At 54.6% G+C, this 60,354-nt stretch overlaps 18 protein-coding genes across 18 annotated transcripts; 10 read left to right on the top strand and 8 right to left on the bottom strand.

The window, feature by feature from the left end:
* Nucleotides 1-338: 338 nt before the first annotated feature.
* CkaCkLH20_05627 (methyltransferase domain-containing protein) lies at nucleotides 339-1,876 on the bottom strand (the record flags this gene model as incomplete). The annotated part of the gene is made up of 7 exons (XM_038888345.1): nucleotides 339-372; nucleotides 446-865; nucleotides 924-1,156; nucleotides 1,219-1,373; nucleotides 1,454-1,495; nucleotides 1,564-1,753; nucleotides 1,808-1,876. 7 exons carry the CDS (start codon nucleotides 1,874-1,876, stop codon nucleotides 339-341), a joined length of 1,143 nt encoding a protein of 380 aa, XP_038746242.1.
* Nucleotides 1,877-4,701: 2,825 nt separating this feature from the next.
* Nucleotides 4,702-5,387, bottom strand: CkaCkLH20_05626 (uncharacterized protein; the record flags this gene model as incomplete). The annotated part of the gene is made up of 2 exons (XM_038888344.1): nucleotides 4,702-4,937; nucleotides 5,084-5,387. 2 exons carry the CDS (start codon nucleotides 5,385-5,387, stop codon nucleotides 4,702-4,704), a joined length of 540 nt encoding a protein of 179 aa, XP_038746241.1.
* Nucleotides 5,388-6,510: 1,123 nt separating this feature from the next.
* CkaCkLH20_05625 (uncharacterized protein) lies at nucleotides 6,511-7,416 on the top strand (the record flags this gene model as incomplete). Its single annotated transcript, XM_038888343.1, has 2 exons — nucleotides 6,511-6,862; nucleotides 6,971-7,416. The coding sequence occupies 2 exons, from the start codon at nucleotides 6,511-6,513 to the stop codon at nucleotides 7,414-7,416; spliced, it is 798 nt and encodes a 265-aa protein (XP_038746240.1).
* A 190-nt stretch (nucleotides 7,417-7,606) lies between these two features.
* Nucleotides 7,607-12,798, bottom strand: CkaCkLH20_05624 (ABC multidrug transporter; the record flags this gene model as incomplete). The annotated part of the gene is made up of 13 exons (XM_038888342.1): nucleotides 7,607-7,823; nucleotides 7,891-8,959; nucleotides 9,017-9,081; nucleotides 9,132-9,182; nucleotides 9,236-9,307; nucleotides 9,369-9,492; nucleotides 9,583-10,150; nucleotides 10,225-10,934; nucleotides 11,018-11,251; nucleotides 11,326-11,605; nucleotides 11,659-11,882; nucleotides 11,944-12,487; nucleotides 12,544-12,798. 13 exons carry the CDS (start codon nucleotides 12,796-12,798, stop codon nucleotides 7,607-7,609), a joined length of 4,413 nt encoding a protein of 1,470 aa, XP_038746239.1.
* Nucleotides 12,799-13,510: 712 nt separating this feature from the next.
* Nucleotides 13,511-18,322, bottom strand: CkaCkLH20_05623 (uncharacterized protein; the record flags this gene model as incomplete). Its single annotated transcript, XM_038888341.1, has 8 exons — nucleotides 13,511-14,705; nucleotides 14,760-15,198; nucleotides 15,264-15,370; nucleotides 15,431-15,900; nucleotides 16,514-16,899; nucleotides 16,953-17,833; nucleotides 17,895-18,047; nucleotides 18,096-18,322. The coding sequence occupies 8 exons, from the start codon at nucleotides 18,320-18,322 to the stop codon at nucleotides 13,511-13,513; spliced, it is 3,858 nt and encodes a 1,285-aa protein (XP_038746238.1).
* A 1,049-nt stretch (nucleotides 18,323-19,371) lies between these two features.
* On the top strand, nucleotides 19,372-21,264 carry CkaCkLH20_05622 (major facilitator superfamily transporter; the record flags this gene model as incomplete). The annotated part of the gene is made up of 5 exons (XM_038888340.1): nucleotides 19,372-19,647; nucleotides 19,711-19,799; nucleotides 19,884-20,028; nucleotides 20,091-20,154; nucleotides 20,216-21,264. 5 exons carry the CDS (start codon nucleotides 19,372-19,374, stop codon nucleotides 21,262-21,264), a joined length of 1,623 nt encoding a protein of 540 aa, XP_038746237.1.
* A 499-nt stretch (nucleotides 21,265-21,763) lies between these two features.
* On the bottom strand, nucleotides 21,764-24,911 carry CkaCkLH20_05621 (putative PIF1; the record flags this gene model as incomplete). The annotated part of the gene is made up of 8 exons (XM_038888339.1): nucleotides 21,764-22,281; nucleotides 22,364-22,556; nucleotides 22,619-22,747; nucleotides 23,014-23,677; nucleotides 23,754-24,091; nucleotides 24,145-24,173; nucleotides 24,227-24,742; nucleotides 24,806-24,911. The coding sequence occupies 8 exons, from the start codon at nucleotides 24,909-24,911 to the stop codon at nucleotides 21,764-21,766; spliced, it is 2,493 nt and encodes an 830-aa protein (XP_038746236.1).
* Nucleotides 24,912-26,028: 1,117 nt separating this feature from the next.
* Nucleotides 26,029-31,187, top strand: CkaCkLH20_05620 (uncharacterized protein; the record flags this gene model as incomplete). The annotated part of the gene is made up of 3 exons (XM_038888338.1): nucleotides 26,029-26,824; nucleotides 29,566-29,903; nucleotides 30,792-31,187. 3 exons carry the CDS (start codon nucleotides 26,029-26,031, stop codon nucleotides 31,185-31,187), a joined length of 1,530 nt encoding a protein of 509 aa, XP_038746235.1.
* A 1,208-nt stretch (nucleotides 31,188-32,395) lies between these two features.
* CkaCkLH20_05619 (galactosyl transferase gma12 mnn10 family protein) lies at nucleotides 32,396-33,466 on the top strand (the record flags this gene model as incomplete). The annotated part of the gene is made up of 1 exon (XM_038888337.1): nucleotides 32,396-33,466. One exon carries the CDS (start codon nucleotides 32,396-32,398, stop codon nucleotides 33,464-33,466), a length of 1,071 nt encoding a protein of 356 aa, XP_038746234.1.
* A 1,960-nt stretch (nucleotides 33,467-35,426) lies between these two features.
* On the top strand, nucleotides 35,427-37,496 carry CkaCkLH20_05618 (hco3- transporter family protein; the record flags this gene model as incomplete). Its single annotated transcript, XM_038888336.1, has 6 exons — nucleotides 35,427-35,659; nucleotides 35,716-36,071; nucleotides 36,129-36,304; nucleotides 36,366-36,569; nucleotides 36,623-37,006; nucleotides 37,068-37,496. The coding sequence occupies 6 exons, from the start codon at nucleotides 35,427-35,429 to the stop codon at nucleotides 37,494-37,496; spliced, it is 1,782 nt and encodes a 593-aa protein (XP_038746233.1).
* Nucleotides 37,497-38,717: 1,221 nt separating this feature from the next.
* CkaCkLH20_05617 (MIP family channel protein) lies at nucleotides 38,718-39,936 on the bottom strand (the record flags this gene model as incomplete). The annotated part of the gene is made up of 3 exons (XM_038888335.1): nucleotides 38,718-39,331; nucleotides 39,388-39,548; nucleotides 39,632-39,936. The coding sequence occupies 3 exons, from the start codon at nucleotides 39,934-39,936 to the stop codon at nucleotides 38,718-38,720; spliced, it is 1,080 nt and encodes a 359-aa protein (XP_038746232.1).
* Nucleotides 39,937-42,179: 2,243 nt separating this feature from the next.
* Nucleotides 42,180-43,403, top strand: CkaCkLH20_05616 (uncharacterized protein; the record flags this gene model as incomplete). The annotated part of the gene is made up of 2 exons (XM_038888334.1): nucleotides 42,180-42,742; nucleotides 42,809-43,403. 2 exons carry the CDS (start codon nucleotides 42,180-42,182, stop codon nucleotides 43,401-43,403), a joined length of 1,158 nt encoding a protein of 385 aa, XP_038746231.1.
* Nucleotides 43,404-43,594: 191 nt separating this feature from the next.
* CkaCkLH20_05615 (uncharacterized protein) lies at nucleotides 43,595-44,594 on the bottom strand (the record flags this gene model as incomplete). The annotated part of the gene is made up of 2 exons (XM_038888333.1): nucleotides 43,595-44,048; nucleotides 44,116-44,594. The coding sequence occupies 2 exons, from the start codon at nucleotides 44,592-44,594 to the stop codon at nucleotides 43,595-43,597; spliced, it is 933 nt and encodes a 310-aa protein (XP_038746230.1).
* A 389-nt stretch (nucleotides 44,595-44,983) lies between these two features.
* CkaCkLH20_05614 (uncharacterized protein) lies at nucleotides 44,984-46,281 on the bottom strand (the record flags this gene model as incomplete). The annotated part of the gene is made up of 4 exons (XM_038888332.1): nucleotides 44,984-45,064; nucleotides 45,142-45,364; nucleotides 45,473-45,668; nucleotides 45,747-46,281. The coding sequence occupies 4 exons, from the start codon at nucleotides 46,279-46,281 to the stop codon at nucleotides 44,984-44,986; spliced, it is 1,035 nt and encodes a 344-aa protein (XP_038746229.1).
* Nucleotides 46,282-48,395: 2,114 nt separating this feature from the next.
* CkaCkLH20_05613 (nad binding rossmann fold-containing protein) lies at nucleotides 48,396-49,738 on the top strand (the record flags this gene model as incomplete). Its single annotated transcript, XM_038888331.1, has 4 exons — nucleotides 48,396-48,444; nucleotides 48,570-48,844; nucleotides 48,926-49,306; nucleotides 49,367-49,738. The coding sequence occupies 4 exons, from the start codon at nucleotides 48,396-48,398 to the stop codon at nucleotides 49,736-49,738; spliced, it is 1,077 nt and encodes a 358-aa protein (XP_038746228.1).
* Nucleotides 49,739-51,683: 1,945 nt separating this feature from the next.
* Nucleotides 51,684-53,422, top strand: CkaCkLH20_05612 (uncharacterized protein; the record flags this gene model as incomplete). Its single annotated transcript, XM_038888330.1, has 2 exons — nucleotides 51,684-52,193; nucleotides 52,265-53,422. The coding sequence occupies 2 exons, from the start codon at nucleotides 51,684-51,686 to the stop codon at nucleotides 53,420-53,422; spliced, it is 1,668 nt and encodes a 555-aa protein (XP_038746227.1).
* A 1,351-nt stretch (nucleotides 53,423-54,773) lies between these two features.
* CkaCkLH20_05611 (uncharacterized protein) lies at nucleotides 54,774-55,958 on the top strand (the record flags this gene model as incomplete). The annotated part of the gene is made up of 3 exons (XM_038888329.1): nucleotides 54,774-54,815; nucleotides 54,868-55,152; nucleotides 55,233-55,958. The coding sequence occupies 3 exons, from the start codon at nucleotides 54,774-54,776 to the stop codon at nucleotides 55,956-55,958; spliced, it is 1,053 nt and encodes a 350-aa protein (XP_038746226.1).
* Nucleotides 55,959-57,394: 1,436 nt separating this feature from the next.
* CkaCkLH20_05610 (uncharacterized protein) lies at nucleotides 57,395-57,934 on the top strand (the record flags this gene model as incomplete). The annotated part of the gene is made up of 1 exon (XM_038888328.1): nucleotides 57,395-57,934. The coding sequence occupies one exon, from the start codon at nucleotides 57,395-57,397 to the stop codon at nucleotides 57,932-57,934; it is 540 nt and encodes a 179-aa protein (XP_038746225.1).
* Between the last annotated feature and the right edge of the window lie 2,420 nt (nucleotides 57,935-60,354).

Raw genomic sequence — 60,354 nt, 5'->3', positions numbered from 1 at the left:
CGCATTAGACGCGCACTGGAGTGCCAGGTCCATAGTCTCTGTTCAAGATGGTCAGAACAGAAAATGGCTTATTAGGTCTCAGAACAACTAATCAGATTGGAATACTCTTTCTGAGGACGTCGTCGGTTCCTTACATTGAGCTATGGGAAAAGACTCCCACTGTTTACCTCGTGTTACACGCTCCTGCGAGATCGGTACCTCCATAGTGTCAATGACGCCTTGACTTAAGTGTCTCAAATCGTGTGTATTTGAACGTTCTCTGGTCAATTTTACATATCTACTTCATTTCTTCATAGATGTGCTTGAGGGTTTCTGATCTCTCTCTACGACGACTTTGCCTACGCCTCTGGCTTCTTCCCGTAGATTGCATAGCTATTGATTTTATGTTAGTCGGCGTAAAAGGCTCTCCAGAAAACTTGTTCGGCGGAGGGTTAGTATGACTTACGCGGGCCAGTAGGCGTGAATGCTCGTATCTCTGAATTCCTTCCGCAATTCGATGAGAAAAGCCTGAACCTCTTCCCGTTTCCAGCCCAACCCGCGAGTCAAAGGTGCCATTGTCCATCCTTCGATTCCGGACATGCAATTCTCATGCGCCCACCATCCCAAGGTCTTGTAATACTTGTCCTTGGGCCACGTGTTTGTCGGCCACTTGATCTTCTTGATCTGGACGTCGACGAAACCGACCTCTGTCATGACATCGACAAGAGCGGGTATGTCCTGGAATGACCGGTTCAAGACAGTTGCGGCTTCGCCGAGGACGGCGAAGCAGCGCACGATGGCGGCGTCGGGCTTCAGAGTTCCGTCGTCGGACTGGGGCATCAGATCCATGTCCTGGACTTCCAAATAGCCTCCAGGAGTAAGGTTGCTATTGCTGGAATGAGAACCATAATAGTTGAAAAAGTGCTATTATGTCGGACACTCACTCATAAGATCTCTGGATGAACTGTCGCCAGTCGGATATGCTCGATGTCATCATTCGACTGTGGATGTAATCGAATGGCTCTTTGTACAGCCAAGGCTCCTCAATGTCGTCAATCTCGAATGTCACGTTCGGAGGAACCCTGCATGAAGTCAGAAAACCTTTCTCCTCCACAGCTACAAGCTCAATGAGAAGGTTGCACTCTGTCCGTGGATGGGAGAGGTCTATCCCAAGAACCTAAGACGAAGATCAGTATAGGGCCAACATATTACAGTCGTTCGCAAGCGCGTGGCACTAACCTCTGCTTCTGGGTGAAGCTCTCCAAACTCAATGGCCCAAATACCAGTTCCAGTCCCCACATCAAGAACACGCTTGACTTCAGAGTTCTCCTCGTTGGGAGGGGCGAGACCAAGCTTGCCATTGAGGGACAAGAGGAATTGATTGTGTTGCAAGTCTACGAAACCCAGTCGTCAGCCTCCCGCTGTTTTCGGGCTAGACGGGGTGACATAACGACCCGTTGTGCGGCCTACTTACCCAATCGGCTCTTTTCTCTTTCATCGTTCGGGTAGGAGTATTCTTCATATTTTCGTGTTAGATATGGTCATGTAAAGTCTGTGGGATGCTCCCCAACATCAGTGACTTACTCCCATCCTTGTACGCGTGATAGGTCCGTCCATTTTCGATGCGGAAATTCAGGATGGAATCTGCTATGCTGGTCTTTGATGATGACAGGCTCTGAGCGTTCAGATTTCTTTTGTAAGCCAAATTGCTTGACTCGGAAACTCGCTTGTTGGCACTCACTCCTGCTAAATCGTACGCCCGTTCATCAACTTGCTGAGACCCTAATCAGCCACTCTTCCATACCGTACAATTCACTCAACACATTACCTTCTCGTCGATAGCGATTTGATCTTCCTCGGCTACCTGAGTAGCTGGATCTTGGGCAACGATTGACATACTGGGATGCACGTGGTAAGCAATAAGAGCCGAGAGGCTAATTGTTCGGAATGGGTTTGGAGAAAGTAAAGAAAGTTGCAAGGACGATGGAAGTTCGAGCTTTTGGATCATGATATGAGGCTGGTTTACCCCTCTTTTGAACTCCACATGCCGTGCATGTTCGGGGCCAACATGCAGTTCTTGTTGGAACCAGCTTCCAGAAAGAGCCCATAATCTGCGTGTTCAAGGATTAAGGGCATGGATTTCTCGGAGACTCGTCTCCTTTATTTACGGGGGCGGCAACGAGTTGCATGTGCCGGTCAATTCTGCTTCGACAAATATGAAGGCAACCACAATGCATAGCCCTAGTCTCACGCTGCCTGCCCCGTGCCACTCGGAAAGGAGAATTGATATCGGACTCCCCCAGTCCCTGAGCTTCATTGGTGAACTAGCTCCATCAGCACCTGATACCGATATTTCACGGCTTTGTCCTCTCATGCATGATACTTTGCGCCGCCTTTCGCTTTTCATAGACTTTTATCGACCTCTCGGTCATTTGGAAGAAGCTCGTTTTCAGGTTCGTAGTGGTTTCCTAATAGAACCTTGCTGCCCCCTCCCTTGATTTCAACACCATCATATGCGTGAGAGGCTCCGGAGACTTCGCCACCAGGTTTTCCCGCGCCGCAAATACTTCCACACATCACGCTCATCACAGAACACCCCTCGGGGTTGGTGTCGATGTCATTTTAGGCGTCGCCTTCTGGTTTCAATTTTCGCCGCAGAGACTCGTTTACGCCTCTCGAAGCCGGGGCCAGTAGGCCGATTTCAACTTTCCTTGTCATGTGGCCGTCCGACGACATTTGACGAAAGAAGCCGGTCTCTTGCAGTATGATCAACCGGAACAACTTCTCCAGAGCATCGATGAATTGACTCATGTTGGCCTCGTCCCGCCGATCGACCACCGAACAATTTTCAAAATCTTCGCATGCTTCTGGCACATTTTGGCCATCTTACATGACCGATGAGGTGGTCAAAGGTAAATTGGCGACTGAAAACTGCTGCTTACCTTATTCAACCACGGAATACATAATTCACGTTTTTCAGTGTATGCATACCCTTCTTCTTATTTTTCTTTGGACAAAAAGTGAGTAGGGGCTCCAGATACATCTGGCAATGAAGTGCCTTCCTTGGCATTGTGTGGTAACGAAGGCTTCAGGTACAAACTGGTCTGTTTATCGGAAAATCAGATCGTCACGGGTTGCCAAGCTAAACTGGATGGAATAGCGGAAATCTTTGCCAGATGTGATTGGAGCGAAGCAGGTAAGGCTAGGGAGTAGCCCCTGCCCCCGTCCCGTTGGTGTCCTATTACCTGTCTTTTTCAGGTTGTAACCTCCAGGAACCACTCAAAGCAATGATATTTCTACTAGCGGCGCATACTCGCGGCGCATGAGGCGGGACTAGTCCAAGTTGATCGAGTTGCAGGTTCGCGGAACACGACAAGGACAACTCGCCGGGCTCCCTTAGTTCTTCCTGCCTTATCCCGTCGGGTCCTTACCTGTTGCTTGTCGTCAAAAGTAAAGTGTCAATCCATCGCTGTGATGCTTGTTGTCAGTTGGGCATCGCCCTATACATGCAAACTCTGCTCACCGTTCCTCCATACACACCCTACGCCATATCATATGTTCCATAAATTGAGCATGCCAAGTCTATCAGCAGAAGGTATCATTGCTCTCGTCGCATTGATCATCACCGTACCTCCCGCTATCATTGCGTACCTTCAATGGCGTAAGAGAGGTCATCCACAACCCGCTTCAATGCAACTTCCGCGTGAGTCCACGACACCCTCTCATTTTGCTTTTCTCCTACTCCGTCTACCTTACCTCACGCGGATTCAACCGTAACTAATATTTGAATGACAGTGCATGAACCCGCCGCCCCTTTCCAGAAATTCGACGATCGCTACCAGCTCAGCATCCTTGTGCAAATTCAGGGACCACCTCGCTTCGAAAACGCATCCAACGAAGTCATGCGTCGCACCGCGCCCTCTTCGTCGCGATGAAATACAACGCAACCATTTGTTGGTATCTTTCTGAGTAGATCGACGCAGTCGATATGGTCCGAGGAGCGTGAGGTTGCACATACAAGAGATCAGCGGGCGTCTGTTTGATCTTGCTGGACCGGGTGGAGCTAGGATTGTGTTTTGTTTTCATGTCAGGGTGCTGTTAGACGTTATTGAACAAGCAAATAGATGCATTTTCTCCAAACAACACCTTATGTGATGTCCCCTTTGTCTTTATGCATCGCCCCTCGGCATGACATGTTTATCCTCGTGGCTGAAGCATTTTTGAGCCGGAGCTGGCGAAAGCGCTGATCCTGTCAGCTCCCGAACGATCCCCCGTGTCCCCGGATCCGGTGACCCGCTTTAATACGGCCCCGTTCCGAAAGACAGGGTCCGGGCTGCCACCTGTCACCCCGCATACTACCCAGCCGGGCACATTTAGTGACAGCCGGTAGCTATTTCTAGGCCCAGGCCCCAGTGGGCGACTAAGAATTTCCTCGATTGGATCCGTCCCAGCGCCTGCGACGTCATGCATTCAATCGCTCAGATTTACGTTGCAGCGCCTTTGTTTTGTCCCGACAAGATCAAGGGATAAATGTTTATTATTACTAGGACGTTTCCGACGAGTTCCAGCGACGGTAAGAGCATTTCCGTGTCTGGCTAACTTTCCACACAACGCTGCGGTCCATGAAGGGCTAGAGCCCGGTCGGCAGGACGTTCAAAGAGTCTAACTATGCCTCGGTAACTATCAGACAACCATGTGCTTCCGCCACTTCTCTGTTCATCATTAGGCGGCAAGAGCAAGCAGCGACAGCACAGGCAGTATCACGCCAAATGAGCCCGTAGTGACACCTGAAGCCGCAGAGCTTCCGCTTCCACCACCGCCGCCGCTGGTCGATGAGGTCTCATTGCAAGCGACGAAGCCGTTGCGGGAAGGGGCGCCGGTGTGGGTCATGGCGCCGACGTAGACGCAGCGGCCCCGATAATCAGGGTCGAAGACGACGCGGTCGGGGCCGGGAGCCCCTGTGCGATCGATGCGCGTCAGCGATCTGGTCCAAACATCGAATGCCAAGGAACGTCACGTATGCGGGTGCGACATCACACATGCACCATCACGAGTCAAGCGCGCGTGGGGTAGAGAGAGAGAGAGGGAGATGACGGTAACGTACTGCCTGTGTAGTTTCCGGAGGAGATGATGGGGAACTCTTGGTAGGGCCCGGTGGTGGTGAAGGCGAGGCCCTCGCGGTTGTTGAAGCGGTGGGGGTACTGGCTGGTGCCGAGCTGCTGGTTGGCGGCGTAGAGGCGGCAGCCCTCGGCGGTGGCCTCGTCGATCTGCTTGCGGGAGTACCGGGCGTCGGCGCAGCGGACCTGGTTGATGTCGGCGGTGCCCTGGCGCTTCTCGAGGGCGATGGGGTTCGCGGCGGCGAGGACGGCGCAGAGGGCCAGGACGAGGGTGGACTTGAGGCTGACCATTGTGCGTGTGTGGGGAGTGAGTGGGATGAGATTGAGGTGAGCCGCGAGCCGATGTGACGTTGTGGAGAGATGGATGGTTGTGGATGTGAGTGAGGGAGTGAGTGAGTGAAAGAAGGATGAGTGAGATATTAAGCAGAGTGAGTTATTGAGGGTAACGCGGGAAGGAGCGTTTGGCTGTAACGGTTTTGAGACGTCTGATGGAAGAAGCTGTGAGTGGATTTTTAGTATCCGCGATGGATGGAAGGGAAGGGCCGGCCCGCGATAAATAAAGCCGGTGGTAATGGGTAATGGGGGTTTCAAGATGTAGATGGAAATGGAAGGGGCATTTTTAAAAATTTGAAAATGAGAAAGGAACAACAAACGAAGCCGCCGAGAGCTTGGCCGGCGTAGATTTCCCGCGCGCCAAGTGCAAAACCGGCAATCGATAGCGCCTCGTTCAGCTGTCTCGAAGCCTCCAAGAGCTCCCCTAGGTGCCTGACATGCGCTGGCGCCTGCCCGAGATGCGCCGTGGTGCCTGTCGCGCTGAGGAAGAAACGGAGAGATGGTGGGGCGTCTATCACGTGCAGACAGCCGTGAGCCAATGGGAGAACTCGGAATCACATAAGCTTAATCTTACGCCTGTCTGTGAGAGGCCGCCCGGGTCCAGACCCGCTTTGTAGCCCCCACTTCCAGGTTCTCAGCGCCGGCGGCAGGAGCCGACTAACCGAACCCATTCTTTTCATTTTCAGGAACAACTCAGCTTGGAGGGTTACAAAAACAATGACTGTCTTTTAAAGCCACAAGAAGATCTCACCTGCAGCCAGGGGCTTGCGCGTTCCTGTGCCACGGCCGATTCGCAGTTGCATTTACACCGCCCGGAGGACGCCGGCCGCCTGCCCGTTTGAGTGACAACGTGGCCATCGAATGCGGGGCCATTACTCACAGTGTTTACCTAGTGCGAAGAAACGTCACGACGCCGACGTCAGTGAGGCCAGTACGCCTCCACGTGGGCTGCACCTGCCTTGCAAGCTTTCCTCCATCATTTCGCCGCGCAACGTCGCTCTCGACAATTTTCTTTTCTTCGTACAATCTTTCTCCAAACTCTTCATTCCTTCTCAGACGGACCCGAATCAATCACCAAAAAATGAGCGTCAACAGCGCCATCGCGGCGCTCCCCGCCTACAAGGCCCTCGACGCCTACGTCAAGACCGGCGACGATAAGAAGGCCCTCGACGAGACGGTGCAGAAATTCAACGACTTGGCCAAGGACTCCGAGTCGCAGTTGGAAGACTTCCTCTGGGACACGTACAACGCCATTTTCGCCGTCGCCAAGCAGACCCCTCCGGAGAAGCAGGGCCCTCTCGTGGACTTCATCCAGCGACTGCGCGAGACCACCGTCACGGCATCCGACGGCCAGTCATTGCATCTGAGTGAAGGCGTCGTCTGGAAAGATCTTCCCACCTTCGGATGGGTCGCCCGCGATCTGTGGAACTTTGGTAGGTCCACCCCCGTCACTGGCTCACTCTGCCTTGATCTCCATGAGATCCAGCCCGGCTAAGATGAGGCTTTTTCCGTCATTCCACTCGTCACTAACACCACCAAAGACATCACCGACGCATCCGCCTCAAAGGAAGAAAAGGCGAGCTGGGACAACCTCGCCGCCTTCCTCGCCCAGCTGACGGCCCGCGCCTCCGTCGTCGAGGGCACCGCCGACCCGCTCGACTACTCCACCTACGGCCTCTGGGCCCTCCGCGACGCCTTCGAGACGGAGCACCCCGCCGACGCCGACAGCGCCGCCGCCGTGAGGCACGCGTCGCTGTGGATCCGGCACGCCGGGGACGCCTTCAGGAAGCTGTCCGCCGAGGACCGCGACCTCGAGGCCAAGACCGGCGCTGCCGGCGGCAGGTTTGGAGATCGTCAGTGGAAGGGGTTCAACCGGGAGAGGTGGGGTGTCTGGACGGAGGGTTTCGCGACGGCGCAGAGCTCGTTGGCTGATGAAGAGGCGAAGGGTCTGGCAGGACGGGCTGTGGATATCATGAAGAGCAAGTAAGAGATGGGAATTCCGTGTGCGGGGAGATGTGGGGAGGGATATGACGAAAATGACATCTATTGACGAGACGATAATATGAGATCCTACCGATTCTACTCTTCATCGCGCATTGTATGTAAAAGACTCCCGTGCCAGTTGCATCTCGAATACCGGTAACTCACGGCTCGAGAGAACCGGAACACTTCACTTCTCACCCCTCCTGAAGCTTCAACAACGACGCAAACACCCCGCCACGCTCCATCAACGTCCTCGGATGATCAAACTCCACAACCCGCCCATCCTGCAACGTCACAACTTTATCAAAATCAACAACCGCCCGCAGCCGATGCGCAATCACAATCACAGTCCACCCCTCGAAGCTCGTCCGTATGAGATCCTGCACAGTCTGCTCCGTCGCCTGGTCCAAGCTGTGACACACAACGTCAGTGAAACACTCTACAAACCCTCATCATCAATGATAAGAATGTCTCTCACCTGCTCGTCGCCTCGTCGAGCAACAACACCCGGCTCCGCCTCAACATCGCCCTCGCCACGCAGAACAGCTGCTTCTGCCCCGCGCTCAACCACTCCGTCTCCAGTTCCACCCCCAAACCGCCCTTGTCCTCGATCAGCCCCCAGAGCCCCGTCTTCTCCAATGCGCCTGATATAGCCGCGTCGTCGCGGACGGAGAGCGGGTCGAGGTTCCGTCGCACCGTGCCCGGGAGGAACAGCGGATCCTGCGGCAGCGCGACTAGGGCTTCGCGCAGCGCGTCGACGGGTACCGCCGATATATCCACGCCGTCCACCTCGATCGTCCCCGCTGATGGCTCGTGAAGGCGCAGGAGGAGCGAGAGGAGTGTCGACTTCCCGCTCCCCGTGCGCCCGCACACGGCGACCTTCTCCCCCGGCCGGATATCCAAGTTCACGTCCCGCAGGACCTGGTGGTCGTCGTAAGCGGCGGACACATCACTAACACGAATCCCCCCCTGAGAAAACCACCCGCCCTGCGGACCCTCCCCGTCGCCACTTGTCTCGGCGGGCGTCTCCGTCTCGAACTCCCGAATCCTCGCCACCGCGCCCAGACTCGTCTCCAGGTCCGCCCAGTACTTCAACAGCAGCGTCAAGAGCTGCCCGAAGCCCATCACGCTGACCAGCGCCACGCCCAGCAGTCCCGGGTCGATGTCCTCCCGCAGCGCGACGGCCGAACTCACGAGCAGCACCGCGAGCCCCGCGACCGTGAGCTCGAGCACGAGGAGGAGCCACTTCTGCAGGCTGCCCATGGCGTAGAAGGCCTTCTGCGAGGCGTCCAGCCGCGCGAGGTTCTCGGCTTGTGCGCTGCGCGTGTAGGCGAGGGCGCGGATGGTCACGAGGCCGGAGGACGTGGAGAGGAAGTGCGAGAAGATGGGGGACTTGGCCTCGAGGTCGAGGAGGCGGATTTGGCGGGACGTTTGGAGGTAGACGCGTTGGATGAGGTGGAGGAGGAGGGCGAGAGGGGGGATGGCGAGGGCGAGGTAGCCTGTTGCGAGGCAGGTTAGGGTTAGTTCTGCTGTTGCGAGGAAGATGTCTGGATGGTTGGTTAGCTGATGTTCCTGACTCGAGTGACTTGGGAACTGTGGCTTACAGTCGAATGTTAACATGAAGGCGAGCGGGAGGGGGAGGTCGATGAGGTTCATGTCTTGGCTGAAGCTGCGAGGTCGTGAGCTTGGGAAGTCTATATCGGGGGTGCGGGGGAGTACCGGTTGATGATGACGCCTGTGTCCGTCTTGACGAAGAAAGACATGGGCGCCCTGGGATATCAGTATTAGCTTCGGATGGAGGTTGTAATGCGGACGGAACTTACGCCAACGCGGCCTTGAGCACGCCAAAGTGAAGCCCCTTGGCGGAGTGCGGAACGATGACGACGAGGAAATAACTGCGCTCCACGTCAACATAACCGGACACTTCAAACATTGGTCACGCCCGAGAAAACTCACTACGTCTCAATCGCGAGCGAAACCTCCGTCAAAACGCCCCAGAGAACGTACACCCCAACCCACAACCCGAGCCTCGGCTCCCCGCCGTCCTCGTTCGCCGCGACCCAGAACTTGACCCAGAGACCTGTCGTCGCCTACATCAGCAATTCTTTCCAAAGAACAAAAAGGGACGAACTAAACCGTCAGGTTGTCTGTTCAGAAAAAGACTACTCACGCTGCATCGTCCGGCACCCCATGTGAAAAACCACCATCCCCGCAAACAGAAGAAACGGCCGCGCGCCCATGGACCGGATGTAATACAACAACGAGCCGGTATTCGCGGCCCCCCTCTTCTTCGCCTTGACTTCGTCACTAACGACGGGCTTACTCTTCGTCGAAACGTGTTCGTTCGTGTCTCGCTCCTTTTGCGAGGGCGCGTCGGTCTCCGGGAGGTTTTGCTGGGCCACGCGGAGTTTGCTGACGTAGCCCCCGGCTTTGAGTAGTTCGTCGTAGGTGCCTCTTTCGGATACCCTGCCCTCGGCGTTGAGGGAGATGATTTGGTCTGCTGAGGGAAGCCATTGGGCTGGAGGTACAAAAGTCAGAAAAGCTGCGGTGGGAGGAAGGAGGGGGAGGTTCGCACCGTTGTGGGTGGCGAAGATGACGGATCTCTTCTGTTCGCGTAGCAGACCACTAGACCCGAAGAGCGCGTCGAAGCACCGCGATGCCGTTCTGGAGTCGAGGCCCTTGAGGTTATCGTCCATGATGACGATTTGCTTACCGCTGTACACGGCTCTCGCCAAGGCCTGTAGCTCCGATATCAGCAAGAAAATACCTCACCCGAGCAAAACTTCCCATACAATGCTGAAAGCAGACTTACGATGCGATGCTTCTGCCCACCACTCAACGCCGCCCCGGAACTCCCGACAACCGTCTCGTCGCCCCGCGGCATCAACCCGAAATCCTCCTCAAGCTGACACGCGCGCACGACCCGCTCATACAGCTCCGACACGAACTCCGCGCCGCCGACGATGTTCTCCCTGATACTCTGGTTCAGGATCCAGGGGTCCTGGTCGCAGTACGCCACCTCGGGCGCGGTGCGATACTCGACGACCCCTGCGACGCGGCGCGTCTCGCCCACGAGGGCCTTGAGCAGCGTGGACTTGCCCGAGCCGACGGGACCGGTGAGGATCGTGAGCGTTGAGTGGTGGATTTCGAGGGTGATGGAGTGGAGGATTGGGTGGGTGGCGGTCCAGCCGAAAGAGCCGTTGGAGACTTTGATGAGAGGTTCGGGGTTGGTTGGTGGGTGTACCGTGGCGTTTGGGTCTTGGGTTTGCGCGCGTTTGACGTCGCGGTAGTCGTGTCTCTTCTCTTTGACCAGGAACTCCTGGATCCGGTCGAGGCAGCCGATGGAGGAGCCGAGGTTATTCGGGATCATGACGAGTTCCGAGACGGGGTTGATTAGGATGCCTAGGAGACTCAGAGATGTGAAGGCCCGCACGACGTCGAGGGGCCGTCCGTCGGCGAGGTGTTGGGTTACTGCGAAGGCTGCGAGGGTGATGGCGGGCGTCATGATCGAGGGGAACTGGCCTGCTCACACGACTGTTGTCAGAATCCCGTCCGCACGTGTGTGTGGTTCACAAGCCGCAGCACCGATTCGACGGAAAACTCACCGACGAGTACGTTGGAAATCTGCACCCTCCTGAACCTCTTGGACTCCTCCAGCTCAAAGTCCCGCAGGCCCTGGATCTGGTCCCGCGCGGTGCCGCTCAGCCCGCTCGCCTTGACGCCCCTGATGGAGCGGATGATCTCGGTGGTGATGCCCACGCGTCTCTGTATGGCCTGCATCCAGCGGCGCTGGCGCGGCGGGATGAGTCTGCCGAGCTTGATCGCGCCGGAGACGCTCACTGTCCCAGTCAATATCAAATCATACTCCCGCGGTGGGGTATTATAAAGAAAACAACATCAGCACACGACTTACAGACTGCGATGAGGACGGGAGCGACGCACACCGCGCCGAGCTGGTTCCCCAAAATCCACAGCGCCAGGACGACTTGAATCAGGTTCGGGACGATGGCCACGGACCACTCGGCGGCGACCGTGATGCGTTCCACCTCGGTACTCATCAGCGCGACCGCCGCCTGGGAGTTAGCCGCCTCCGGGCGCAGGGCGAGCATGTGCTGGTAGATTACCGCGATGAGGGAGCCCCTGATGCGCGTTATGAGGCGGTACGCGAGCTGGCCTGATAAGTAGGTGGATATCTGTTGTTGTTCAGCAGGTGAGGGCGTGTGATGCAGAAGTGGGAAATTCGTACCGCGACGCCGGTGTAGACGAGGGCGAATGCGGCGATGAGCCGGTATCCGTCCTCCACCGGTCTTTTGTTGCCATCTTGGACGTATTCGATGGTGACTCGTACCAAGATCGGCTGGGCCAGGGCGAAGCCTACTTTTGCTAGGCGTGGGAAGTGGATGAAGAAGAGTTCTGGCGCGAATGCCTTCACCACGGCGACGGCGAGGGCGTGGTCTTTGGTTTGGTCTGCTGGAAATGCCTCACGTTAGCTATGACGCTTCAAAACTCTTCCCGGCGTCGTTCGGCCTACATTCGTCCCACGCCGCAGAGAGCTTCTCTAGTACCCGCTCGCCCGACAGCGCGTCGTCAACCGGCTCGAGATCGTCGAGCGTCAAATCCTTCTTCCAGCCCAGCCGCAAGAGGGGGTTGATCCAGAGGCAGAGGCCCCTGCCGAAAATGCCCGAGAGCTCTTCTTTGGATTGTTGGGTTGCTGGGATGGTGAGGTAGACGGACTTGGTTGCGGATTCAGTCATCAAGAGGATGAGCTTCACGGCTAAGTGGGCTGTTAGGAGTGAAGCGATGGCCAGGCTCCCGTGATACCGGTCGAGCCATAGATTACCCACGCGGAACGCATCGAAGATGATTGTGAAGAGGAGGAGAGACTGCAGGATGGCCGAAGGGGCGCGGGATTTGCTGTGTTCTGTTTTGGAGAGGAATATGAAGACGGTGTTGAATGAGAAGGTGAGAGCTGCGGTTGCGGCGACAATTACAACCTCAGCGGTGTTCCAGGCTCCTCTAATGATGGATAGAACGGAGATGGAGAGATCTATCGCTGCGAGGAGGCACCAGAGGATCTGAAGGGGGAGGTTAGACAGTTTTCCCTTGCGAAGATTTGCTGATCTAAACTCACGATCTTGAGCGTCGCCCAATTTGACCACCGAGTCACGAGTGGCTTCTTCCACAGATGCCATAGACGGAACAGGCCCAAGACGACGCCAATCGCGCAAGGTAGGAGAGAAACGTAGAGATGTAGGCGCGTATCCGCGTACGGCCCGCGAGAATCTCGTAGGCAGCCTCTGTGCGGCCCGAGAACGAGGTTGCCGAGGGACGGGTGAGGACAAGCGGCCGCGCCGAGGGGGACCTCTGGATGAGGCCATAGACCCATGGCTGGAGATCAATGTTACGTATGTCGCGAGAAGAGTAGAAGAAGAAGAAGCCAAAGGAATACAATTGGCGGGGTTATGAGATGAGGGAAAACTTGGGTGTCTGGGACTCCTAGGTTGCGTGAGATGACGACGAAAGATGCTGCGTGCTCTTTTCTCACATGAGGTGCATGATGGACGTCGCTTATTGCGAATTGGCCAAACGCGATACGAAGATTACTTGGGCGTTTCGCCCTGCGGCGCAGCAGACCCCTGGGAAACAAGCATCGGGGAGAGTACATGTAAGCGGTAAGAATGCCCTTTTCTTCGAATACTCTGTCAGCTCGGCTACATTCGTATTTCTGACCTGCCTGAACCGGCCAGATAAAGATTCTGTCAGCCAGTCGACGGCTTCGGGTCGGGGTAATACGGCCTTGTGGTCGATGGCGTCAACTCTCAGGCATGTCTTGGAACAATTGATAATGTTCTAATCGAAATCGTATATCCAAAAAGCCAAGGAACTTTTATTCGCAATGTCTAAACATGCCTCTGTCAAGTCTTCGTCCTCCTCAAATGTAAAAAACAAAACCCTGGTATCTCATCTCTTCCCATCCTGAACCGCAAATCCGACCATTTCCATCATGACACATTAACGCCCATAGCTCTCTCTCTCTCTCTCTCTCCTTCTATCCCCGCGAACCAAGTCAAAAACAACTCTACGACACACCCCGATACTCACGGAGTCGTGACGTCGGGCCTGCCCCCGGGCTGCATCATCCGGAACGTCCACCCCTGCGTCTCGTGCACATCCCTCGCGATGCTCTGCAGCCACACGTTCGGCACGGTCGGCAGCCAGAACTCGCAGCTCTCCGTCCGCAGGATCTCCGCCCCCGTCGCCCACGCCCGCCGCGCCCCGTCCCGGTCCCCGGCCGCGAGCCGCGCGTGCGCGAGCGACAGGTAGATCAGTGCCGCCGTGAACCCGCCCCCGGACCCGATGGTGTGCATGCGCTGCACGTCCTCGAGCGCGCGCTCCCACAACGCCACCGCGCCGCCGCGACGCCCCGGGTCCAGGTGCGCGATCCGCGCCGCCGCGACCAGCAGTCGCATGTGCAGCTGCTGGTCGTGCAGGTTGTCGATGGCGGCCGGCTCGTAGCCCGCCAGCTCCTTCACGGCGGCCTCGGCGTCGTCCAGCCTCATGAGCCCGATGCTGGCCTCCAGCGACGCCAGGAGCAGCCGGCGGAACCCGCGCCGGGGCCGCTCGGCGTCGGTGGTCTCGTCGAGCTCGGGCCGCAGCAGGTCGACGGCCTTGGAGTACTCGCGCATGTTGCAGTAGATGTCGGCCAGCCTGCCGACCAGGAGACGGCGGGTGTTGCGGCGGATGGGCTTCGTGTTGTCGAGGGAGAGGGACTGCTCGAGGGAGTCGCGGGTGGCGTCGAAGTCGCCGATGGAGTGGAAGTAGCGGGCGGCGGTGCTCTGCAGCCGGAAGGTGACCTCGATGTCGAGGGTCGAGAGCGGCTGCTCGGCCTGCCACTTGTAGATAAAGGAGGAGACGTCGTTGTCGTAGCACTTGATCTTGTTCTCGACCTGGGAGATGTGCAGGCGTCCGAGGAGGGCGTGGTCGAAGCGGGTGGACGGGTGAGGGCCGCGCCAGACGAAGTCGCGGATGAGCGCCTCGGACTTCGCGAACTCGCCGTCGATGCGGTAGATGTTGCTGCGGAAGAGGACCACGGAGGCGTGGTACTGGTACGGCATCGACTTCCGGAGGAAGGTTTTGGCTTTTTCGACCGCGACGCGCCGCATGGCGACCGAGTCCCTCTCGGCGTAGTAGAGGATGGCGTCGATGACTTGGGTTCGGAGCGAAGATTGTACTTTGTATGTTGTTATTGCTCTGTCCATCGTGTTCCAGACCGTTTCTTTGAGCGTTGGAGACCTAAAGTAGCGTAAGTGGTGACATCTTGATCATCGGGATTCAAGTCGAACATACCAGTCTGTGTTACCCTCGTAACACGGTGGGCAAATAAAACACATGAACTTCAAGGCCGTGGCTCCCAGCTCGTCGACTGCTTTAGGCAGCAGGGCCCTCGATAGCGATGCCGCGAATTCCGGAGAAAGAGATAATGCGGAGACATCGTCGTTCAGAGTGTGCTTCATGATGTATGGATTTTCTGTCGCGAGGGACAGCTCTATGTCGTCGGACAACAGACTCGTAAGCTCAGGAGGGAGTCCAAATGCGGTCGCGTTAGTACTCTCGATCTCGCCTTCCGAGTTCCACCGGCGCTGCGGCAAGCGGACGAACTTCAACAGGTCTTCGGGGATGGAGGAGCCGCCGAGGGCGTATACGAGAAGCAAAAGCTGGTCGGAGGCTGGGAGTATATCGGCGTAGTCTACGATAAGATTATAATACGACGATGATAAGGAGGGATCTATCCACGGGCGTTAGCGACATCAGGGCTGCAATGTGACCGGGACCGGGTACCACATAGTTGACTTAGAATAAGTCGCTGCACGAAGACGGTATAATCCTCAAATCGCGGGGCTAAAGACTGCAGATGGCTGAATACATCCTCGTCATCTATGTTTAAGTATCTTTCATATCTGGGTGGTATAAGTCAGCATTATGTGTTAAGAGAAATGGTCATGGCCAAGAAGCCTTACGTCGAGGGTGGAATGTCCAGCGGAAGCCACAAGATCGACCCTAACCCCCCGAGTTTCCGGGCGATCTGGATATACTTCCTCCCCGCATTCCTCACATCCGTGTAGTTGTGCTGGCCGGAGAAGATCCCGGCGACCTGAGGCGGGACCGAGGCCTGGGCATCCAGCTTCGACCGGAGGAAAACGACGACGCAGGCCACGCGCCGGCGCAGCTCGGCGTTGGCGTGGCCCCCGGACCCGGACACCGCCCAGAACCCGTCGACGTTCTCCCGGAACTGCTCGCGGACCTGGTTCACGGGCGCGAGGTCGACCGAGTTGACGAGCAGCGCCTTGTTGGTCCGCTGGTTGCGCGGCGTGACCTGGAACTGGACGTCGCGGGCGAGCGACTTGGACTGGGCCAGCAGGCGCCGGAGGTCTTCGAGGTGGGTGTTGAGGGCAGGGATCAGCTCCCTCGCTCTGCCCTCGTCGTATTGCTTGGCCAGATATTGGACTGAGCTGCAGAGGCAGATAGGCTCCATTGCAGCAGCACACACAACCCGCGCCGCCGGGGGGAGCAGATTAAAAAAGCATGGGGGTGTCGATTGTATACATGAACGGGCGGGCGGGCGCGCTTGGCTTGTGGTGCAGAATAGAGCCGTCCCTTTCCAAGACTTTGTTACCGCATTTTGCAAAACGAAAACTCCACACTTCCCACCGTGCCCCCTTCTCGGCGGTACTCGGAGATGCGAGACCCCGACCCGCGCCGGACCACCCGCCGGTCAATCGCCCCATGTTTTTCTAAAGACTAAGCCTATTCAGGCTCAGATGGAGATGAGATCGCCGTCGCGTAAGTAAGGAGAGCCACTTGCGCCCCTCTTCATCGTGCCTGAAGACAGATTTTCAACGCTTTTGAAGAATGGCTTTTCTTCTTTTGACGTGAAAAGCTTCTATGAAGAGAGGTTGTTGTTCTCGAAAGGTCTACCGGTTTCCCTGATCATCGAGTCGGGCGCGGTTCCGTGGTTGTTTTTATCTATTCTAAAAGTCTTCGCAATGGACGTCTATTTTTAGATCTCGTCTTTCTCGCCAAATTTCCGCCGACTCTCTCACCGCGTCCATCAGCGACTCGGGCCCGCAGGTCGCGATCAGGACTCTATCGTGGTCCTCGACTGTCCTCATCGCGTCCGCGACCACCTCTTGAACGTCCATCCTCTCATATCTGAGGTCGAACAGCTGCTCGTCGATGCAGAGCGAAGCCTCGGACAACAGACTCTCTGCGTTGCCTAACTCCGACACGGTCTCGTAGTTCAGGGTACCCGCTTCTGACAAAAGTCCCGTTGTCGGTGTGTTCCTGTGGTGCTGAGACTCGGGAGCAGCAGTCGGCGCGGTGTCCGAGTCCGTCTTGGACTTCTCGTCCGTGATGTGAAGCCTGATGGCGGCCGTCGGCGAGGCTCGCCTCAGTCGTTGCAGGTGGTTTTGGAACCAAGCTAAGTGCTCTGTCATACGATCAGCTGACGCGCGGGATGAACAAACCGAGTAGCCAACAAACCTTTCCGCTTCACCGTCCATGCGAACTCGACCGGCTTGAGTTTCGAGCCGTCACACTGCCGGAGGACGCGATTGACGAGACCGAACGTGAACGCCGCGCCGCTCCCTCCGGCCACGAAAACCAACTTGTCGTAATCCTCCATGCTTGGGAGCGCGCCGTACGGCCCGTCCACGGACGCCCACAGCCGCCGTCGAGGGTGTCCGGCCGCGAACCTCCCCACCGCCCTCGTGAAGCCCTGATGCGACTTCATCACGAGCTCGAGGCCCGAGGGCCCGTTGTCGACGATGGTGAACGGGTGGTTCTCGTACGGATGGACCCGCGGAATCCACAGAAAGCAGTGCGTCCCCGGCACGGCGTCCTCGACGCCGGGCTTCGCGAGGAGCAGCCGCGTCCCGCCGTCCGGGAGCGGGTGGAGCGTGACGTGGTTGTTGACGAGGTTGCGCAGCATCCGCGCGGCCCGGATCGCGCGGTCGCACATCCACATGGTGAAGGTGAGCGACATGACGAGGGGCAGTTTCTTGGCCCAGTTCGGCCTGTGCAGGGCGGTCAGGACGACGGCCGCGACGAAGCCGACGATGTGGCTGATGTAGAAGACTTCGTAGCCCCGGTGCCGTGCGACGCCCAGTAGCAGGACGAGCATGGCGACGCCGGCGCCCATGCCTTCGATGTCTTCTTTTTTCAACAGGGTTTCCCAACGACCGAGGCGTACACCAAAGTGGATGGTGTAGAAGATGGCGTGAAGGACCATCAGGAAGACTGCGGTGTAGCCTACTATGCGGTGATAGAGGTTGAGCTGCGCATGCGAGGTGTTTGCCATCAGGCTAAGTGGCGTGTTCTTAAGTCCGAAGAAGACGCACAATGCCATGTTTGCGGCACTCATCCTGCTAAAGTCAGCCTTTGCGCTGGGGACAGGGGTTTTCTACAGAAGTTGTAGAGATTTACCATCCGAATCTAGAGGCCCAGTGATTGAGTTGGAGGAGGGCGAAGTGAGTTGTTGAGAGAGTGGTGTTGCATACGAGATAGACAGTGACTATGGCGATGACTCCAACTGAAGGTTTACCGAACCACTCCCATTTGGAACGTCTTTCTAAGTTTCTAAAGAACGGTTAGTGCAAGCCAACCACCGCTATACGGGCAACATACCGAAATATTTGAGCCCGAGCCCATCTTGCCAGGCGTCTCGGTCCATTTGGTGTTTTTGACTCTTGGGCTGGGGTCTCGACCTTATTGCAGACTTCCCGCAACCAACAAACACCGACGACGAGGAGTATCAGACTACACAGGAACGCAGCATACGCCTTGACAACTTCCTCGTTCTTCTGTTGCTTGGTCGGAGGCATGAGCGCCTGCGCCAGATCTGATGTAGGCATGGCGAGATGTGCGTGGTGTTTGACATTACCGGGGTAAAAGGAGGGAGGAATCGCGAGAATTTACCCTGATTGATTAGATGGTCATGCGGGCTGATTGATAAGATTATCAGGCGGGTGGAGGAGCGACCAACTAGCCGCCCCCACCGCGCAAGCGAGAGACATGTCATCCGTATTGCGCAGTCCTTTTGGCTTCACGTGTTTGTCGAAAGAGACAGCTCACTTGTCCATGATCTGACCAGAGTCTACGTAAGGCCCAATCATGTCTGTTGACGTCGTCCGGGTAGGGATGTCGAGATGTTGTTGTCTCTCACAGTGAAAATTTGTGCTCCGTGGAGCGCCCTAGCAGGAGACCGGGGTGTAAGTAGGTCGGGATTTCTCACAGTGATGAATAACGCCTGTTTTCGAGCACTTGGTGAGCATCCAGAGGCTTGGCACCGATGGCGGAACAGAGAGAAGCGTGCGACCGACAGTCAACTAACAGCGAAGTCGAGAGCTTTCTCACCACAGTCCACACGACTTTTGTACGAGAGATTTTATATACGGATAGAATAAGATGAACTCTAGTCTGTCAGTAGCAAGTAGCACCACTTACAAAGCTTCATTTCAGCAACTCACCCAGTCCCAACCAACTCTGAAAGGTATTTCGCGCCTTCAGTATCACTTGAGCAGTAGGAGAGACCAGCTCAACGCGATTATGACAGCAATGCCCCGCGATTTCAGTTTCTAGAGTTCCAAACATCAAAAAGATCACTCATCTCTCCGCCCAACTGCATGACCCCCGGCCATGATTGACGCGTAGGGGGGCCCACCGAGATCGGAAGTGGTCCTGCGCGAGGACACAAGTCCGCCGCGGATCCATTCACCTGGGTGTCCAGTGTGTGTGGAGCAGCGCGTCGAGAAAGCGAAGAAGCCTTGGCAAAATTTATCTGATGGATGTGCTCAGACTGACAGATTGATAAAAGTCCGACGTCTTCTCGACTCGAAGTCTCCTCCTTCGCACGTTCGAATCACTCTGTTTCTCTTTGAGTGTTGTTGTCTTTCGCGGCAATATGGCCTCCGAAAACCCCGCAGACCAGCGGCCCCCGCCCGCCGGCGAGATCGCCACGCCGGCACGCTCCGACTCGGACCCTGACGAGAAGCGCATCGCAGAGGTCACCGACGTCCCTTCCGGGGGTGTTGTCGAGATCAGGGACTTTCCCTGGGCTTGGAAGGCGACTGCTCTCGTGTGCGGCGTTGCGCTCTCGTGGGGTTCTTCGTTTTCGGAGAACACGCTCGGTCCTCTCAAGAGCACGTTGATCAAGCAGCTGGACATCAACAACTCCCAGGTGAGATATCAGAGTGAAGAAGAGTTTTCACCGAGAGAAAATCAAAGCTGACTCAAGGTTTAGTACGGCGCGATCTCATCTGCGACGTCGCTTGTGAACACAATCCTCCCCATCCTCGGCGGGTATGGACTCGATCATTATGGCGTTGAGTGGTAAGCCTACCGGCACTTACACGCCAGACGACATGAAGCTCGTCTCGTGTTAGTCGGCAAGGCTTTGATTGCTAACTCACGCAGGGGCTCCATGGCCTGCTCAATCGCCATCTTCATCGGCGCAGTGATCTCAGCCGCCGGCTCGAACCAGGACTCCTTCACTCTCGTGGTCACCGGCCGAGTGATCATGGGATTCGGAAGTACCGTCATCGAGACTTGTACATCCAAGGTGCGTCGTAGCCGGAAAGGAAATTCACATAACACCACATGAAACTGACACTCATATTAAAGATCCTCGCACATTGGTTCCAGCACAAGGGCCTCGGCTTCGTATACGGCTTAGACCTCGCAATCGGTGCGTCCTCAAACAACTCAAACCCTCAACCATCCTGCTCTAACTAACACTCGTCCCTCAGGCAAGCTCATCGTCCTCATCGCAAAGGCAACCGCCGTCCCGATGCGAGACGCCTCCTCCTTCTGGGGCTGGGCCCTCTGGATCCCCGCCATTGTCTGCTTCGCCAACCTCCTCCAGAACATCTTCTACGTCTGGTGGGCCAGGTCCCGTCCCGAATGGACGCACATGCCGACGGGCCAGAAACTCGCCCTCGAGGTCCGCGCCCGCGAGCGCGCGCAACGCGGCAACGGCAACAACGACGCCTCCACCTTCAGGACGAGGGCCACCGCGCGCACCCTCACCGCCCTGCCCGACTGGGGCGCCCTCGTCCGCGTCCCGCGCTTCTTCTGGCTCGTCGCCTGCACCCAGATCCTCCAGGCCGGCGTCGTCGGCGGCTTCAGCGGCCTCAACGCCGACATCATCACCCGGACCCGCGGCTCCACCGCCCAGCTCGCCGGCTACACCTCCGCCGTGCAGCAGGTCATCCCCGTCGTCTGCGCGCCCCTCATCGGCACCTTCTTCGACTACGTCGGCTACCGCATGGTGTTCGTCAGCCTCACGTCCGCCATCTGGATCCTCGTCTACTGCCTCATCGGCTTCACGCAGACCAACGCCCTGGGCGCCATGGTCATCGCCTCCGTGGCGTCCACCATGAACGCGCTGCCCTTCCTGGCCTCTATCCCCCTGATCGTGCCGAATCAGCTCGAGCTCGGCCTCGTGTTCGGCATTTGGAAGGTGTTCAACAACAGCGGGAGCGTCATCGTCGACATGATCGCCGGTAGGCTGCAGGACATCACGCCCGGCGGCACCTACGAGCGGGTCATCGCGTTCTTCGTGGCCGTCAAGGGCTTGGAGTTCTGTCTGGGTCTCTTCTACGGCGTGCTGGACCGGAGGTATCTCGCCGGGATCCTCAGCATTAGTAACAAGAAGCGGATGGAGATCGAGCAGGAAGGCAAGCTCGGAGACCTCGTTGGTCGGCGGCCGGCGAGGCCGTATACTGCGGTGGGAATCGCCCTCGTCTGCTCGTTGATTATTATCGCTTGGGTGCTGTTCATCAAGTACTCCATTTGATGCGTTGCTTGGGAGGAGGACATGGAGCGTCGGCAAGTAAGAACCTGAAGAGAAACGCTTGAGAAGGCAGCGAGTGAAAATCAAACTCTTTGGACAGCCAATTCCACCGGCGTGATCAAGGCTTTCACAGAGCCTTATAGAAATGATTGACCAAGATGATGGCCGACCTAGCGCCATGCTCGAGGGAATGAGATAAGGCTTCATCCAGTGAAAAACACATCCAAGTACCCGGCCCAAAACCGTCAAGTTGTGTCCGCATCTTCAAATAACCCCCTTAACGGTATCTCAACGCCCCTGTAACATAGTGCATTAAGAACGATGATCGCATTGCGAATCGCCTCCATGTATCCCAGCGCGACGGATTCGCATTCCCATGACGGTGGCCCGGAGGAAGCCAGACATTTACGTAGCCACTCTACTCTGGGTTGGTCGAGCTCATTCTCCTGTCACGCAATCTGTCCGAGATATAACCAGAATGGTTCAGTGCATACCCGCCGCGCTATTCCTCTGGCCGATAGGGATTCTCCCCCTGACATAAGTCTTCATCTGAGTACCCAAACTCAGGCTCATAACCAGCTTCAGACTCAGACTCATACTCAGACTCTGGTGGCGGTCCAGGATGCGCCACCACTCCGGACTCCCGCTGCCGTGGGTTCCGCACGCTCTCTGCCTTCTTCCTGGCTTCGAGCTGCTCCATGAATGACTTGACCATTGGATCGAGCTCGAACTTGGAATTCACAGTGGCCGCTGTGAGGCCGAGCACCTTCAAACCCCGGAGCGACCGAGCCCTGCTTACGGCCACGTAGGCTTGTCCCTTCTCCCACGCGGCGCCCAGGTTGACAATGACGCGATCCAGGGAAAGACTCTGGCTCTTGTGGAAGGTCATGGCCCAGCCCGGGGCGAGAGGAATCTGCGTGCGAGACAGGAGGCTGTACGGGTGCTTCGCTCCGATCTCGGAAACCGTGCAGTCGGGGCCGATGGCGCGGACTTCGCCGTTAGCGAATCGAACCTTGGGGACTAGATGCAGTCAGCGTGGTTCCTGATGGCCGGTGCGTACGCGTCCCTGATGCGGTGACAACTTGGAAGGGCAATTACTGACATTGATCTGGCGTGTGGCGCGATGTCACGAATGCCGTGATCTGGGAGTATCTTTGCGTCGCGGCCCGGTACCCGGACGGGTCATCCTTGTAGTTGTCTTCGTTGGGATATTTGGGCTCCTCCAGCTCGTTCGGTGGTACGAAACCGCATACGATCCCCTGACTGCCGTTGCAGAGGCCCGCTTTCAGATCCATCTTCGTTCTTCCCGTCAGTTTGCGAACTTCTTCAGACAAATGCGCGAGGAACGACTTCTTACGTTTGAGAGCAAAACCACAGGCATATTGATGTTGAAAGTCCCGAGCTTGGAGTATCGATGTTCCTTGAGCTTGTGTAATGGTTTCTGGGAATGTGGCGCATAGAAGGCATCCGCGCTCTTGTCAGGGGCCTGTACACAGTCTCTGGTCAGCTTGTCGTTGTCAATGTATCCAGAGTCAAAGCCATCGAGAATTGAGAGAATACGACGAAGTGATGGGAACCACGAGAGGGACTTGCCTTGTACTCGTCGAGATCTTCAGAACCATCGTCACACCCAGGCTCGAAAGTATCTAGGCACCAGAAGTGCAATGGTTTACCCGGGAGCTTGTTGAATTCCCTCGAGTTGCATGCGTCGACGTCTCGTCGGTGACTGAATAGTTTGACTCCATTTCGAACCTCACACTTGTGATCAAGTAGGAGGTCGATCTCGCCTTTGCCCAACCTTCTGCCCAATCGACAGTTCTGAAGAACGTTGACGAACTGCTCATCTCGCTGGCGATGAATCTTGGTCAGGTGCACATACTCGAAGGCGCACCTGTTCCACTCAGGGGACCTAAATGCCCATTTGTCTTCATCCATGAATTTCTGGCCGTACAGTTCGCATGCACTTTGCCCACAAAAGTACACGCCGCCTTGTCTCCTCAGCGCCACGCTGCACGAGGTACAGTTCTGGAACGGCATAACCGGGGGTAATTGGCAAAAGTCACCAACAGCAATAACCTGGACGCCACCCAGAGGGCTGCTGTTATTGCGCGCATGGCACATATAACGGCTGAAGCGGTCGAAAAACAAGTTCTCAACCATGCTGATCTCGTCAATGATGAGAACATCAGTCCCAAGTAAACGCTTCCGGACCTTTTTCCCTCTTATTTTGTTAAAAACCTCGGCAAGTGGCTTCTTCATGTCGTCTGGATACCAAGTGGCATAGTTGAAGGTTGTTCTGCCGCCAATGTTGAGAGCGGCTTGCCCGGTGGGTGCGATCAAGTAGACGCTTTTGCCCATAGCTTTGAATCTGTCGTAGAGCGCTCTGACGAGCACTGACTTGCCGCACCCGCCGGATCTGCGAGTCCATGAGGTCAGCATTGATCTGGCGTAGCGTGAACGAACACAGATGGCGCGTTGAACCGCTTGCATACCCAGTAATGAACAGATTGCGGCCTTGCATGGCAAGATCCATGGCGTCCTGCTGCTCCTCACAAAGGGGAGGCTCCTTCGATACCTCGGCCGGTTCATTGTCTTCGACCGGTATGAAATCTTCGCCACCAGATTCTTCTGCGGCCCCATTTTCAGAGACTCCACTGTCTGGAACCCGGAGATGTTGTTGTAGTGGCGGTTGCTGGTAGTGCTGATAGCGATGGCCGTTGCTTGGCCCTGAAGAGAACTGGCTGTGGTTAAGTTGCCTGTCCTCATCGATGAGCTTTGACATCTTTTCCTCCGTAAGCCTTTTGATGAGTCTTTCGCGAAGAATGATTTTCTGTCTGTTTATCAGTCTTGCTCCTGGCAACATAACAGGGTTTGTTTACTTACGGCATCCTCGTAGTGTTCTTCCCCTTGGTCTGCGGCGATGTCAGCTGGCCGAGCAGCAAAAGAAGTCGCATTACTAACTCACAGCCTTGATTAGGCCATCCTCTTACTTGGGCCTCGCACGTAGCCCAGTCCGTGAAGATGCCGCACTTCCTTCCACTCCAAACAACGTAGTAATTGTTAATCTTGCCCTTCTTAGCCTTCTTCTTCCCGTATACCTTCTCCGGCACGCCCTGGAGGTACTGAGGCATGAGCGAGTCGACCACTGACGTAGCGAGCCGTTTAGCCGCTGTATCTATCCGTGCTTTCCTTTGCATCTCCGTCTCGGCAGGTGGTCGGGTAGCAGATTGTGTGTTCCCTTGGGAGGAGCCGGCCACGGACGCGCGGCTTCGGGAAGGTTGTACGGCATTCCTCGCATTGCGCGAGGAGGAGCGCTGCTTTGGACCGAGATCAAAGAAGAAACTCGGCTTCCCGTCCTGCCTCTCCTCCTCCTCCTCGTCAGATACGAGGTTGATATAATCGGGTTCGGGGTTTAGCTCGACTCGTCTTCGCTTTGGGCTCGGTGCAAGGGTGAAGCGGGTGCCGGGCGGCTCATGTACCTCTCGCGGGACAAGGCTAGCTGACTGTCAGCGGAATTCCATAAGTGTCTTGCGCAGTCACTTACGGCCGCGGCCAGGAAGAGACATGTTGCTCACAACCGACGGCGCGATTTGTGGCAGGTTCGGTGGTCGTGGGAGCACGCGAGCTTGGGGAATGTTTAAGATTACCATACACGGCAAAGGAATGACGCTAATTAGAGAGCTACCCCCTGTTTTGGCTGATTATGTCATCAACTCCACGGGGATTCTAGGACCCTGACTTCTTTCAATCGCATATACCGTGAACGATGCTATTTTCGTACCTCAACTAAATAACTCTCGGGAAAATGAAGAACTAGGTGGCAACACAGGCTCTGTGGTGGTTATACCCAAGCCACTCGCAGTGACGAGTTCAGCAGCGACCCGCAGTTTACTGTCTCCATTCTCTTCATGTATCAGCTTCTGCTGCAATGAAACGAGTAATTAAATGTCCGAGAGCAAGTCTAGTATCGTTTCTGGAGCAATACATCGGATCAAGAGCACATCAGGTTGAAGCGTAAATCGCACGCATCTGGCAAAGTCGACACCCGCGCCGTGTCGGCCTTGTGCGCTAACTCCGTGCCTGCCGGTAAAACGGGGCCGGGCGGCGGACTACCTAGGCCGATTAGGGGCCCCGTCGCGGTCAACGGCAGACCCACACCGGAAGAATATGCGGCAAAATAATACCTTGAGAGAAAGCCGGAGCTTTTAGGTGCCAAGGATGCCTAAATCGATATCATAAAAGGTTTGCAAACTTGGGGGAAATGCACAACAAGACAATTACCATCAGGAAATTGTGGCATGCTCCACTACTACGAAAAACACGAAGTAAACTCAAACTAAAATACTCGGAGTAAGCCGCGAGAGCCTACGGGTTCTCTGCAAATGGCTAGCAAGATATCATGCAAGCCATACTGCGCTTCAGCGTATGATTCACCGAGTCCTGCATAGTGCATTGTTTGTGGCGTTGCTTCGAGGTTGTTGCAAAAGCTTTTTGTTCAACCTCTTGTTGAAGTCCTGATCCACCTCGTTCGAGACCAAAACTAGGTTTCCAACAAGCTCCAAGCCATCCATAGCTCCCTGACGGTGTGTCACAAAGTTAGATTTGATGAGATTCGCCCCTGACTCTAGACCACATTTATAAGTTACGCCCTCCAGCGCCCCCCTCACACCATGGACAGCTCCTCCACCCATCGATTTTCACACCAGCATCATATTCTGCCTTCAAATCTCTCATCTTCCACGCGCTTCAATCATGTCAGCCTCCAAAATGGGTCTTTTTTCCCGTTTGCCCCGGGAGTTGAGGGACTTAATCTATACATTTTACCTCGTTGTCGACGGTGGGTACGTGGGCGATGGTGACTCGATTTTCCACAACACGCTGCTGACCAAGAAGCACGAGCAGAACCGACTGCCTAGGTCAACCTTGCAACGCCAGCAATGCATCTTGAGGCGAGCCGACAGGTCCTCTACCGATATAGCTCTTGTGTTCACCTGCAAGTCTATCGCCGAAGAGATGTACGGTGGCGACCTTGCCTTGCGCGTCAACACAATTACATTCTCGACCTTCTACTCTGATGAACTACGACTCCGCGCCGGCAGATTCAACTATATCAGAGAAGAACACGTTGAAGTCGAGAATGTCAATATTTTTCAACACCTTGGGGAATGCTTCTGGGGCCCTGTATACGACGAACTCCAGAATACCTACCCAATCTTCATGCCGCTTGTGGATGCCGTCAGAAAGGGGAAGCCCCCGTCCAACATCCACTCCTGCCCTCACTATGGGCAAGCACGCTCGTTGTACAGCGGGTTCGTCAAATACGCCCTGCAACTTGCAGCCTACTACCACCCGCCGGAATTTGTCGAAGCAGTGGAGCAACACCGGCTTTCAAAGAAGCGTAAACGTCGCGGCCAGTTCGACCCTCACCACATTGCTCACTGCTCGGTCGAGGCCTGGGACATACCTACGCGCGCCGACCTCCTGCACTTGGCTTCGCATACCAGATCGTCCGGCGAGCCGCTGCTGGAAGTTCAAGTTCGAAGAGGGGTGCTCCCGGAAGATGGTACCAAATATCGGTTTTCGGCAGCGGTTTCAGCCATTCATTTCCTACGCGCAATACCGAAAATCAGGCGGACGAATCTCCGAAGGATTGTCCTAGTCGAAGACCGCGAATCGGTATCTGACCCGGCCTGCCACGCGCAGGGATTGATTCCTTTCTGCCAGGAAAATCGCCTTCTGCGCGTTGAACGACGATGCAACCTGTGGAGAAATGTGTTCTGTCGGGATTGGGTATCCGACAGAGACCGTCAATACAGGGTTGACATGGGCGAATCCCAACTGTCGTCAAAATACATATCTTGGAACGTGGCCCAGTGGATTATGGAGGCATTAGTGCTGGAGTTTTACGGAATGCCAGATGGGTCCTTCTCCTTGGTGCTGGACGGTAATCCCGCACCGCAGAGGTGCGAGGAGATATTCCAGCGAATTGTACAACGAGATGTGGCGCGGCAACTGGTGCGGTCCGCGACACGAAACCGAAGTCATCTTCCCATGAAGACAAGCATGGAACAGGACAGCGAGCATGTCCCAAGACATTCCATGTACGTTGCCAGCCCGTACAACAACTATGGATATATGTTTGAGGACTTTCCACAGGCTATGGAAGACATCAGGGAAGACAAATCTATTGTTCGCTGTAATTTTCATATCGGGACGCCGTTGAACGTTGAGGGAGTTTTGAAGAAACGCAGACGTATTGAGTCTGCGTTGAACAGCGACTGGTTCCAGCACGAGCCAAAGAAATGGGATACTGTACCTCCTCTGCCGAGTTGGGGGGATCTGTTGGCGGAGGACTTGTTGTCCTCTGCCACATGAACCTGGTCAATGCCAGTTGAGTGCCGTGTCGCAACGATGACGGAGCTCATGGAATTGATGGATATGAGCAGTTGTTCCCTTATGAGCATGCTTTCTCCGAAAGAAGATGGATGCTGTGTTGTACTGGCCCGCAGACTGGAGTTGAAACTACAGCCCATAGTAAATCTAGCATGTTGGTATCGCTGGCACAAGGTCAAAATATTGTCATGTAGACTGGCCGCAGTATTCAATTAAAAACGAGTTCCTTCGATCGTAGGCCCAAACTTAACAACACGCACGCTTGCGACGTTATCAAGACCCAAGACGTGCCGCACAACTTTTCAATTTTGAGCCTCAACGGTAGCACCGTCTTCTTTAAAATAGGAAGAGTAAATGAGGAGGACGGGGACGGCGACGTCATCGAGATTTCTACGATTAACTACACTGTCTTTCCAGTCCCGGAAACGATGTTGAAGAAGAGCTTTACAAAATTTGGCTGATACTCTGAGAGTCTGAACTGGCTCTTTTCTGGTGTGGCTTTCAAGGCTTCTTGTGGTCTAAGGGAAATTCAGAATATACCTATATTGTGACTACATGTATAAGATGATTGACTTCGATAATATTTCTCATGACTTTAGAGATGAGTCTTGCGACGATTTTGCTCCAGCCATCATAGGAGCTGGGGGTCATTAAAGGCAATGCAGACTGACACACATCGCTTAACATGAAGCGGTTAAAACGCTCAGAGCGGCCAGCACAGTTGATTTGTTACCCAGCGACGCTTTTACATTTATAAAAGTCCCATCAGTCTGAATTCAACGTTCTCTGTTTCGGATATGGCGTCAAGCTCATCCCAAGCATGTCGAAGTTATGTCACATCTGGATGCTCGCACCTACCACTAACCTATTGAGTTGTTATGTGGGATGGACCTTATTGAGAGAGTATATGCTTCCTCTTGGCTAGAATTATCATCAAGACAGTGGTACATGATGTGCGTGACCAGAATTCCCCGGGGATTCGCTATTAGCGAGAATAGTTGAGGTTGGCCGGTTCATCGCCAGACTTCTGCATGCCTCGACCAGTACCGTCGCCATATATGTTCTCACCGCCGGGTGCAAGCCTTTGCGCCACAGTTCAGCTAAAAGGATTGCGACGCCGGCCATGCGACACCGATTGGACAGGAAGAACAGGGCTTTTCACAAGTTGTCGCGCTTCCGCCTTAACAGAAGCAAAAGCCACGCTGAGAAAGGCAACAAGGTCAGTCACATCTCACATCAGGAACCAAGATTATCGGTGTAGGGTTCGTGACCTCGTATATTTGCCCTACTTTGGTGCGTTCATTTCGTGTCCTTTCATATGAAGCAGATCGAACAGTACATGATGTTCTGACATTCCAGGCTCAGGTCCTCGATCGGATTCTAGCGTCGTATGGAGGGACTGGCGTGATAACATCCTGAAATTGATTGCAAAGGAGGTTTTGTGATGATTGGAGATTGAGGTTCATGGAGTTCTTTTTCCAACCTACTGTTATGTGTCACCTCTTGAAACTCCTCACTGAAAATCAATTCTGAGCCACAGGGATGTAGGGATACTTGGGCTTGTGAGGCAGTGAGAGGCCCTTGGTGGATGAGGCCATTTACAGAATGTCTTATTCTCTTATCTAATTCAACATTTACTCTCGCATTGACGTGAGCATTAGATCAACCTTTTGAGTCTATTCAACGTTCAAACTTCAATTTTTGGGCAATCTTCTTGGCTGAAGCGGGGTTGAGATTTGAGTCACTGTGAGCTGCCTAAACCTGCTACCTTGATGGCGGTGTCATAGCGTGCCTTAGGTAAGGAAGCGCCCCCAAAAGCCCGGTCCATTTGAAGCTTCCATCCACCCTCGACTGCAAGCCTTGTCGCGCAGAATTTTCCTCCTCCCTCGCCAAATGGAAGCTCACCTACAGCCTCGCCCAAATTCATCAAGCAAGGCTCTCCAACTAGGCGAAGCAGTCCCGTGATGGCATCCTCCGGAATGGGTTACTTTGGCCGCCTCCCGCGGGAAATGCGGGACACGATTTACAGGTCTTACCTCATCGTCGAGGGCGGATACATCTGCGACAGTGAAGCTCTCATCAAAGGCCAGCTCAACGGCAATCCCCTTTGCAGGCTCAAGCAGTCCAACGGAAGCCGTATTGACCTTGCCTTGGTCTTCACCTGCAAGGCTATTTCAGCGGAAATGGGCTGTGGTGACCTTGCTCTCCGTGTCAATACCATCACGTTCTCAACCTTCTACTCCGACGAGGTGCGTTATGTGCCTGACCGACTTGCGCTCGTCAGATATTACTTCTCGGAATGGCCCCAGACACTGATGCTCGACCACGTTGGCGATTTTCTTCGGGGCCTCTTGTATCAGGAGCTACAAGCAGCGTACCCAAGGTTCATGCCCGTGGTGGACTGCATCAGGGACAAGCGCCCATGGCATCCTGACCGGATTACAACATACGGCGAAGCACCTTCGGTTTACCGAAAGTTTCGCCAATACGTGCTGCAGCGTGTGTTATTTTATCACGGTGAAGCATTCATCAAATTGTTGAAACAGTTTGACTCTCGGCTTGAAGACATCGATATCCACCACCTCCTGCACTGTTCATTTGAGCCATGGGACATACCGACATATGACGAACTTGCTCGTTTTTCCTCAGATGCTGACACGATGAGTGGCTGCACTGTTTATCAATTGGATCAGAGGGACCGCTCTAAATATCGATTTTCGGCTGCAGCATCTGCCGTCTGCTTTTTACGCTCGATGCCGGACACCAAACGAAACAGCCTACGCAAGCTCATTTTGAACGAAGACCGAGATGCCAAACCGCTATCAGCATGTCACGGACGGGGTTTGATCCCTTTCTGTCAACAACACCCACTCCTTCGAATCGAGCGACGATGTAGTCTGTGGGGGAATATATTCCGCAGACATCGGCTCAATCGTACCCCCCACGACAGGGTTGATCCTCCGCGTCGTGAGAAAGCAAAGTTGCAATCGCACGAAATATCCAACAATGTGTCAGCGTGGATGATGGAGGCATTGGTGCTAAAGGATGCCGGCATGCCTGCTGGTTCTTTCTACCTGCTATTAGATGGCGATCCGATGCCACAACTTTGCGAGGACATTTTCCAGCGAATTGTTCAGCGAGATGCGGCTTGGCAGCAGGCCCGACAAGAGGCACGCCAGCGAGGCTATCTTCCGGCGAAGTCCTTCATGGAACTGCACGACAAGGAGAGAAATTTCATCCGCCGCCTAACGAGCCAAATCGATTGGGGTTACTTCTATGAGGATTTTCCACACGCCATGAAGGACCTAACGAATAACAACTCGATCATACGCTGTAACTTCGACGTTGGTAATTCGTGGGACGTGGAACAGATGGTGCAGGAGCGTCGGCATCACAGTGAATCGAAATGGAACGACGATTGGCACAAACACGAGCCCATGTCGTGGGACACCGTGACACCTCAGCCAAAGTGGAAGGCCATGTTAGAGGAGGATGTTGTGAGTCGCCAAAGCCTGCTATCCCCGTCCTCGTAACCAGCCTTTGGAAACGGAGGTTCACCAGAGCTTATTCCGTTCAATTGCTGTGCAGATCCCGAACAAGTTTGGCGAGTGAGGTTTTCGGACATCCCTAATGTCGAAGTTGGTGGTACACCTGTTGGTACTGAAATGCAAAATGCTGCGTCCATAGTGTCTTCGACTACTAGGTTCCCTGATAAAAACTATTGATGATTTGCAAGATTCGAATGACATATCGAGGAACACTGTCAGCACGAAGGTTTTACCACGATTAATTCATTAAGAATCTGTTTGACGTCCATTTTGGGAGTTGCAGTTTTTGATGGTTATGATCTCTAGAGTCAATTCCACCAGGAAAGTGAACGAAATAATGTGTTCTGGGGAGACCTTTGTGACCGACGATCGTGAGAATAAGTGACCGCTGACGCAGTCAAAGTGGGGAAACATCTAGTGCCTCTCTTCCTGCCAAATGAATGTCTTTCTAAGGCTGCGGATCTGTCCTCATGTCCCAAGACGCCGCGAGACGAGGCGCAAAATATATGCAGTTTTTGAATCTGCTTGAGATGTTTATTATCCTTTTCCATCAATAACTTGCCAACATCTTAGGGAGGGGTGAGAAGCGTCAAAACTAAACACGTGCATCAGAGCTAAAGACGCCAATGAGACAAAACAGTTTTGTTTGTTTTCGCATTTCTCGCTTCTAATCTGGCACTCAGTTTTGCTCAGTTGGGTCTGAAAGAGCACTGAAGGAAGCGATGCGGTACAGTAAGGCGAACATTGTTCAGCCCCTGGCAGCATTGTTCTCTCTCCTGAAAGGCCACCAGGGATGTTTGCAGAGCGGCATGAAGCTCTGGGGCAAAGCACGAAAAGCCAAGCACAAAACAACTGCCAGGGCAGATTATTTCATATTCGAATGTTTGCTCGGCCTTGATCAGCAGCTGAGACGCCATGCTGTGATGTTTCATTGTCCTCAGTTGGACTCATCGTATTCATGATCCCTACAAACTGCTGCCAAGGGCCAAGACATACAGTAAAACGACGTACTACGCGGACGGCTCAGGGGAGATCTGAAGAGTTCATCTCGACATATATTGTCCCACGCAAACTTGAAGCAACGAGCCCATTTGGAACAGGCTGCATGAACCATCACAACGTCTTTTGTTGTTTCCCTTTCACAATCACTTATCATCACCATCCCAACTCCCTCAACTTTCTTCGTCTCAACCATGAGAGTCCAACTAGGCTACCCGTTGATCAGAGCGTTCTACGTTATCCTGCCCATTCTCCTGACGGCTGAACTTCTTTACATGTTTCATCCATTTCTGGCACGTCTTCGACTACCTCGTTCTACAGTCCATGATTCTCGCCTGCGCTGCCATGGAGGCGACGGATGCTTTCCCTCAATCCATGAGTCTCTGGCCGAGGACGTGGCGGAGAGCATCCGTTACTGCCGCAACAACTCGGAAGAAATGAACCGCCAGAACCCAAGAATCGCGACAGTCACCGCTCAGTTCGGAAAGCACCAGAATCACTACGCAAGAGCTCTGCGCACGCATCTGGTCCACACTTTGATACACGACGCCGAGCTTCACGTCCTTTGCGAGAGCATAGTCGACGACTTTTGGAATAAGCCAGCCTTCATACTATCGCTACTCTTAGAGGAGCTGGAGAAGCCAGAAGACGAAAGGCTGGAGTGGCTGTTCTGGGTCGACCGCGACACCATCATTCTCGACAACTGCCGGTCGCCGGCGAGCTTCCTACCTCCGCCTGCCGGCTGGGCCGCTAGCGGGAGCGACTCCGGATACGTCAACGCGCGCAAGGACAATCCACACGACGACATGCACCTCATCATCTCGAACGACTGGAACGGGCTGAACAACGGCATCTTCCTGCTCCGCGTCAACAGGTGGAGCCTGGACCTCTTCGACTCCATCCTAGCCTATCGTCACTACAACCCGGATGTGAAGCTGCGGTTCACGGAGCAGAGCGCCATGGAACTCCTCCTCCAGGAAGAGAAGTTCAGACACAACGTGACTCTGGTGCCTCAGCACTGGATCAACCCGTACCCTGGCGACTTCCCAGAAGATGACGGCGTCAAGCTAGATTGGGAGTTCTTTGCGAGACCGGGGGACTTCTTGGTGCATTTCGCAGGGTACGAGGATCGTGACAAGTCGATGTTGCCCTGGCTTGATATCGCGGAGGAGAGAACGACCGGATGGGCCGCTGGGCCGACGGTGAGAAAGCTCGATTACGAGATTGCTGAATTTTGGCGCAAGCGGTTTTCGAAAGATCCTTGAACTCCTATCACTGTTTTCTCGCATGAAAATTGCGCTTGTATCATAACCCGCTTGCACTAGAGGTTGGATAGAACGTTGGCCCTTGGAAAAGCCTTTTGATTTTGACATGGACTGTTTTCGTATTTTCATTGATGAACGTTTTTGTAGATCCAGCCGTCTGAACAGTTTAGTATTTTCCCCGCCTAACGCATGAACAAAAGCACTCGTTGAAATTAATGGCGACTCATATGTGAGTGTGTTGTTGTGCTTCAAGCTGAACCTCCAAAACAGGTTGCAGCGTGCTCCTGGGTGCCAGACTAGAGACTCCAGAATCAGTGCTACCAGAGCAACGGCATGACCTTGTCATAAATCATATGGGGTTGAGAATGTTCGCATCGTTCTTCCGCTGGGGCAATCGGTAGGCTACTAACGCAGTCGCAGATTCAGCCGCACCTCACGTTCGAGATTAACCCCGTTCTTTGTGCCAAGTCATATCGGGCCGAAGCCCCCAAGCCATCAATACCAAGAAGACCGGTTTATAAGCACTGAGTTCCGAAGGGGCCCGAATGGTCATGCGGAATCGAGTGGGATTAAATGACACTACATGGAATCCACTGACGGAGGAAGCTCCATGTGTAATGCTCCAATCGATGATGTCTGGTGCACGAATATCCGCCGATCGTCCATCATGGTCTAATTGAAGGATTCCTTGTCTGTGGGCTTGGGGTCTCAGGGCTTGTACGCGGACATGGACCGCGGGTTCTGCTTCTTTCCTTGCATGAGATGATTCTCTTCTGGTGGATCAGTGCCGAATGCCCAGGTCGGCTTTCGTTTTCTCAGGATGGCAGTGTTGCTCACGGCTTTCGATCAGGTAGCCAGGTAACAATGGGCCTGCTGTCCTCATTATGTCTCACTTCAAAATAAATAATTTTCTGTGCTGCTCGGATCCCGAAATGTGTGCCTTTATGGAAGGAAGAGGAAGCAGAGCGTGTATCGACCCAGCCGCAAGTTGGGTTCTCTCGTTTGCGAAGCTCTCCAGCCGTTCTCGGCCAAGCAAGTAGTGAGTATTTCAGTTTAAGTTCAGCGTTGAAATGAGTCTGAATTATGAGCCGCTGTTACTGCAACCTGTCATACAACAAAATCTGACCAGCCAGTGGATTGACAGCAATAGTCGATGCAGTCACAGCTACGTTGAACTTACCCGGGAATTGGGTTTACTGGAATGCTTGTGGTTGTGTTAGGTCTCTGCTGCCCGGGCAGAAGATTGGTCTTTAGCTTCTGCACTAGTTCCACAAATGACAATGATATCGCGCAATTTTGCCTGTTTTCTGGAGACAGCTGGCCGGGCTGGGTTCGTTTGCCAAGAGTCTCTGGGTCGTTGGCGCGGTCGATAGCTCGGCGAATTCAGTCAGATGCCACCGTCCGGTGTGGACGGGCTGTCCCGACTCCCGAGTTTCACCGCATGGAGTCGTAGAGTGGACAGAATGAAGCAACAAGCAAAGTAAAATCTCGACGTCCTGTCCTAAAGGAGCAATATCTGTAGACACCACAGTGGACAATTCCTATCTCGACTGGCGACACGTCTCAAGAGCTATATGTTTTAGTGAACGGATGGCGATCTCCTGGAATATCTTGAAAAGTTTGAGAGACTCAGATTTCCTCCGGCGATGTTTTCGCCTTGACGTCATGTTTTATTCCGACTCCGGTTGCTTTCCGCTCTAACGGAGACGACAAAGCCCTGCCCCTGTAGTAACCCAGTACAATCTCTGACCTGCCTGCTCCATACTGGCTGTGATTGTATAATACCACGAGCGATCCATGGCTGAGAGCCAAGGCTTGTCGCTTGACAACTTAAGCCAAGCTCTTCGTTTCTCGTGTGCGACATTCCCCCGTATTCCATTTCCCTGCACGTATCTACCCGCCGCCACAGGCTTTTCATACCCGGCGGTCAACCCCTCCCACCATTCTCCTTGCTTTTAGCATGACAAAAGAACTAGAATCTGGGGGTTCAAGCACGACGCAACTCGAGCATATCAAGACTAACATGTCTTACACATACGACAACGAAAAGGGTTGGCGTCGCTGGAGGGTACTCCGACCAGGCCGGGGCATGTATCACGATGTCAAGAGAAGGTTACCCTATTACTTGAGCGACATTGCAGATGCCTGGACGTATCGAACAGTTGCGAGCACCATCCGGATGTACTTTGTGAAGTAAGTTGAAAACTTACCCTACACTGACGTTGTCGATCGCAAGCTGACGCGTCTAGTTTGCTTCCTGCCATAGCCTACACCCTGGACATGTACCGTCGGACCGGCGAGTTCTTCGGTATCAACGAGGCTCTCTTCTCCTCAGCGCTCGCGGCCGTCGTTTTCAGCATCTTCAGCGCCCAGCCCCTCACCATCGTCGGCGTCACGGGTCTGATCTCGCTCTTCAACTTTACCATATACGACATCATCAAGATATACGATGTTTCGATATACCCGCAGTTCATGGCTTGGACCGGTATCTGGGCAGCCATATTCCACTGGTTCGTAGCCATCTTCAACGCCTGCGATTATATGCGGTATGTCACCGACTTTTCGAGCGAATCGTTTGGCTTGTATGTCGGAATCATCTACATTAGTAAGTGCATGCATCTTACCATTGGGCATCAGGACCGACTTGCTTATAAGTTCATAGTCAAAGGAGTCGAAGAACTTGTAAACGAATTCAACGCTGAGGGCGGCGCTGCCGGATACTTGGCGTGTATGATTGCGATACTCTACTTCGCAACTGTCTATGGCCTTGAGAAGCTCGGGTCAAGCACTCTTTGGAAAGCAGGCTTTCGTGGTATTCTCGCAGACTATGCCTACGTCGTAAGTTCTCCCAACTTTTGCACATGGAGTCTTCGATTTGATCTAATTATTCTTGCCACAGTTCGCCACGGTGTTTTGGGTTGGCTTTTCCCACATACCCGGGACCTTGAAGAATACACACATCATGAGAGTTCCTATCGAAACTGCCTTCCATCCCACACAGCCTCGGAACTGGATCATCGACTTTTGGAATCTTGATGTCAAGTGGGTGTTTGTCGCCATGCCCTTTGGCTTCCTGGTGATGCTTCTATTCTACTACGACCATGTGAGCCTTCCTGAATTGCGTGCAAGAAGCTGCGCTGACCCTGAATGCCGCAGAATGTCAGCAGTATCACTGCTCAAGCCCGCCAGTTCCCGCTTCAAAAGCCCGGTGGCTTCCACTGGGACTTCTTTCTCCTAGGCTGCACGACCTTCGTTGCCGGCATCCTAGGCCTCCCGATGCCCAATGGATTGGTCCCACAAGCCCCAGTCCACACTGACTCTTTGACCGTGTACAAGACGAGTCTCAAGATAATTCCGACGTCTGAAGGAGAGGACACGGAGATCCGGCGACCCATTGTTGAAGCGACCCATGTCGTTGAACAGCGCATATCGCACCTGCTCATGGGCCTGGCCTTGATTGGAACCATGACGGGTCCTCTCCTCGTCGTGCTTCACACAATGCCTGCTGCTGTATTTGCCGGCGTTTTCTTCGTTGTCGGGGTAGGTACTTCGCAAAATCCCATCTACCTCCAAGTCGTTGCTGACGACACATTCTCGACAGTGGGGTTCCATCGAATCGAACGGCATTCTGGACAAATTCATGTTTCTCCAAGCCGAGAAACGCTTCATTCAACGTGACGAGCCCCTGTTAGAAGTTCGCCGCCGCAAGATATGGCTATACATTGCGCTTCAGTTCGTGGACGTCGCCGCTTGTGTGGCCATTTCCCATACTCTCGGGGCCATTGGCTTTCCGGTTTTGATAATCTTACTTATTCCCGCGAGGGTTGTTTTTGTTCCGAAGTGGTTCTCACAGAAAGAATTACAGACTTTGGATGACTTCACCGCGACGAATGAAATCGTTTTGGCAAGCCTCGGTGGCAAGCCAGGTCTTCCTAAGGGGTCTCGGGAGGAAGAGTGGGGTCTGGAGAGAAGGGCCAGTGAAGCTAAGCATGGCGTGCCGAGACAGAGAGCAGGAAGTCTGCACCGTTAATCAGGGCTCGGAAGGGGTTCGTGCACGAGTTGATGCTCGTTTAACAGTGATAGGCTCGTCTAATGGTGCTCTTAGGAGCAGGCTCAACTCGAAGCTGCCTAAATGCGTAGTCCAAGTTGTATCGCTCTCGTCAAGCGCGTTTGACAGCCCGTAGATTGGTAAATCACACTACGAAAATCGATTAGTATTACGTTCTCGCAGAATCCAGCAACAGAATCTACGTCGAATTATTCTCGAAGCAGAGTATGGCTTTGAAACCTTCTTGTTATGTAGACAAGTAATGAATACGGTAATTAATTGGGTTATCTCACACTAGACTGCACAGCCGCCTTCCGGTCCTGCCGGGGGTGTGTTATCCTCTGGTCTAGAATAGAATGCAACTGGTCATCAGGAAAAGCCTGCACGAGTCTTGTATGCATCTTGGCATGCAACGTAGTCAAGTTCTGACGAAGGTTGAAACCAACACCCAAATATATCTAGCCCGCGCCCTGGAATATGAACAGAAAGCTAAGCCTCCAATCTCTATCTGACGTATGCCTCACCTTCATATCATACCAACGATGAATTCCATTGATCAACGGCCCATCTACAACGAGCCACAGACACCGTCTCAGGAGAGCCAGCCTCCAACAAATTTCATGGCGGCAACAGCGAAGTCGACGAAATTGTTTCAGAAAGGAACTGCGATACCGTTATTAGCGCTCGCTCTGATGCTCGTCACCAAGCAGGCGGTCGACGTCTACGCCGGAGCAGCGATGGAGTTTCTGCGCACCAAAACTTTGTGGGGTTGGTTGGGATGTCTGAGCCTGCTGTATGTCACTGGATTGATAGGAGCCCTGGGTATTTGGGATTGTATGTCTGCAAGAGAAACAGAGGGAGATTTGGAGATGCAATAGGCTGTCTGAGGCTCGATCAGGAAATGACTCTCACAGATGCGGTGGGAATCCTGCGTCTGGCTACGTATGTTTTCATTGGGCATGTAAAAGATTGTTGTCGCTAACTCAAGGTCTAAAATAGAGCTGCGAGCGTAAAGAAATCTCAGAAGCTCCAGCTGCATGGACCCAATCCATCTACAGTACTCCGCCAAATATTCAACCACTATCCTTTCATACGAGCAATTCATCGATTGATATTCGTTGAAGAGTCACCGCAGCAAGCTCACCGTGATGACTTGAGTGCTTCCAAGAGTTACAAGAGACATAACAGCGTGGTCAGTCAGATCTAATCGACTTCTTTCCGAGGAACGTTGAAAGGCGAGTCCCGCCCGGTGTACAGGAAGGCATCATACACGCTGGCACCCAAAAGACCGCCGGTAATAGCGGCGCCCCATGGGGCCCAAAGCCAATAGAAATGATCATGGCTGAAGACATCAGCGTAACCGACTAGAGCCAACGCAATACGCGGGCCGGTATCGCGAGCCCCGTTCATGGCGTAGCCCGTGTTGATGCCCAGGGCGGAGCCAATAGCCAAGAGCGCCAGGAACATGGCAAAGGGCTGAGTTCCCTTGGGCGGAGCCAAGTTGTTCTTGTCAGCCAGCGCGAAGACGATCGCGATCAGCACGGCGGAGGCGAGGAACTCGGTGTAGAAGGCACCAAGATAGGGCAGGCCGGCCGCGGGAAAAGTGAAGAACAGGCCGGCCGTGGCCCGGGTGCGTTCATCGCCGCCCTCATAAGCGGCAATGCTAGTCGCGTAGTTGAGGTAAACGGCAAGACTTGCGACCGTCGCGCCCAGAACCTGTGAGATGAGAAAGCCGGGGACCTTGCGCCAGGGAAACCCGCGGAACAGGGCCAGGACTATCGTTACGGTAGGGTTGCAGTGGCCACCCGAGACGCCTCCTAAAGATGTCTTCAACAAACAATCGACAGCTGGAAACTTGCGGCGTTTCTCTTACCTGACATCCAACCCGCCAAAGCAACACCAGCCGCCCAGGCAAGCCGGCACTGCAAGAAGTCACCAGCATTATCACCGATGTTGGGACCTCGGAAGTTCAACCGCGTCTCGCACTCGACGCCGGCCCCGAAGACCAAGATCATGAACGTGCCCCAGAACTCACTATGCATATGAATGTATGCGGTCAGTTCCCGGAGTTCTCTGGCCACAGAAGCTTGAGGATATGTCTGGGCAGGAGTACTCACGCGAATTCTTCGCGCCAATAGTGGCGGATCTGGGCCCAAGTGTTGGGAGGCCTATCGCTCAGTGCCCATTGGGGCTTGTGCAGGCGCGTCTCCTGGTGCGCGGGAACAGGGGCGGCCGGCAGCACGGGTTCGACGTCTTCGTGATGCGGGTGAACCTCCTGCAGCGAAGCGCGACGAACGGCCAGAGGGGAGACGCGCCGGCGACCGATGAACGAGGGTAGTTGAAACGTGTTTGTGCGTCGCGGTTGATGTCCGAGGAGTGGCTCGCCTTCGCCGGGATCGTGAATTGAAGATGCGGGCGACATAGCTAATCTCTTGCAAGTTTGGTGCTGAATAGAACCCAACGTTGACGTGGCAGGCTAAACGCTCATGTGAAGGGCAATTGAATTCGAAGCCAAAGATGGAAGTTTGCTGATAGCACGAGCAGGAGGTAGGTGGTGAGGCATAAATCGATATCAAAAAACAAAAACAAGGCGTGATGATCCACGGCATGCTTGTCTCTGCGTACTGTATTGATTCATTAGATCGCGAACTTTCCTACTATGTGGTTCCAGAAACGCGATGCTGATTTGACGAAGCATGGAATCTCTGGTGTTTTCTGTGGATTCTCTCGCTATTCTTGTCTCAAAAGTGGAAACGATAGTCGAGTCGTTGCCGCCATTGCGCTTATCTGTCACGAATAATTATGGAGTAGATAAAGGGGCGGTCAGCTAGCTGAACTTTCGACAGCGTTTGGATATCGCCCTCAAGCCAAGGGTATCATGAAGGTGGATGAACCACATCTCACTCATAGCACCAACCAAAAGCCCGACCGGGAAGTCCGTCAGCTGCGGATGCGGTTGTCGAGATTTCCGCCGGCTGTGGCAAACGCCATAGGTGGGGTTCGGCCGTGTTGTCCGCTCTCGGTGGGACCGGTGGGGTCGGCTCCGAATCGGGCCTTGGGTCCATATTTCCCGGTCCATGCTTCCGGGTCGCTTGCAGTCATTTTCTCGTGCAACCTATATACAGACGGCGAAGAAAGTGTTTTTCGCAGTGGTGCCTGGCTCATGACCTTGGTTTTAATTTTCTATCATAGCCAATCATCTAAGAGGGGATTGAAACGAAGAGTACCAGAGTAAGAACACTGCTGGCTCCGAGCCAACGCTCATCGAGTTTCCTTCGTGATTAGAAGTCGGCCCTAAAGAAACGGAACGAGTCGTCGAACGAACGCCCCGAAAAGGCCATAGAGAAGAAAAGCCCTTAGGTTCATTCCAATTCTTCGAGTTAGCGATCGTTTTGATGCAGGTTCATGAACACTGGTACGTGGTACTGTTATATAAGATGGGACGGCTGCGCATCGATCAGCGAAACAATCAAACTGTCATATTCTGCGAAATCTCCTTGGGCACCGTGGGAAAGAATCAAATAATTTCAAAGTGAACCAGCCGAGGAGTTCGACTACCGAGATGCACAATATTTTCCCACCAGACTAAAAGTTGCTTGATGCGAGCCATTTGTTTTGTAAATGGTTGAGACGAGCAACCCAGGAGGTCTTGGTTCCGCTGATTCAAACAACTGGTTGTTCCGACCGGCTAGAGCCGAGGGAATCATTCCAGACTACCACATGCCATTACAAGCCATGAGATTGAGTCTAACGATCACATACATAATGCTACATGGACACGTTACCGAGCGATGATCAGCCGCTACCAGACTCTTCAGGCCGAAGCGGGACGCATGAAAACAATTAGGCTCTCATTGTCGTGAACCTCGGCAAACATCATAACGCCTGGCATCAGCTCATGCATGATCCAAGAGTTGCAGCCAAGGAAGACGAATTGTGTCATTGACAACAACAAGCCGCCTGTATTCAAAGCCAAGCCAAACCCATGCTATTTTAACATGGAAGCACTCTCAGAAGCTCGCAGAATCCAACAATTCACCCTGCCAAATGGCACGTGAACTCTCAATTTTTGGGCAACCCCGGGCAGTTCCGAGCATTCAACTCCATCCCATTGGCGCGCATCCTGGTGATCTCGGCAACTAGTGATGAACCTTGACCAGGACCACCCCCACACGAACCCCAGATCTCGACGGCATCGAGGCCACAAACGCGGGGAGGGTAGCATTGCTCTCGGTCGAGCTTTCAGCCGACCCAGCGGCCCTTTTCTCCCATGCAAAATGAGGTCACGTTATTAGTCGCGCGAAAATAAAACACAGACGCGCCAATGATCACGATGTCGTACCTGCACACACCACCGCCGGCTAACCCAAACACGGCCAGTCCACCGTCTCGAGGTGGGTTCTCGTCATCGACTTACGAGTCACGAAGCCATGGGAAGCTTGGCTCCGCCGGCTCTGAGCTGTTCGTGATGGTCTTGACTGACGCTGCCAAGGCGCAAAAATTGTCAATTGCCCCGTCTCTGGGCTTCAATCGCGAGATATATAAGTTACCCCGCCATGAGGACGTCGTAGTGTGATGCTACTCTCTCAAGGCATCTGACATTTCCCACGTCGGCCTCCCTGCATCCTCTCGGCTCAGTCGGTTGACTTCGCAAACGATCGAAAAATGAAGTTCCTCGGTGCCGCCGTCGCTGGCATCGCCAGTCTGCTGTCTCTCCAAGCGGCCGCAAGCCCCGTCCCGACGCCCGTCGAGGCGCGCCAGGCCTCCGGGACCATCTCGAACAAGGTCATCTTCTCCCCGCCCTCGAACGCCGGCTGGGTCGACCCGCGCGTCCTCTACGCCCGGACTATTCAATTGAGCTCCGGCGACTTGATCGCGACCTGGGAGAACTACTCCCCGGAGCCTCCCATCGTCTACTTCCCCGTCTACCGCTCGTCCGACGGCGGCAACAACTGGTCTGAGATCGGCCGCGTCCAGGACACCGTCAACGGCTGGGGCCTGCGCTACCAGCCGTTCCTCTACGAGCTCCCCTCTGCCTTTGGTGGTTACCCCGCCGGTACTATCCTGCTGGCCGGTAACAGCATCCCGACGGACCTCAGTCTCACCAAGATCGATGTCTACGCCAGTACCGATGGTGGTGCTACCTGGGAGTTCCTGAGCAGCGTCGCCAGCGGTGGTGAGGCCCTTCCCAACAACGGCCTCACTCCCGTGTGGGAACCTCACTTCCTGTAAGCCCAAATCCAATCTCCAAAGCCCTTCGTGTGGAACATTCGCTGACAACCTCTCTCTTTAAGGCTCTACGATGGCCAGCTCATCATCTACTACGCCGACCAGCGCGACCCCAAGTACGGCCAGAAGCTCACCCACCAGGTCACCACGGACCTCAAGTCCTGGAGCGACCCCGTCGACGACGTCAACGACCCCAACGCCTACGAGGCCCGCCCCGGCATGCCCGTCATCGCCAAGCTGCCCAACGACGACTACATCTACGCCTACGAGGTCTGCGGCACCGACGGCTGCCGCGTGCACTACCGCCTGACCAAGGACCCCCTCAACATCCTCGCCGCCGCGGGCGTCCCCCTGGTCTCCGACCGGGGGACCCGCCCCGTCAGCTCGCCCTACGTCGTCTGGACCCCGCTCGGCGGCGAGAACGGCACCATCGTCCTCAGCGCCGGGAGCCAGTCCAACATCTTCGTCAACCAGAAGCTCGGCGACGCCGGCGCCTGGGTCGAGTACGCCGTTCCCCAGCCCAACGCGTACTCTCGCGCCCTCGCGATCCTCGGCGACGGGAGCGAGCTTGCCATCATCGGTGCTGGTAGATTGCCCCCTAGCAGCACCAACCAGGTCAGCATCAGCGTTGTCGACCTCAACGCCCTGCTTGGACTGTAAATAATGTGTATATGTCATATATCATAATCGCAACATAATTGAACGCATCATGAAACTGTAGGATATCAGTGACCGAACATCATAATTCGGGGGTGCCTCTACATGTATTCCACTTTCCGCAGTGTACAGCCCAGGTCGTCTGACCCAGCGAGAACTCGCAGCAACCGATATCTCAGCCTCTGGCCGGTACTTCACCAAGGAAGTGCAACAGCCACGCCCACCAGCGCAGCAAGCGTCCAAGCAGTAGCCAACACGCCGACCCCGCCGCCCGCGGTCGTCATCCTCCAGCCCTGCGCGGCGCTCGGCGACGTCTCCGTCGGACCAGCAGCGCCACTGCCCGTCTCCCCCGCCTCGCGGTACACCAAAGTAACCGCCGCTCTGCCCTCGAACGCCCCCATGTCATTTGTTTTCACTTCCTCAGGTCCGAATGTCTCCGTTTTCGTGGTATAGTAGGAAATACTGCCTCCGGTGTAGGAGATGACTTCGCCCGCGACGACGGTGTGGTTGTAGGTGAACGTCGCGTTCACGGTGGCAACGTCTCCAAAGTCTCTTTGGTAGGCTGAGTAGCACGCCGTGATGGGATCGCCGTACACCGAGAACGGCACGGGCGAGTAGCACCCGTCTACCCGTCCGGCTTCGAAGTTTCTATGAGCAGCATTCAATTAGTCTATCCTCCGCGCTCTATAAGAATCGATCAGACCGTCGGACTTACTCGGGACAGCACACCACCGCCGTCTCGCCGGCATCGAGCGCTTCCATGAAGATGTTTTCCACCGGGTTCATACGCGGTTCGCGACCCAGGCTATCGCCCGCCGTCCACACGGGAGGCACGTAGAGACCCGACGAGCTGACCTTGCCGTCGCCGTCCTTGGCAGCCACGCCGACCGTGGTGTGGCCGTCCGGGCAGACGCTGGCGGGAGATAGGTAGTACAGGGTTCCGTGGTTGTTCAGGGACGGCGAGCTCCGGAACGAAGCCCTTCCGTCGTCGATCGCCTTGCCGGAGGGGAAGCAGTCGCCGAGCGCGTATTTCTCGCAGTCCCGGCCGTAGAACGGCAGGACGCCCGGCACGTTCGTGAAGGCCAGGAAGAGCTGGGGGCTGGCGGTGGCGCACGACGCGGGTGGCGTGAAGACCGTTGTCATGGGCCCGAGGTTGGAGAGGACCACCTGCGAGACCTCTGTTGCTGAAGGCATCTTGATGTCGGGCTTGGTATGTGTTGTTCAGGAGGAACTTAGTTAGCACTTTCGCAAATGAATCCAGAAATCATGAGAAGATGTCGGAAAAGATTGAATTGCAGGGTATTCGTTTACCTCGAAAGTCGGATGATGTTCCTTTTGACTACAAAATAAGCGCGGAGTGGTGGATCCTCCCGGGCGAAGGGCGCAGCTTATGCAGCACCATTTCGGATGGTAACCCAATGATTTTCTCAGTCAGATAGACCGGGCAATATGGCTGGACATGGGTAAAGGCAGTGATCGGGCGAAAGTGTCTCGTCACCTGGCGTCAATCGCACCTTTTGTTTGGACCACCAGCTGCTGTGCCACACTAAAGCTCTCGTCTAGCGTCGATTGCATCTTGGCTGTCAGTTCATGCATAACAACCAGTTGATTCGGTTCTCGGTGACAGCTTTCCTCGAGGATGAAGAGCTCATGGTGGGCTCATTCTAGACTTGATTGGTGGCAATGCTCAGCTTTCATTATAACACGAAGACATACCTAGTGCTTGATATCCTTTTCTTACAGGCCAGGCGTGCTGATTCTTCCACTCCTCCAAAACGCCAAGCAAGGCTGTTCTCTCCCACGGATCATTAAAGTAATCACCATACAGCATGATTCCTATACCAGCAGTGGTTAGATTGGGCGGGGCTCTGAGATGATGTAGTGCGAGGCCGCAGAGCTCGAGGATCATGGCCCGGACTTGGTGTTCCGCATCTCGCTGTAAGCGTCTGTTGGACCCCTGCCCACTAAATGTCCAAGTTAGCTTTCCGGTAGGTAAGACACCGAGGGAATAGTATAAGGAAAATCCCAAGGTAGAGTCGCGAAGGCTTCGGGGGCAAGGGGGTTTGACGTACTGCAAATGAGGATCTTCGGCGATCAAAATCATTCTTGCCAAGATGAAGTGTTGCAAGGCGGTGACCTCGATGTCTGAAGCGTACCAGACAAGTGGAAAGATTTCACCTCGAGATCGATCTGCCGGTCGTTGGATGATCGGTGTGAACTCCCGGTTGGACTCGAGGATCAATGCCTCTTCCTCACTCTTCAACCTCCCTTGGGAATGTCAGCGACCTTCGTTGAATCGTGTCACCAGCCTGGCTTAGTTGAGACGATACGCGCGGGGGAGCTTACCCCATTCATCTTCAGTCTTATCCCCCATCTTCCACTTGGTCACTTCGGACATGAACCAAATAAGCTTGTTGGCGAAACAAGCTTCTCCGTCCACATTTGGCGGCTGCGCCGAGATCTGCGGCGACCGCTCCAGCGTCAGGGCGAAGTAGATCTCCTGCCTCACCGCGACCCAGTACACAGCGCCCAGCAGCCCCGACCACCTCGACGGGGCAGCTCGCAATATCGCCTTGGTGATGTCGAGGAAGTTGACGTTCCCGTTGCCTCCCCCAAAGTCCGAGCTCGTCGCGCTCTGGGCCTCTTCCGGGTCCATCTCCTCGAACTGGCGGAGTATCAGCGCCGCCGCGGCCAGGTTCTCGCGGTACTCCTCGTCCTCCGTCCGGGACACCTCGTGGAGGGCGGGTATGCAGCGGAGCATGTACTCGATGGCGCTCTGGGTCGTGAGGTCCGGCAGGGCCTGATTCTGGTACGTGATGACGCCGCCGGGCTCCGTCCGGAACTTGGGATGCCGGCACAGGTGGCGAGCCGCCACGGCCATTATCGCGTTGCGGAGGGGCTGGCAGGAGCGCGCGCGCCGGCAGACCACGAGTTGGAAATGTCTCTCCTCGTCACACAGGTCAAACTACACCAAACGGTTAACAACCCGACTCTTAAGCCGAACAACTGTGAGGCACGTAACCCATTGAGAGAGCTCCTCCACGAAGTATCGCAAGAGGCAAGCTTCCTGAACGCCGTCGTTCGATCTCACGACGCGCAGGACAGCGACTGGATGATATTCGGAGTTGGAATGGTGAAAGCTGTCCGTCGAGGGCGAGAAATGGTCTACGCTGACGGCGTGACTCGTGGGTTGCGGACTAGGTATCGGTAATTCATCATCTCGGGGGCGGACTCTACCTGTTGGTAGAGCATTTGTTGACCAGGGAGACGCGCCGGAGGTTCCAGAGCCCGAGGGCGACGCAGGAAGGAATGAGGCGCCATCATGAGGTGCCGGCTCCGTCCTTCGTCGCTTGGGCGGTGTGGGTAGCGGATGAGCTTCTTCAAATCTGCTTTCGTGACTCAAAGTGTCGGTCCTGTCCGAGATGTTGCGAACCGCTTCGTGCAGTACGCTGCTCACGGCGTTTCTGTCTGACAGGGTAGCAGCAGTGCTGTTTGGGGAGACATTGCTGCTGTCTTGAGATTGAGGTGGTGCGCTGGTCTTGTTGTTGCCCCGGCTGTCAAAACGAACTTTGTTATGATGGCATCAGCAACCTTGAAGCTCGAGACTGTCGACTCTTTCAGCTGAAACAAGAATGCTTACATGCTCTGGGCTTACTATTGACCCATCTCTGGTCCCTTGAAAAAGCACCTTCGTAGTTGGCGGCTGAGCCTTGACGGAAAGAGGGTCTTCGTTCGGGGCGATGGCACTCGACGCCGCGTTTCTCGCATCTGCTGCACCGTGGCTGCTGGTCATCGCCTGAGCGCAGAGGTCAGAATCAAGACATTGCAAAGACAGAGGCTCCAGATCAGCCATCAAGTGTCGCAGGCCGGAGCCAATGCCGGGCGCCATGTCGGCATTCGGTCAATCCATGCCCGGGGAAGGCCTCCGGCTGCAGGAAACGACTGCGGGACTTACACTTCTCATGTCTCTCTGCAGAAGATTGACGTCAGACTAGTGGAACCTATGAAAAGGTCACGCGGACCAGATCAGGAACACGCAGAAACACACATACCTTTGCATCTCGCGCAGGGCTTCGTGCCGCTTGGCATCTCCTGTGGGGGTACCGGGGAGCCGTGCGGTTCACGCCACGATTCCGGTTCTTGCTGACGCAGTGGGTATGTCGTCGGCGATGTGGAATGACACGCGCTGCTGACGCGGGACAGGAATTCTCAGTCGAACTCGCTTTGGAAGGTGTCGCCTAGCTTGCGTAGGGTTGATTGACGTCGGTAAGCGTGGCCGGGAGCTGGGATAGGCGGACGAGAGGGAAGAGGAAGAGAGGAGGCGGAGAAGCTTCATCGGCGAAGCTTGCTGAAAGAGGTAATTCTCGGGAAGAAGAACGAGGATATATGTGGAGACGGCTGCTGTCGTTGCTTTCTCGCCCGATGTATCCGCCCGCCCCGTCGAAACGTAACCAGCAAGCTCGGGTTATGAAGACGTGCATCAAGCATCGGAGAGAAGAAGAGATAACTCGGCGTGTTTCTTCATAGAATTAGGACCAACTGGTCTTATGTGTCCAGTTTACCCCGCACACTGCCCTCGCCGTCCCCCGCAAAACCACCGGCCGGCCCCAACGCCGACATAAACCTGGGGCAGCTTGGTGGGAATTACTCATTGTGGTAGGTGGCGCCGATGGGAGATCCCGAGCATCTTGTTTCGAAAGCGGTTTGGACAGCTTTGCGAAACTCCAGACCGCCGAGAGACGAGATGGCATTCGGCATCTTGGGAGTTCAGACCGCTTCAGCAACTCAGCCTGCAGATATTCAGTCAAAAAATACCGAGAGCGGAAGGCGGCCCCGATGATAAAATAGCCTGTCCAAGGTCCTTGAGCTACAGAAGCTGTCCATCACGCTGCTATTCTCCATCATTACCCACGACGAACTCAGAAGAATTCTGAGCTTTTCATTCCCGAGCTATATTCTTTTAAGTTCATTCAAATCATACAACTAAACGCAAACATGTCAGGGGAGAAGCTCAACGTCGCCGTCGCCGGCCTTGGTCGTATGGGTAGGTGTTCTGTCGCGCCCCTCTCAGCTGAACTTCAAAGCTCTAGGAGCTTCCGCGAAGGAAGCTGGAGAGTTCACAAGCAGACAATCAGCTCTTATGACCGTTGTTGCTCACTCGATCAACAGGTTTGCGACATGCCAGACACTTTGCGACCCTTACCCCGAAAGCCAACCTCATTGCCGTCAGCTCACCAGTGCAAGCCGAGCTCGATGCCGCCATCGCAGAATTTGGCCCTTTGAGAACATACCTCGACTACGATGAAATGCTTCGCAAGGAGTCGACACTGCAGGCAGTCATCGTTGCGAGCGCGACCACAGTCCACGCTGAGCAGGCCATCAAGGCCATCGAGAAAGGCCTGCATGTTCTCTGCGAAAAGCCATTGAGCACAAACGTTGATATCGTATGTTCATGTCACCTTTTTGTTGTCGCATTTACTATCGATCCAAGGCTCGAGTTGCTGACCACCCACCCAATGTCACAGTCGCAATCCGTTGTCGACGCCTATGAGAAGTCGCTTGTCAAGAACCCCAACCAGAAGGTGATTTGCGGCTTCTCCCGCCGGTTCGACGCTTCATACCGAGACGCGTACCAGAGGGTCGCGCGTGGTGACGTCGGCACGCCCTCCGTCTTCCGCTCTCAGACGTGCGACAAGCTCGACCCCTCAGGTTTCTTCGTCGACTATGCCGAGTTTAGTGGCGGGATCTTTGTAGACTGCTCCATCCACGATATTGACCTGGCCCTGTGGTTCTTCGGCGAAGACAGCGTCGTCAAGAGCGTTGCCGCAATCGGCATTACTGCCGTGCAAGAGGGTCTGAGGAAGCACAACGACAGAGACAACGCAGTCGCTATTGTTGAGTTCTACGTAAGCCAGTTATCAGCGCTATTGCAACTTAAACTCGACTAATCATATAATAAAATATAGGGCGGCAAGATCGCGCAGCTCTTCTGCTCCCGCATGATGGCCGCGGGCCAGGAGGACACGACCGAGATCTTCGGTACCAACGGCAAGGTGGCGGTCAACACGCAGCCGCAGCTCAACCTCGTCAACTTGTACGAGCCGACGGGCATCCGCCGCGAGATCCCCCCCGACTACTACGGCCGTTTCCGCGAGGCCTTCATCACGGAAGCGAACGAGTTCACGGCCTGCTGCCTGAACAACACGCCGCCGCCGATGAAGCTCGTCGGTGCGGTGAACGCCGTCAAGATCGGCTGCGCCCTGCAGGAGAGCTTGATCACGGGCAAAAAGATCGAGTTCGACGAGTCGGGCAAGCGTGTTGAGCTTGCGCGCTTGTAGACGGCTGTAGATGGTGACGAAGCAGGGAAAAAGGTTATGATGATGGTTTAGATCTTGATTCGTTGCATATTCTAGACATGTGGGGGATTATGGCAATAGCTGGTCATGAGGATAGATACATACACGTTAGAATAGAAAACAACGTGTTTCTTCGTCATGGTCACGCCCCTTGCCAATACGCCTGCCCGGACAGTTTCCGTGGTCACGAGATTGATAGTTGGCGGATTCCCTTGCCTTCTTTTTTTGATTCGTTGGTGTTCTTGTGTGTTCTATCCGCGGTGCTGCGCGCGCAATCTTATCGTGACTGGGTCGTTAATGACGTAGGAGCAAGGCCCCTGGTCAGTCATGTCGGTGAGCTGATGATCAAAAGATGAGGCTCAATGAATCTTTTTAGCCATGTCCCAATATTGAGGTCTCAGACCCATCCGCTGGGGTGTTTTGAGCGAATCGAGTGACATGTAAGTTGACTGATGTGAGGTTTTTGGTTCCCTTGATGACCGGCAACGGCGAATAGGGAAATTGCCTATTCGGGAGGATACTCACGCGAACGGGATCGGAGGAGGGATTGTCCTTGGCGCCGCGCTGTTCCTGAACATTTCGAAATTCCCTGATTAGATTGTGCATAGAAGCCGCAACTTGCAAAAGGGAAAACGCTCCTAGCAAAACCGCATTATCCCAAACTTGACCAAGTCATCCCGAGCTCTCTGCTATTTAGCTGTGGGATTCCCCTTCCTTTTGAGTCTCGTAGAAGCATTGAAACGGCTTGTCATCGGATCTGGAATCCCGCGGGTTATGCCGATCAATGCTCGATTGGATGTGCACGCTCAAGCGATTCCCGAGGGTTATGAGCTTGGCTCTGTCTGGCTGTTCACATTCAACAATCAGAACCTACGGAATCCTCACGCCGGCGCGGGAGTCCATCCCCGATTCACCCCGGCCCTCGGCAATCAATGAGTGATGGGGCCCATGTCGTCATAGCCAATTCATAGGAGACCAGCACCGTCTAGGAGACATAATTTCCCCCAGCTTCCACGACTCGATCACGGCTTATTCCCAGCTGCTGCGACCCGCGCGGGCTATCTTTATTCCCCCGGGCCCTGCACAAGAACGTCCCAAATCATCCCAACTCAGCCAACCAAGTGCCCCTGTTCGGGTCCTCGGGCGTCTCAGAATTCACAGAGTGATGTGGAACGCCATACTAAGAATGGCCGCTAGTGTAACAGGCGACCGGGGTCACGAAGCCGCAAAGCCTCCAACCTCATCGCCGACGGGTTCCCGAAAAGGAAACACTTCGGACACAAACCCGCTGTCATGACGCCCAGCTGGAGTCCAGCGCCGGTGGGATGAATTTCTGTCATTCAATCAACCAACCAGTTCCCCCTGTTGCCATTGCTTTACCCTCATTTGTTCACCATGTCCAGACCGAACAGTTCTCTCGCCTCCACTCAGCCGAAGTAGTCTCTCTTTCGCCGAAGGTTTACCTCATCTCCACAAATGCTCTCTTCCCCGTGGGGGAGGACGCATTTGCGTGTTCCACTCCCACGGTGGAGATGGTGAAATGCTGGGGTCAAGTCTCTCCGTACGTAGGTAGCCATCGCCGGAACATGACAGAAGCCTGGCACGCATACCTTTGACGCCCTCCCGCTATCACGTACCCCCTGGTCTGTACACAGATGGGTCCCGTCCGTAGTCCAAGAAATCCGGTTCTTCCCACCCTCAGTGACTCTCAACACCAAGTTCTTGTCATGACTATATAAGAGTTACTCCGTCTCACCTGACTTCGGAATTCGTCTCATCCCAACCACGCTTTGTCCTTCATCCTTTGCCGGATCCAACCTTCTGCGGTGTAACTCTATTGGCAACCGTCCCATCTCACTATCACATACCATCCACCACTTCCTCCTCCAGTAGTGCAGTAGTGTAACAACAAACCACGACGACCATCATGTCAACCAGTCCGGAATCAAACACCCTCAAAAAGGTCTCGAGCATCGACAATGCTCATGGCGAGCACGTCGAGGACTTCATCGACACGGTCGAGATCAGCCTCAACCCCGCCGAGGATGTCTCGTACGGCCGCGGCGGTGTCCGCGGCCTCTTTGACTCCCCCTTTGTTGGTGGCGCCGCCCTCCTGGCGTCCTTGGGAGGGTTTTCTTTTGGCTATGATCAAGGCGTCATCTCCATCATCAATGTGATGGAGCAATTCCATGCTGTCTTCCCCGACGCGGCCACGCCCTTCGGTAAGGGCTTCATGACGGGCATGCTTGAGTTTGGTGCTTTTCTCGGCTGCCTTTTCATGCCGACCCTCGCCGATAAGATCTCACGAAAGCGGGCGTTGACTGTTGTCGTGGTGATTTTCAACATCGGTGCTATTATGCAGACTGCGGCCCGGTCTTATGGAGTGTTAGTTGCCGGCCGCACTATCGGCGGTATTGGAGTGGGAACGTTGGCAATGGTGAGTTCACCCCTGAGAGACCAGAACAAACAGTCAAAGAGTGAACAGAGTCCTAACAACATGTTTCAAAGGGATCGCCAATCTACATCTCCGAAATTGCCCCGCCGAATCTGCGAGGCACTCTCCTCGTCCTCGAATCCATCTCCATCGTTACCGGCGTCGTTATCAGCTTCTTCATCACGTACGGCACTCGTCACATGACCGGAGAGGTATCTTTCCGTCTTCCCCTCGGTCTGCAGATGGTCTGCTCAACCCTGCTTGGCATTGGCATCAACTTCTACCCCTATTCCCCGCGTTGGCTCGCCCTAGTCAACCGACCACAGGAAGCACTACAGTCGCTCAGCCGCCTCCGCCGCCTTCCTGCAGATGACCACCGCGTCCAGGCCGAGCACAGAGGTATTGTTTCTGAAGTAGAGGTCCAGAAGATCGTACAGGAGCGCAACCATCCCGGGAAGAGCTTCATCGGCCTCGAATTCGCCGGCTGGTGCGATCTCTTCAGCAAGAAGCTCTGGCGCCGCACCGCAGTCGCGCTCGGGATCGCTTTCTTCCAACAATTCAGTGGTATCAATGCGTTCATTTACTACGCTCCTACGCTGTTTCAATCCCTGGGACAGTCCGAGGAGATGTCCCTCATCATGTCCGGCGTCTTCAACATCCTACAGCTCGTTGCGGTGGCGGCATGCTTCTTCATCATCGATAAAGTGGGCCGCCGGCCGCTCGCAATCTTCGGAGGAATCGGAGGCGGTACGGCCTGGGCCATTATGGCTATCCTCACGGGGGTCTACTCCAAAGACTGGGCCGCGAACCCCGGGGCCGGTTGGGGAGCGGTTGCCATGGCCTTCCTCTTCGTTCTGCTCTACGGCATCTCCTACTCTCCCCTGGGCTGGATTCTCGCCGCGGAGGTCTACCCGAACTCCCACCGATCAAAGGGTGTTGCCCTAGGCACTGCCACCGTCTGGTTGTGCAACTTTATTGTCGGTGTGGCGACGCCGCCTATGATTGACCAACTTGGCTTCGGCACCTACGTCTTCTTCGGCGCTTGGTGCTTCCTCGCTTCCGTGTGGGCCTTCTACTTGGTCCCGGAGACTAAGGGAAAGACTCTGGAGCAGATGGACGAGGTCTTTAAGGATACCTCTGCTCAGGAGGAGAAGGAGATTATCAGGCAGCAGATTGCCGCTTCCCGCGGGCTATCACGGGGTGGTATGGAGAGCACAAAGCTCTCCGTTTGATTCATTTGAGTGATATCATTGGGGCATTGCATTTGCAGTACTTTGGGGCGGCGTAGGTGTTTTGTTACGGAGTGTATTTTGTACTATCAGCTGAGATCATGGGACACGGGATACGAATCAAGAGATACCACTTTGAACCACGAACAAAATTCTGCCTATTTGATTCGATGTGAAGCTCAAGGTGCTTGTTAGGCGATCCCGATTATTTGAAATGGACTTCAACGGAAACGACGAAGAGACGAAGAGTCTGGAGGATGGTCTCCAACACTTGGAAGAGGTTCAAGATTTCCGAGGTGCGGAAGCGCAAGTAAAGTGAGATCCGCTTGCCCGCAGATCACCTTTTCGGAGGCAACACGAGTAAGCTGTCAGACACAGGGCGACATACGCTAACAATCAGACAAGGAAAGCATAGAATAGACATGACTCGGGGTTCCAATTTTGACAGAGGTCTTCTGCGTGCCGTATCCCGTGGCAAAAGCCTTGGGACAAGAACCAGCCAGAGACGTTCAACAGAATTGCGGCGCCAAGGACGAATTAAGAAACGCAGTCACAATGAGGGGGAAAGTAAGGCTTTAGCAAGCGCCGCTTACAACGCGCCAACCGTCATTGGCAAATGGATGCTGAAACGCTGCAGCTGAGGCAACTCGCCTGCCAGCATCAAGCATCTTGGCCGAATTACCTCTTTCGGCAGGCTTCGCCGATGGACTCGGCGGATCGACGCTCGCCCGGACCCTCTTCCCCTGCCCCATCCTTTTCCCCTCATCTCCTCCGCACGCGGCCTCGATCATGCATGGGCGGCCCGGACGCGGGGCGAATGCGGAGGCACCGAATAATGACCGAAGCCAACTCCAAACGACTTGCGCTGGATGGCACCCCCGGTTTCCCTGTTCCCCCAGATAACCCGCAAAATGAGGTTAGATGTGTTACCTTTCACTCTTTCCCCCAAAGTTGGAGAGGAGGGACGGGATGACACTTCTGCGGGGTCAGACTCGCGGGTTCTCTTTCCTTGTTGTCTGAATGTGGTTGTGCTGGCCCGAAGTTCAGGGTTGGGACGACACCGGTGGGATACGTCGCGATGCTTCACCTTCGCGTCGTTTTGTACGAATTTGTTTGAAGGGGAATCATGAACGCGAAGTTGGGATGGTAGAAGGCATCACATTTGCCTCAAGACGATGCCCAAATCCACAAGATGTTCCCGATATTGCTACTTACGATGGAGTATTAATAGGCTGAAAGCCGTCAGTCCAAGATGAAGAAATCTCGTCAGAATATCACGCCGCTAGCTCAACACAAGGACACACATACAAGTCCTATTGGGTCCAGTAACACATAATTCGAGTCGATTGCAATCATGGAACCCCTCAGAATCGCCGTAGCAGGCCTCGGCCGCATGGTAAGAACGTTTTCAACTCACATCAGACAACAAAGTCATTAACATCACTCAGGGCCGCCGCCATGTTCAAAACCTCATCTACCGCGTCCCTCGCGCTTCTGTTGTCGCCGTCTGCAGCACTGAACCCCACGAGCTGGAGTGGGCAAATGCCTTTGAGGAGTACAAGGAATTCAATGTCAAGGTTTACAGCTCCTACGATGAGATGCTCAAGCACCCCGGCCTCCAGGCCGTGTGGATCTCAACCAGTACCGACGTCCATGCCATCCAGACCTTGGGCGCCATCAAGGCCGGAAAGCACGTCCTGTGTGAGAAGCCACTGAGTACAAAGATGGAAGAGGTATACACCCTTCAACAGTATTGATCTGAACCAGCTTCGGGTGAAGATTGAAATGGCTGACAGGCGTGTTCGCGTTACAGATCGCCGAGGTCGTAGCCGCGGCCAAGGCTCACCCTGAACTCAAGGTCATGGCCGGCTTCTCCCGCCGCTTCGACGCCTCGTACCGCGACGCGGCGACCAAGATCTTTGACAAAAACGCCATCGGGAGCCCTTTCATCGTGCGCTCAAACACGTGCGACCTCCTCGACGACACGGGCTTCTTTGTCCGCTACGCGCCCCGTAACGGCGGCATCTTCGTCGATTGCGCCATCCACGACATCGACCTGTCACTGTGGTACCTCTCCGACCCGGTGCCCAAGGCGTGCTGGGCGACCGGCACGCTGCAGCACCATCCGGAGCTCGCGCAGATGAACGATGTCGACAACGGCGTCGGCGTCGTCGAGTTCTGGGGCGGCAAGATCGCCTACTTTTACTGCTCGCGCACCCAGGCCCACGGGCACGACGTCTGCACGGAGGTCACGGGCACTCATGGTAAGGTGTCGGTTAACGTCGTCCCGAGGGCGAACAATGTCGTCCTGGCGGATAAGTTGGGCATTCGGAACGAGGTGCAGCCGGAGTACTGGCAGCGGTTCGAGGACGCGTTCGCGCTTGAGGCGAATGAGTTTACTGAGGCGGTGTTGAAGAACAAGCCGGTTCCGCTGCCTATCGAGAAGGGCGTTAAGGTTATGGAGATTGGGAGGGCTCTTCAGGATGCATTGTTGACAGGTGAGGTCCAGAGATTCAATGAGAAGGGTGAGCGGGTGTAAGTTGGGAAGCGTAAGAGTTGGATAGATCAAGAGTTGAAATGTTTCCAATGCCCTCGAACAGAAAATTTCCAAGCTATTTCTAAGAGATAGCGGATGAGATCGAACTTGATCGAGTTCAAAAGCTCGCACGAAGGTAGCCCGAAATGAGGTTCCATCCGGTCAATCGGCCCCACATCGGCGCCGGTCGGTACCAGCCGACCCGCCGTCTCCACCACTGTCGGAAGCCGGAGACGGCATTGGAGAAAATACTGCGCCGCCCCAATCAACCGGCACTGTCCCGCTCCTCCATCTTTATCCGGAAGCCCCGTATATTGCCTCCGACACCGATTTTCCAAGAAATCGGCATTGAGATCCGTCTCCACCAAACACCACAAGACTCGCCGACCGGGGGCAGCCAAACAAACCGAGAAAAAACAGGATTCGGCATTTATGCGCAACGGCAAAAGCAAGTTTCCCCCCTTTTTTTCGTTTTTTCTTTTCGTGTTACCCGAACAACCACCCCAACAACCAGCGATGAAAAGCCTTTCTCGCCCTGCATGCTCGCCACCGCAATCGCCTGCGATCCCGTCGGCAACCAACATGTCGTCGCTGATCGCACAGCCCAAAGCCCCGCCACAAGCCGGACAGAAAGCTAGGAAAACATCCTAACGAAGCCCAACGCCAGAATGCAGTGACAAATGACAGGCTGCGTCTCCCTTTCGCCCCGGTCAACAAACTTGCTGATTGGCCAAAGGGGTATCTTACGCAGTCCACGGGGACCGAGTAGAACAAAAGATGGCTCGCGAAGCGGTGGGATGAGCACCAAGAACTCGCTAGAGAGCAGTTTGGTGGTGGCGCCGCCGCTCATCCTTTCGCGTTTCCACCCCCCTGGTTGCCGGGCAGCCGTGGCTGTGTCGATTTCAGCTCCAGTCTCCAGTTTGCCGTACCACACAGCAAAAAAAAAACGAGCCCGCGGTGACACCGTTGGCAGACCAGCCGCGTCTCCACACGGGGGATCGACTAATACGACGCTAAATGCCGAATCTCCCAATCAATGACCACGGTATTAATAGGTCAAAGGGGGAAAACCGGGGAGACTGTTGAAAAGCCGTCGGGGGGCTTGCCGGGGAAGACTGATTCACACGTCAGACTGGAGCCATTTAGGATGCAGGAGGAGCTCGACGGCTTGGTCGCGCTCGTGTTTATCAAAATAATGGAGTAACAAATAAGGGGACCATGCGAACGGACTGGGCTCAGCAAGGGAGAGAAACTTGGAAAAGCTGAAAAGAAAAGACACCGGTCTTTCAATCAAAACCATCGACTTCCGCTGTTCCCTCACTGCCTTTCCCCATCTCTTCCTCACATCATCCACAATTCACTAACACGGTCGCTACACTGCTTCATACAACACATACCAAAAATAATTCCCTAATCGACCTCACAAACCAACCGCAAAAATGTCCACCTCGGCCGTCGCATCAACAACCGGCTCCGCCGCCGCCGCCCCGACCGCGACCTCAATCTGCTCCGCGAACCTCTACGACTCCCCGACCCAGGACTCCAACTGCGCCATGCCCTACGGCGGCAACCACACCGACATCATGAAGAAGTGCTGCAAGAACGCCGACATTGTCTCCTACTACGACAACTGCGGCCTCTACTGCCTCGCCCTCGACCAGACCGTCGCCGACCTCACGAAGTGCCTCTACGACAACGGCGCCGCCGACAACGCCGTCTTCTGCCGCGGCAACACCACCTCCTCCGCCACCGGCTCCGCGAACGGCCAGCCCCCGGCCTCCGCCTCCGCCAGCGTCGTCGTCACCGGCGGCAGCTCCAGCGGCGACAGCAGCAAGACCGGCAGCGCCAGCGGCGGCTCCTCCACCAGCTCCGGCAACGCCGCCGCCGGCCTGTACGCCCCCTCCGGCGTGAGCACCCTGGGCCTGACCGTCGGCGCCCTGCTGCTCTCTGCTGCGACCTTCGGCGCGCTCCAGATCTAAGATGCCCTTGAGGGGATCTTTGCGAGATGGCGCGGGGACACAGGACGCGGGGTGTCTTGGCCCCGCCTGCATCATAACGCACGAACGACCGATTTAATGAAATAATCACGACTCTCCCTCCACACAGCATCCTTGGACGCAGTAATCACATCGTCGGTCGGACACGAGTAACACTTGAGAATTGGGACATGTGGCTAGGGAAAAGCATACGATATCCATTCTGCGCTGAATGCAGGATAAGTTTTTATGGGGGTGTACATACATCAATTAGGCACAAAGCAGTGGAATCAAATTATTAGCATTACTCAATTCACCACGTCTAATTATTTCCTTGACTGGTCGATGGAAGCAAGCCACAACTAACTAGGATGGCAATGAGATGAAAAAAGATGGCATTCAGCTACAACCAGAGCCTTGCCATCATCTATACAGACGGCCGTCAGTAGGAGGCCGAGGGTCGTCAAAGACAGACCCGAAACTGAGATGGCCAACTCTCATCCCAAAATACCAGTAATCTGGCATACGCACTTCACCCCACTTTAAGCGGTATAGAGCCATATCCCGTGTCATGTCTGGCTCTTCAACTCCTGTTTCTCCATTCGGCGCCCGAAGGGGCTCCTCGGCGTCAGCAATCTGCATTTCATGTTCCCTACGATAGTCCCCATATGTTTTCGCCAGCGACGAGACCCGGCACGCAGCTGCGATTGCCATGGAATTAGAGCCGACCACTGGCATCTGCCCGGGGAGCTTTTGCGCCGATATGGCCACGGGTAGCACCAGTGATATGACGCCGAAAATGACAAAAGCCACTGAGGCTGCTCGTGAAGCACTTAGTGTGATTACGGCGTCTTCTGAGAGACTTGGGTCGCTCTTGTAGTCACTGTCTCCGTGGCCGACTTGGTAATAGGCTGTCACGTACATATTGAGCGAAATCTTCTGCTCTCTGGATAGAAGGAATACTTACATCCTCGAGAAATTATCACAAGTAATGCGTTCGAAAGAAGCCAGTGTGTCAATATGCTGAAAATCATCGAAGGGATGCTGAGCTTGTACGGCAGCTGAAGGCGATGTGTTGATATCTGCTGGCCTCTTCAACAAGATGAGATACAACATTGTCATTGAACGGCATATTGGAAAGACATACTTTGGTTTGGTCACCCGAAGTGGGCAATACCGCACAGCAAAAAGGCTCCATTCCCAGCCCATTTCCAATCGAGTGAGTAGCGCATTATACACATAGTAACAAAATGATAACCATATTTGTGGAATATTGGCGATTATAGCGGCCGTGAAATAGGAAGATGTACCTCCTGCCCGCGGATTAGCCCCTACAACCTCGTAGGAGCCTGTGCCAATGTCCATTCTGTGCCGAATTAGCAGCAGATCATGATATGTAAAGAGAAGTCCTATTTCATTGAAATATGTGGTTAATTGGGAGGTCTTCTTACAGAGATACGTTGGGAAGTTTCCCAATGAGGAATAGAAATGCTACCAGAAGAAAGATCATGTGTGGGCCGAAGAACCTGAACCAGGCCCTCTTTGGGACATATCCAGCCCTACGGTTCTGTTTCTTCGACCACCGCAGAGGTAACATTGGTTTCCGAATAGTGTACTTTCTGCATCTTTCTCTGACCGTGAGGTCCGTCATTAAGCCCGAGACGAACGCTGACTTAGGCTGAACCGAGATAAAGGAAGCAATAGCATCCCCCAGCGTCACAAGAGGTTCCTGTGGGCCAAGTAGCCGCACAGCCGCCATGCAAGTTGCCAGTTTCAATGTTATTGAAACAATAACGGCGAGAAGTAGAGGCTGGGATATCGCCACGGTGCAGCTTACTTCCCTTGGTTCCACCAGGCAGTAGTCGATATTGTTAGAGGAGTTGAGTAAGAGCCCAAACTCGGAGACGTCTCCAGGAGCAGCATACAAGGTGGCGTTCCAGCCTCGCACCAGCTGATCTGTCGGAAACCAAGGTGTGGTCGTTGACGTCGAAAATAGATTGTTGCAGCTGTTAAGGCAACCAGGGGAGCCGCTGGCTTTAATGATGCCAATCATATCGCATTGCGTGCTGTACCATAGCGAGTTCAGCTCGTCTCGAAGCATCACTGGCTCCCAAAGCTCGTCAGCCGTCGTCGACATATTCCACAGGTCAGCTCTCCTCCAACCAACGCCCGAGGCTACCATCACAACATTTCGATAGTCTTTAAGTCCAGTACATGTACCTTCTTGAAACATTTCACGGCAAGCTGACACTTCCAGTCGCCTCCAACTGGAAGCTTTAGCTGCGGTACTCGAAATATTGAATGCATATGCTGAGTAGTTCCCCGCAAGGAGATTGGCGAACGTCGGTAGGATAGAGCTGTTACCGAAGCCAGCATGGTGCTTGCGTAGGTCGTTCGCATTCTGATCCGGCTCGTTCTCGTTG

This window comes from Colletotrichum karsti (assembly GCF_011947395.1).
Source record: "Colletotrichum karsti strain CkLH20 chromosome Unknown Scaffold16, whole genome shotgun sequence".
Classification (NCBI taxonomy): domain Eukaryota; kingdom Fungi; phylum Ascomycota; class Sordariomycetes; order Glomerellales; family Glomerellaceae; genus Colletotrichum; species Colletotrichum karsti.
This window is presented reverse-complemented; position numbering and strand designations above follow the sequence as displayed.